This window comes from Musca vetustissima, unplaced genomic scaffold, assembly GCF_032173495.1.
Source record: "Musca vetustissima isolate MV318-11 ecotype Yass unplaced genomic scaffold, APGP_CSIRO_Mvet_v1 utg3401, whole genome shotgun sequence".
Lineage (NCBI taxonomy): Eukaryota > Metazoa > Arthropoda > Insecta > Diptera > Muscidae > Musca > Musca vetustissima.
The window spans coordinates 353,882-425,542 of NW_026884888.1; the positions used below are offsets into that span (position 1 = coordinate 353,882).

The window sequence follows — 71,661 nt, forward strand, 5'->3', positions numbered from 1 at the left end:
AAAGCAGCGTTTGTGTAAGTGGTTCAACAAGAATACAAAATGAAGAATTTTATTGTTGTTTGCCAGCAGCAGCAATCACCGAAATGGCATCAAAACAAATAAATAACCAGATATTTTGCAAAATAAATCATGATGCGGGGAGCTTGTTCCCAAGACTTTGTCTGGAGCATGCAAAATTTTGTTTGTTGTTGTTGTGTTTTGTTTCTTCGAAAAAAATACCATATAGCGTTGGTGTACCGATACTGACGCCGCTGCCGCCACCACTGCAAAATGACATTCATTTTCTTTTTTGTTTTGCACAATCTTGCTTACAAACATATTTACAAGTATTTGCGAAATGATAATTGTTTATTTGCTATTTTATTTCTTTTCGTACTTACGTTTTTCTGTTGTTTTATGTTGGAAATTCCTTGCCGTGGATGCCTTTTGTTTGAAAACAAAAAGAAAATGATGCAGAAAATTCAAAGAATTGAAACCAAATAGACGCAAACAGACGCACTCTCCCTCTTACCGATGAATCGCGGCAACTGCTGTCTAGGGATATATAAATCGACTTTAGACTAATCGATTAATCGGCTTTGTTTTGTGTTATCGCAAATGCCATAAATTGGGACAGGGTTGTATTTGGTGAGCAAAAGTGAATTTTGTTATAACAGCTTTAAAATAATAAAGCTGTTATACAAAAAACACTATTCCTAGCTGATGCTTGATATTTATACTACGTTTACACAAGACAGAAAGGTTGTGTGCATATATATTAAATTGACAAAAAAATTAAAACATTTGGTCTGTTCTCGTACTGCAAGAATCTACGAGTTTTTACTTTTTTTTCGATATCATAAAGGGTTGTATTTTGTGAACAAAGGTGTATTTTTTATAACAGTTTAAAAACAAAATTAATTAAATTTTTATACAAATAACACCATTCACAAATGGTGCTTAATTTTTACACTACGTTTACAAAAGACAGGAGAGTTGAGTTTATATTTTAAATTACTTACTTAGCTGGTTGTTAGCAGAACGGTTGTTCCTGCACCAAAGCCTTTGGTGTGTTGTTTTACTCGTTGGTAAAATTTCCAGACTTCACTCTGACTCCTGTTCATCTCGATTTGCTCGCGCTTATGTTTTTCTTTTTTTTTGAAAATACGTTCTCCTCTCTCCTTTTCTCCCGATAATTCTCCATCGACGTAAAAAAGCGTCAATATTTTTGACATTTATCTTGTGAAATGACAGCTGACTCATGGACCTTATTAATAGATATGGATTTATACGTAAACAAATATCTGCTGATCCACAATTTTTTTATTATTTTACTACTAATAGTACGTCCACATTTAACCAGATTTCGTTAACCCAGTGGATTTCAATTGTCGATTCCTTTGCATATATGTCAAATAAATCCTCATAAAGTAGGTTAAGCCGTTAAAAACGCTTTGTTATAATTCCACAACTTTTAAAATTCAGCTACTTGTTTCTAATTTTATTTTTTTATTTATCAAGAAATTGAAAAAAAATTAATTGCATATAAAAAAATACATGATAAATAAAATAAATATTTTATATCTATATTTTGAAGATATTACACTTCTCAATATAACGAACATATTCCGGTCCAAATAGATAAAATAAGACCATAAATTAATTTACCACTGGCCCATAATGAATCACCACTGTTACACAAATTTCCTTTGCATACAAAACATTTTTCAACAGCATAATTTACCGAGACATCATTGCATTTAAAATCTTGGAAAAATTTTATCGAGCCTTTATGACAGCCGCGTGATAATACTGTTGTTTCACCTGAAATTTGTACAAAAAAGGATTGAATATGACAAAAATTGAATATATTTTAAAAAAACTACCATCAAAATATAGCCTTTTCAGACATCCTTTTGTTCCGGCATCACAAGTTTCTATCAAATGGGTGTTATTTGGATTAATGTCATTACAGCCCTCATCGGTTATATTGAAACATTTATAGCAGGATATTACATCTTTCTTGGAATTGAAAACGCTGCTTACAACAGTGTCCATAACATCTAAAATTGAAAAAACGTGTTTAGATTTGTGAAATCTATTCGATCATAAATGTCAATTCCATAGCGTATACGTCAAATATAACCCACTGGATTTGTGACAAGGTTTAACGTGACATATAGGCCATGGAATTGACGTTTGAAATCAAGTGGATTTTGTATTCGAAACCCGCTCTAATTGTTCCGTTTCAGATTTAGCAAGATTTTTTATAATCACATTTACACCGAACGTAATTAATGATAAAATTAAAATATTTTCCCAGTTTTTGTATGCGAACCCACACAAAATATTTTATTACCAGCACGATTTAATTCCACAAAGAAAAGGAGGCCCAAAATCACCAGATAATATTTCATCATTATGCACGACCGACTAAGAAAAAAACACACCCGTATAAGTCCAACAATATAATCGTTACTGATGCCATATTTCACATTTCTATTTATTTCTTATAAATTCCAACACATACCATCGCTTGTAAAAAAATAATTATTTAAAAATATAACAACAACAATTTGTTGATTCATCCAACCGCAATCTTCGTATAAATCTATTCTTATTTTATATTTCATTCAAATATATCTGTCATTGTACTACTATGCAATCGATGGATATTTCACATATCATTGTACTGTTGTCCCTGATAAAAACAAATGTTTCTAAATATAATTTTGTTGATTCAATTTAACCGCAACAGTCTGTGGTAGCCATTATGTCGCCTAAGTATAAATCTGGTTTTATCTTCTGTTGTTGCCGCCGTCAAAACATGTTGACGACGTAACGATTGTTAAGTTATCGATTAGTTCATTGATTGTATATAAAGGCCCATTTAACATGTCAACAAAGGGGCCATTTTAATTGAAATAAATTTTATGAATTATTAATATTAGATTATTGTAGAACATGCAAGACTCTTGATTTAATTTAACCGCAACAGTTTGTGGTGGCCATTAAGGGCTAAACAGAATGTTCGCGTTGAGCGTTTTTGTTATCGCGTTAACGCACGCAAAAAGTTAAAATATATTTAACTTCAAAACGCAGCGCACATCAAACAGTTTGTGGTGGCCATTATATCGCCTGTTTATCTTGTTTTATCTTCTGGTGTTGACGCCGTCTCCATTTAGCTACTTGAATTCGATGTGCAATGTTGCCAACCATGTGAAATATTATAAAGAAATATTTGACAGAGGGTCGAGACAAAACAAAGGTTTTTTTTGATACATCACCTTATTATTGCATCGTGGTCGAGACTAAAAAAAGGTTTTTGTTTTGATACATAACCTTATTATTGCATCTATACATAACCTATATTTTGCATCATAACCTTATTATTGCATCCTTATAATATTTCATATGGTTGGCAACATTGCACATCGAATTCAAGTAGAAATTACGCACTTTGTCAGTTAATGAGTCAACAGCTGCACTAAATGGAGGGGTGATTTTTTAAAAAATATTTTAAATGGTCCTCAGCAAACTCAGATTTTTTTCAGATTATTTTCGAAGACTACAGTTGGAGTGTTTTTTAAGTTTTTTTATTGATTATCAGCAGATCTAGATTTTTTAAAAATATTTTTAAAAAATCCATCCTTATAATGGACCTTAGAAACATATTTTTTTAAAAAAACGATGCTAATGACAAAAAATGTGTATTTAAAAAACACGCTTAAACATCATGTCAAATAAATGACATATATATGCAATGAAATTGACAATTTAAACCCATTGGGTTAACAAAAATGCAAGGGTGACTGAATTTACATACGAAATTTATTTTAAATCACCCTTGCAGTATTTGGAACAAAGCAGGCATTCGGTTCGGTTTTTCCTATAAAATTTTTCAAAAATTTCCCACTTTTATTGTACGGGAACACAACATATATGCCTACTTCAATGCCAAAGTCATTTAGACAAAAGTCGATCTATGTAACCCTAGTTGCTGTGGTCTGTTTACCTGTATTACGAGGAATTACTAAACCAATCAATTTCTTTTTTACCTAAAACGACATTTAAATACGGAATTTTTGTAATGTTTTTGTATTCCAACGTATAAAAAGTCTTCAGTGGTTGATGGTCGCAATCTATTTCGTATAAAGACGCAGCCGCTGCTTCACCATGAAAATCAACGAAAAGAATCTGTGTGTTTTTGCTTCAACTCCACCATACGACAAAGAAGGATTCCTCTACAAGAGGGGAGAGGTCAACAAGGCATTCCAGAAGCGTTATTTTGTGCTCAAGGGAAATTTGCTGTTCTATTTTGAGAAGAAGGGCGACAAGGAACCATTGGGCCTTATAATTGTTGAAGGTTGCACAATAGGTGAGTTCACTGTGCCATATTGGTTGTGGTGGCTAATATACTATTTATAAAAATTTTGCGTGATGCTTACTCATTGAAACACTTTTGTGTGTGTTTGTTTGTTTCTCCCAATTTAGAATTGTCCGAAGAAAGTGATCAATATTGGTTTGAAATTGCCTTCAATGGAAATCGTACATATATTCTGCAAGCCGAATCTCAGGAAAGTATGGAGTCCTGGATGAAGGCCCTAACGTGTGCCGGTTATGAATATAAAAAACTAATGGTTGATGAATTACAACGACAGCTGGAAGAAATTGAAGGTTCTCGGAATAGTAAGTTGTAAAGAATCAAATTAATGAAATCTATTTTCTTTAAAAAAAATTATTTTTTCTAGAAATAACAACAGAGACTGTCCAAACTTCGGCGGCAACATTAACACCCAAACCACCACCACGCCGCACAAATCCATTTAATCGCCCAGCTCCACCTATACCCGGTGGTACTACTACAACAAATGGCAACGATACAAATATGCCATTTATAAATGGCCATTTTGGTTCTTCGTCACAACGCAATTCCCAGTTGAGTAAGTTCGATCGACATTGTTGATTTTCGCAAAATAAACAACAAATAGTTTTGATATGGGTATTTGTTTACAAGTGTGATAAGAGCCTTTGGAGGTTTCATTAGATAAAAATTAAATTAGATTTCTTTCTTCTGATATGAACAAACAAATTGTATTGAAAACAAATGGAAACCTTTTTGATTGCTTGTAAAACCAACAATAACATTTTTAACAAATTTGTATTCACATAAAAGGGTGGATATTTAAATTTTAATTTTTTTGTGGTCCATCTAAAAATATGGATTTTTAAAAAAATATTTTTATAGAACATCTAAACACGAGAATTATATAAAAAAAAATATATTTTTTCATGTTCAATTCCATTCTAAGTCTACAGTCCGCGTGGATGTTCCTTTCATCATTTCCTAATGGTTAATTTTTCAAAGCCTACAACAAAGCGATGATTTTTTTCTTTAATTATTTCAAACTTCATCAAGCCTAGGTTTTTAAAAATTGGTTTTAAGTCTGCAGCCATCATGGGATTTTTAAAAATATATCTTTTTTTGAATATAGGTCTGTTAAAAAATCCACGCTTCTTGTAGACCTCAGAAAAAAATGTTTAAAAATCCACGAATCTTGTAGACCTCAGAAAAAAAATTTTTAAAAATCCACGAATCTTGTAGACCTCAGAAAAAAATTTTTAAAAAATCCACGAATCTTGTAGACCTCAGAATTTTTTTTTTCAAAAATCCACGCCTCTTGTTGAGGAAAAAAAAATTATTTAACAAATCCACGCCTCTTGTAGACCTCAGAAATAATTATTTAAAAAATCCACGTTTCTTGTTACTTTTTTTAATATAGGTCTGTATTCATGGTTGATTTTTATACCCTTCACCACACTGTGGTACAGGGTATTATGTCTTATTGCAACAGGCAAATGGAAACGAGATAGACACATGGTTCCTTTTGAGAATATCTATAGAATCACTTTCTGAATCGAGTTATGCATGTTCGTCCATCCGTCTGTTAATGTTAAATTGTAAACAATGTACAGGTCGCATTTATAATCCGATTTTAATGAAATTTGGCACAAGTCACTTATTTGGCCCAGGGACAAACCCTATTGAAATTGGAAAAAATCGGTTCAGATTTAGATATACCTCCCATATACAGTGGTGGTCACGCAATTAAAACATTTATTGTGGTAAACATTTTTTGATCAGCCCTCAATTCATTTGAAGTATTTTTGAAAATTTTTTAATTCAGAACACTTCCATATACTGCACTTAAGAGATTTAGTGTGAAAATAGAAAATTATTGCATGCAATTTTTCCATAAATAACGGTTTTATGAAAATACATCAACTTTGAAGTGGCCACATAATTAAAACATTGTGTGATTTTTTTACTTTACTGCATTTTTTTGAACATATTTTTAAAAATTCACTTAAATTTAGGTAAGTTATGCAAATTAAGCATCTATAAAATCATTTACAGAAAAACAATTTTGAAAAAATCTGTAAAATTTATCAAAATTGCCAAAAATTTCTACAGTACACCTAACATTCAGAAAATCACCTTTATTATAGAAAATTAAGGTTCGAATGCACCAGAAATTGCTAGAATTAGTAGAAAACAGTAAATAATTCTCAAAATAAATACATATTTGAAATAATAACTCAAAAAATGGCAATTAACTTAAAGGAACGATACAACTTCGATAGCCTTTATTGAAGAAGGCCAGAATACTTTTGCAGTACGTGAGAAAATATCGATTGATATTGGCATTTATTATATCAAATCGATTGTTCGAGTAGTACAGAACATATTTTATCAAAAAATATATCAGTCACAACAAAACGAACAGAGATCAACGCCTATGTTGACTAGTAAAAGTTTATGGCACAGAGCAGCATTAAAACCATAAATGATTTATGCTCTGATCATTTACCAGTCATCTGTGAAGTCAATACAAATACAGTAAAGGCAGAAACGTTATATTTTGACTACAATAAAGCAAATTGGTGTAGATATAAAAGGTTTATAAATAAAAACATTCCTTATACAGATGAAGCCACATTATGCACTGACTCAAACCAAATCGATTTTATGATTCAAGAGTTAACGAGAGTCATTAAAGGTGGTATAGACTTTAGCGTTCCTAAACGCGTACAATCTTATCCGAATAAGTCCATTCCACATCATATAATTATCCTAATACAGCACAGAAATGTGTACAAACGGAATTTTAAAAGATTCAGAGAAGACTCTGACCGTTATCAAATGAATCGTTTGAATAAAATCATCAACAAAGAATTATTGTCTTTTAGAAGCAAATCTTGGAATCAAATGCTATCTGAACTAGATTACGCCTCTAAGCCACTGTGGAAAGTATCAAAAGTTTTACGTCGGAAAACTAAAAACATTCCAACATTATACCACAACAACTCATCTTACTACACTCAAAAGGATAAATGTGACATAATAGCAAATCATTTTAAAACAAATCACGGCTTAACAAACAATCTTAGCGACCCAACCACTATTTGTGAAGTTAATTCATCGTCGACACAAATACAACACACAAACTCGGATACTGATGAACATTGTCTGATTAATGTTGCCAAAACCGACGGATTATTAAAAAAATTAAAGATCAGAAAAGCACCAGGAATGGATGGAACAAACAACACATGTTTAAAAAATTTAAGTAAAAAAGGGAAACAATTCCTAACTACTATTTTAAACTCATGCCTAAAATTGTCATACTTTCCAACTGCATGGAAATGTTCAAAAACAATTCCTTTACTTAAACCAAATAAGTCTCCCGATAGCCCTGCATCATACAGACCTATCAGTTTGTTGTCATCGTTAAGCAAATTATTGGAATCAGTCATCAAAGAAAAAGTTATTGATTTTACCAACCAAAAGAAAATTCTTCCACCCCAACAGTTTGGATTCCGAACGCAACATAATACCGCTCACCCTCTTTTTAAAATTAAAAACATGGTCCTCGAAAACTTTAACTTAGGTAAATCTACCGGAATGGTCTATTGGATATAAAAGCAGCTTTTGATTCTGTCTGGCATGACGGATTAATTTTCAAACTTAAGAAATTGAACTTTCCTTTATATCTTATCAAAATTATACAAAGTTTCCTAAAGGATAGATCATTTAAAGTTTACATCGGCGCCTCAGCTTCATCAAAAATCAATATTAATGCTGGATGTCCCCAAGGATCGTGTCTTTCGCCAATATTATACAACATTTTTACATACGACATACCTATAGGATGCACAACATCAATTTTTGCTGACGACACATCAATTATGTGCTCTGATATATATGCAATTAATATTATTAACACATTGGAATCGGCATTAAATAAGCTGCACTCTTATTTTCATAAATGGAAGATTTTACTAAATCCTGAAAAAACTGAAGCCATTTTCTTTACTAGGAAGCGTAAAAATTGTTTCTTACCTCACAGACCAATTATCTTAAATAACAACAACATCGAATGGAGTAATAATGTAAAATATTTAGGAATCATACTCGATAAAAGATTAACATTCAAAGCACACATTTCTTACATAATGGACAAACTAAACAAGATCACCAGAATTATGTACCCGTTGATAAATAGGAACTCCGAACTTAATGTTGAAAATAAGATGATTATCTACAAATCAATTTTTCAACCAGTAATGTTTTACTGTGCTCCAGTATGGTCTTCGTCTGCAAAATGTCATATCAAAAAACTTCAAGTTACACAAAACAAGCTACTAAAAATGATTTATAACCTTCCTTGGTTATATTCCACTAGCAGATTACACACTCTCACGGGATTCCAATCTGTTCTGGAAAGAATCAATATCTTGACGGATTTATTTAAAGACAGATGTCAAATATCTCAATACTCACATATTAATGATCTAGTGTCATAGAAATTTTAACTCTTAACTCTTAATTCATAAAAAAAAAAAAAAAATATTCAATGGGTTTTTATTTTGCTTTTTCCCCTACCTTCATCGAATGATGTATTATCAAGTATATTATTTAATCAACATAATGATATAGTAGAACAGGAATTGTATATCCCTAAGCTCTTGTCTTATAAATACTAAATTGTAAATGAATTTTATATATTACAAGCAATAAACAGAAATTGAAATTGAAAATCTTTCGATTTGCACGAAATTTGATATAGGGTACTGAATTAGGTCCAAAATGATGTGTTCTAAGTTTCATGAAGATCGGTTCAGATATAACTCCCAAAAATAATTTCGTGCCATTTTATGTAAATGGTGCATTAAGTTCCCTATACTTTTGTCCGATTTTAAGTAAATGGTGCTAAAGACCCATAGCAAGGTCGATTGACACAACGTACTGAAATTAGTATAGATTAATCTCTTGCAAGTTTCCTTGAAATCAGTTCACATTTAGATATATATATTTTTTCGTCCTATTCATGTTTACCAAATAATCAATGGGTGCATGTGTACAGTTTGCTTTAAATCTATTTACAAAATTTAGAAAAGGTTGCAGAATGGCATGTGTTGGGATTGATGTTAGTCGGTTCACGTATAAATCAAGTTCGCATATTTAAGTCCGTTCAATTTCATGTCAATGTTTCTTCGAAAAGTTCGACGTCTATTAGGACACATATGTACAATAGTACAATATACTCAAAGTGGTGAAGGGTATCATATAGTCGGCCTAGTCCGACTTTTCTTCTTTCCTTACTGGTTTTAAATATTTTTAAGGACTAGGGTCTGAGTGGATTTTTCAAAAAACAAATTTATGGTTGATTTTAAAAACTTTTCAATGCATATAACACGCGATAATTGATTTAAAATTGATTTTTATATTTTCAATAATTTTTTTTTATAATTTTCAAAAAAAAAAAAATAATATTTTCAAAAAAAATATTAAAATTTGCACAACAAATTTGCTGTTGGTTTTTTTTTTTTTTTGTGGTTGACAGTTTGTCATTTGTGCCCTTTAAAACACGATCGAATTTCATATTTTTATTTTTTGTTTTTATTTATTTACCCAAATCCCTATGTAATGAATATGAAACTGGCTTTATCAGCTCTCGGGCAGCTGATATGATGAGAAACAACAACAACACAAAACAAATGCATTCATTCAAGCATATATGTATGTAGGTATATGTCACATATGTCACCTTAAAGAGAGTTATAACGGCGGATTTAATCCCAGTCTCTCGGTCTTTATTCAGAATCACACATGAAAGTATACGGCAAAACGAAGTTTGTTGTTGCAATTCAAAAAAACAAACAAAACAAATGGAAAATATGTGTTATTTGGATTATTTTTGTTGTATCTTTCCACGAAAAGGTTATAAACTTTTCTCTGTCGTTGCAGGCAATGAAACTAGTCCTGTTGCACCGCCCCGAGGTATACCGCCAACATCATCACAATTTACCACGGGTGTTACAACGACGGCTAGAAGTGAATTTTATGTTCCTACACAGACAACAATACAACCTCTGCGCCAACAACAAAACCAGCAACCGGCCATCATCAATAAACACCAATCGAATAATGCCAATATAGCATCACTGGCTGCAACAGTATTTAAACCATCTCTAATTGATCTACAAAATCACAATAAACCAATTAATTTTGAAGATATCCATGAGCAGTTTCGTCAGCTGGTCATGAAGGATATTCTGGCCTATCAAGCCCAAAGGGAAGTGAAAAGAAGGCCTCTCATTGAATTGTAAACAAAAGAAGGAAGATTAGGGAATCTTTTTTTAATATAATTTTTGCTTATAAAAGAAATATTTTCAATTGGATTGGTTGCCCAGTGTGCTATGGAAGATTTCTTGGAAAACAAATCTACAAAACATAATTAACCCATAAGCTGAGTTTCTATTTATTACTAAACCTATAATTGTCATTATTATTATTATAATTATAAATTTAATGTCACGACCCCGATCTGTCTGTCATTAATTTCTTATTCTAAATTTGCTGTTAATTAATTAATAAATAACTGATATATTTTAGTTTCGAAATAATTTCTTGTTAAGTATAAAAAATTTATATATTAGCATTTATAAGTATTATTACAAATAAAAAACTAAAACTTAATAATAAATTTCAATTTTGTGTTTCCAAGGTCTAGGTTAGGTTACGTTAGGGGATGTGCAGTCACATATGTGGTTGCAGCACTCTGAGACCGTTAGGTCCGTTGTGCCACTTGAAGGTCTTCATCAGCGGCTACCTTGGTCGGTCTGTCATATGGCTTACGCTGCCTTTGGCTATGAACTTTGGAGTTCGCCTTACCAGAGAAGGTTGATCCCTTCTCTGTACTAAGCTGTTTCTTCGCCGTTTGTTGTCCAGCGACAGCCGCATATGAGTTAGAAGGGTCTGTCAGGCGAGAAGTCATCGTCTTCTTGGGTGAGGGTTGCGACCTTCTGAAGAGCGACATTTACTCCCCTGACGTTCCCTTCTTCCTATTTCGACCACTAGTGCTAGGCTTAGAATCGGGCTTTGAGACAGAGTCCTCCACACGTTGATCACCCTTATGGGTGATATTTTGCTTTGGGATGTTCTCAATAGCCTTTCCCTGTGCCTTTTCACTAGGGTTCGCTTTCGAGCTGGGCTTCAGGTCAGAAGTCGGCTTAGCACCTTTGTCAGAGACAGTGATCTTCGCCGATTCTACCACTTTTGTGCGAGTAGTAGGATTCGGGAGGGAGAACCTGCCGAATCCTACTACTACAGCAACCCCCCTATGTAGACTTGAAATCGGACGAAAATATATATGTGAGCTATATCAAAATCTGAGCTGATTTTCAGGTTCATCATCATTCTAGACTTAATTTAGTACACCATGCCAAATTTCCTGAAAATCGGACGAAAATATATATGGGAGCTATATCGAAATCTGACCTGATTTTCTCGAAACTTAGCACACATCATTCTGAACCTAGTTCAGTACGCTTTGCCAAATTTCGTGCAAATCGAAAGATATATAGGGACTTTGGTGCACCATTTACATAAAATCGGACGAAAATATATATGTGAGCTATATCTAAATCTGAACCGATTTTCACGATACTTGGCACACATCATTCTGGACCTAATTCAGTACGTTATGCCAAATTTCGTACAAATTAAAATATATATAGGGACTTTGGTGCCTATATCGGACAATAATATATATGGGAGCTATGCCTAAATCTGAACCGATTTTCACCAATTTCAATATGGTTCGTCATTTGGTCAAGTAAGTGACTTGTGCCAAATTCCATCCAAATCGGATCAAAAATGCGAACTGTACTTTGTTTACAATTTAACATCTACAGACGGACGGAATCAAAGGGGGTGTGAATGGAAAATACTAAAGGACTTCTGTAAAAACACAGAATTCCTAGAAGAATAGGGAGACCAAACAAAAAACTTAAAAATAATTCCAATCTAAATATCTTTCCTTCCTAGAGCGCACAACAGGCCTCCTATGGCTTAAGTGTATGTCCCATAATGGACATGTGGTGGTTTTTAAACCACCCCTCTTTTCAAACTAACTAACTACAGACGGACGAACATGCATAAACCGACTCAGAAAGTGATTCTATGGATATTCTCAAAAGGAACCATGTGTCTATCTCGTTTACTTTTGCCTGTTACAAACATATGCACAAAGACATAATACCCTGTACCACAGTGTGGTGAAGGGCATACAAATCCACGCTTCTTACAGACCTCAGAAAAAAATTTTATATCATCGTATTATTAAATTATATATAAAAACCCCCTGATTTTTGCAAAGACATTACTCAGGTCTCTTGTGGTTAGTAAAAGGAAAAATAGGTTTTCATATTTAGATAAATATTTGCTCAAGCGATTGTGTGTTCGAATTTACAATTGGAAAATAAAATTAAATTAACAATATCAGTAACAACTTGATTCCAAATATATACGGGTGTGCTTCTTTTAACATCCGTGCGCATAATAATGAAATATTATGTGATAATTTTGGGTCTCCGGCATGTACCAATAGTCGGCATCTGTTGCAAATTAATTCAAATAACTAAAAAATCGTATAACCAAATATGAAAAATATCTTGATAAATCTACAATAATATTGGTGGATTTAAATCGAGCTGGTAATGTAGAGTTCTTCAAAACGACTAAAACCTTTAATTTAAATTGACATCTTCTTAGATTTTTTAGTTAGTTTTAAACATCTCTTCAATTCATTTTTCACTAATTTTACAAATTAATTAAATACATTTTTAGAGAGTAAACTGACATTTCATTATAGTAAAAAAAATATGCACTTACCCTACCTGTTTCAATATAACCGATGAGGCATGTTATGTTATTGCTGCCAATCAAACCAAAGTGACAACTTGTGAGGCTGGAACAAAAGGATGCTATAAAAGGCTATATTTTGATGGTATTTCTTAAAACAATATTTTTTGAAAAAAAAAATTATTCTTAATTTTGGAAAAAAAAAATCAGGTGAAACAACAGTACTTTCACGTGGCTGTCATAAGGGTCCGATAAAATTCTTTCAAGATTTCAAATGTCACGGCGTATCTATACACTATGCTGTGGAAAAATGTTTTACATGCAAGGGACATTTGTGCAACAGTAGTGATTCATTATTGGCCAGTGGGAATCTGTTGTGTGGTGTAATAATATCGATGTGTGCAGTTGTATATTCATTGTAAAATGATTCCGACCAACATTAGTGGGATATATATTCGGAGGATATATTCCAACGATCAAATATCTTAAAACACCCTAAGACATTGTGCCATTCAAATATCGACTAAGAAAACAACATCTGCTTCGTTCAATTATATGTATAAATAATATTTTAATCTAGCTATATAATATAAATTGGCATATGTACACACAATATGATGACATGTAAATAATAATAAAAAATTCTTTGAGGTTATCCCTCAGCAACCCCCTATGTACCTTTAAACATTTCCAGATATTTTTCAAAACACACCGGATTAAATTGCATCAAACTTAGCTCCACATATTTACGAAAGTTTTGTAAGTTCTGCTGTTCCACACTGAGTTTTTGATGTTGCAATTCGATTAGATGCGGTATACTGGATTTCGCCTCATTTGGACTATCGGCCGGTAGAGATGGTTTATTTCTTAAAACTTGTTCCTTGACTTTATTGATTTCAATATCGGTTAATTTGGCCAATAATTCGGGTATTTTGACTTTGATTACATCCTGTGGTGATGATGTACTGTTTCCCGGGGGCTGGGGTTGCGATGTTTGTGCAAGATTACTATGGTTACGTTTTGTAGTATTTCTATCACCGGACATTTGGTTATCCAAACCTAGTATGGTGGCTAAATGTGGTTCAGCATTGGCTGGATTACCATCAGTGCCTCGATCTGTTGCTGCGAGATTTTGAAAGTTATTTATATCTTCGGGTACGCCATAAATATCGTAGAATTTATAGCCCAACATTTCCAATGCAATCTCCGTTAGTAAATATGACATTTTTGCGGGAATTTGTTGGATTTTCTATTGAATATTTCAATTTTTTTTCTGGTTTCTCTGTTTAGTTTGTTTACAAGCGATAAATTCAGTAAATTATTAGGGTAGTTTAGATCGATTTTCGACCAAACCTGTCTGATGGATTTTGGCCTATTAATAAGGTAATGCAGGAAGCAAATTTTAATTCAAAATTTAATTTAGGCTACGTTTAGACCATGGCCTATAAATAAGGTCACCCAGGGATACGAGCTGGAAATCGATACCTCTCAAGTTTGCTGTCAAAATACATTATCGTGAATTGACTTCCATTATGAAAACGTAAACAAAGTCGAAATTTTTGACATTAGACTTGATAAAAAACAGCCGTTTTCCGATTTTGATTGCTACTTGTGTGATCTTATTAATAGATCTTGGTTTAGACTACTAAATCCATTCGATCTCAAATGTCAATCCACTCGATCTCAAATGTCATCCAGTTTTTTTTAAGGTCATCCAGCATCGATAGAATGGGGATGATAGATACCAAGCAACGGCTCCGATTAGCTTTAACATGGCGAAGCCCAGGCTTATCTTAGTCCCTTTTTCACTTCAATTGTAGACACTGCCCTCCCCGTGGCGTCACATGGGGTAACTATAGTGAGCTGATTTGAGCCGCGAGTTAACCTTTTATATACCTTGGTACCGCCATAAATAAAACTAATGACATCAGTTTTGAAATTCGGAGAAGGATAGCGTTGGCCAACAAATGCTACTATGGTCTGAGCAAGCAGCTCAAAATTAAATATACAACAAGTGGTACATTTTTTCAAATTTATGAAGACAAAATCTATTAATAGAATATATAATAATATTAATAGATAATTCTGGCATGTTTTTAATGCAATTGTATAAAAATTAAATTTCGGGAAACATCACCTTATTATAATGGATAAAATGCCCTAAGTAAACTCGGTTACACATTTGGTCTGTTCCCGTACAGCAAGAATATACTCGATTTTACTATTTTCTTCGATATCATAAAGGAAAAAAGTGTTATCGGAGTAAAAAATAGTAGATTCTTGCAGTACGGGGACATACCAATTGTTTGTAACCAATGTACACCAACGACGGCGTTGCCATCGCCTAATTAAACAAGTTTTGTTTTAAACAAATGAATGGTATGTTTCCGTATTGCAAGAATCTACTAATTTTTACTACGATAACGAATTTTCCTTTATGTTATCGAAGAAAATAGTAAAATCTAGTAGATTTTTGCAGTACGGGAATAGACCATAAATCTAACAAAATCAGTCAGTCCAGGGATTTCCTCAAAGATCAAACGCCGATTTCGACTTTTAAACTATGTACACACTAGCACTTTTAAGTGACAGCTATTTGTTTTATCGATTACAAACATTTCACAGCAATCATGAATAATTTTGTGTTATTGTCTGATGAATGACAAACATCGATTGGACGATAGTCGATTTACTTATCCCTACAACCACAAACAAAGAAAAAAATTTACACAATAAAACTTGTATTTTCCTTGTCGAGAAAAAGTGTTTTTTCATCGGAACGAATAAAATTTGAGGAAAAAAAATTATTGCTAAACGGCAATTGACAAAAAACACAAGTCCTCAACACACATTTCCAAAAAATTGATAACAAATTGGAATAGTTTATCCCAACTCGAAAAATATTGAATAACTAACTGCGCAGTTTGTGTGTGTGGCAGAAGAAGAGAAGCGAAAAAAAAAAGAAACACGAAAGAAAATATTAAATCCCATACCATAAAGTAATTACGTTTTATATACACGCATTGGTGGAAAAAAGACGCCCGAGTTTTGTTTAATTAATTGGATAGGAGCAGCAGACGAAGAAGATGGCTACACGTAAGAAGTCCCTTTTGAAAGTTATCATTTTGGGCGACAGCAGCGTTGGAAAAACCTCACTGATGAACCAGTATGTGAGCAAACGATTCTCAAATCAATATAAAGCCACAATTGGTGCTGATTTCTGTACGAAGGAGGTGGTGGTCGACGATCGTGTCGTTACAATGCAAATTTGGGATACTGCCGGCCAGGAACGTTTCCAATCACTGGGCGTTGCTTTTTATCGCGGCGCTGATTGTTGTGTTCTCGTCTATGACGTCACATCACCCAACTCATTCAAGAACCTCGATTCGTGGCGTGATGAATTCTTAATACAGGCCAGTCCCCGTGATCCCGAACATTTTCCGTTTGTTGTGCTGGGCAACAAAGTGGACATGGACAATCGTCAGGTGTCGACACGAAGGGCTCAACAGTGGTGTCAGTCGAAAAACGATATTCCCTATTTCGAGACATCGGCCAAGGAGGGCATCAATGTGGAGCTGGCATTCCAGACAATTGCCAAGAACGCCTTGGCCCAGGAGGCTGAAGTAGAACTCTACAATGAATTCCCCGATCAGATTCGTTTGAATGCCGATCGAAACAGTCGTCCCGGAAATGCTGATAACTGTCAATGCTAATTCTTAAGTTTCTGTTTTTTTTAAATCAATCGCGTTCGTTCTCATTCACAATTATGACGGCTGCTGCCTGGCTGGCTGATTGCCTTCAACAAAAACAAGAGTATGCATGTCGTTATTATGCTTAACGGTAATGCAATAGTTTTCCAATTTTTGTTTTGATTCTTGTTTGTCTCCCCCACACTCCAAACTTCCTTTGTTATTTTAGTTGTTCAAACGCCCCTATTTTTTGTTTTGTTCGACCGCCCTCCCCCTGTCTAGCATTGAAAGTGTCGTCAATCAAGCAAATTTGTAATTTCAAAAATATGTTTCCTTCCATGTTTCTTTTTTGGTGAATTTTGAGGATATATTACTTTCTTTTTTATATATATTTTTTAAATAAACATAATTTAAGGATTTCTAAAAGAACAACAACAAGTAAACATGTCGCTGTATGTTTATATAAGATAATATATTCGATTATTATATAGAAGAATAAAAAAACAAACCCCTTAGTAATTACACAAATTAAATCAAATTCTTTAATAAACAATTTATAAAAAACAACAACAAAAACAAACGTAATGTTCGTTCTACATGAATAGAAGAAGAAGAATAACGAAAAATAAGAAAAAAATCAATTCAGAACAAAACCGAATGGAAGCCGTAGGCCTTAGTAGCTTTTCGTGCTTTTTGTATTTTAAACAATTTTCTTAAGTATACATATTATAATTAATGATAATAAAATATAAAAACAAATAACTGTAATTAATATTCAAATAAAAGAAAACCAACAATAAAGATACAACAAGTCTCTTTTTTTGACATATAACAACGACAACAACTATGTACACGTACATATATAAATATATTACATATTCGATTTGATTAGACAGACGGAGACATGCAGGCAGTTAGTCAGTCTTTGTTGTTGCACTTTTTGTTTTGTATTTACAAAAACGACACTGTTGTTGATTTGCTTTGGTAAATCATCACTACTAATACCCTGTAGGAAAAATATTACGATATTGCTAGTACTACTGACCGGCGACTATACCCCAACACAATGCTTTTCACTATTGACATTTAATATGTGCTTGGACTAGTGACATGATCAGACAAGTCAGTAATAAGTCAATAGTTTGTAGATATAGACACAATGTCACATATGTAGACCATGTCACTAGTAAATGTTTTATAATTTATTTTTTTCACCAATTTAGTTTTTAATTACTTAATTTTCTTCACCAATCACATTTAATCAATTTAAAACTGCCTTTTTAACAAAATGTATGGCTATTGGCGCCAAAATTATTCGTAATAAAAGAAAATTAAGAAAACTAAGAAGAAGCATATACATGCTCATTACATGATATAATTTATTTTGCTCATATTTTTCACCAATTACGTTTTTAATTAATTAATTTTTCATCACCAATTACCCTTTAATCAATTTAAACGTGTTTTTTTTTTTTGACAAAATGTCTTAATAAAAGAAAACTAAGAAGAAGCATAAACATGCTCAGTTGGCTGTTAACACATAACCAAATCTTCTTCTTATTACAAGATATGTAGACAAGTTGGTGAAAATATTTTGACATGTTTTGACATGAAAATATTTTGACATAATAGCTAACAATAACGATACAACACCCCGTCATTTCCTTCAGGGTATGTACGACGTTTTCAATGAAATGTATACATATCTACACACATAAATCTTCATTGTTTTTTTGCTCCTGTGTGAACTTGTATATTTTCGTTTATTTTTTTCGTTTCTTTGAACCTTCAGCTTTAGCTGTGTTTCTTATCAATGAATGAATAGACAAAACACACAATAATGATGATGGTGACTCACTCATTAGTATTGTTGTTGTTGTTTTTGCATGCATATTTATTTACAAGAAAAATTTTAATGTGATTATTATTATTATTACATTGTTTTGATTTTTCTTTTTTTTTCTCAAATCAAATCATTGAAAAACAACTGCAACGTGCACATTGGCTATTTTGTTTATCAAAATATTTTACTGAAATTCCAAACCAACAAAAAAGGGCATTTAGATAGATAATGCATGATCATACGAGTCTTATTTGTAATTGTATTTTTATCTTGGCTAGTCATGGGGGCAAAAAGGTATTCGCGGGAAACTTCATTCTGGTAACTGCATTCAGTGCGTTGACATTTATTATTATTTATGATTAATTTGACGTATAATGTATGGAAAAGTACGTCCCTTGATCTAATAAAGATTATCATCGTGATAGGCGTAAATGTATACGTATTATCGAAACACCTGTTAATAGGTGTGTTCCATAACTCAATAATTTGTAGCATATTTCTACATTTTGATTGTAAAGCCCCCAATAGAGTTTTTATTGCAAATTTTTTTACCAACTGTTGTGGTAAAATAATTTGCAATAACAAACGGATTCATAAAATTTTTACACAAATCCACAAATAATTGTATTGCCGGACATGATCTTCAAAAACAGAAATTTAAATTCATAATTCAGGGTTTCTTTATTAATTTTTGGGTTTAAATTAATTTTAAGCGGTATACACACTAGCACTTTTAAAAAACGCACTTTGACAGTTAATCAAGCCATCAGCTGCACTAAATGGAATACCAATTTATTGTGTCATAAGTTTCCCCTTTATTTATGACATCTGTCACACGTGTAACACCATGGGATGACAATATGAACCTGTTGATGCTTCTTCTTCCCTCTATATTTCTCATAACGATGCAAAGTGAAATGATACCACGCCTCTCGATTTCTTTTATTATTTCACAATTGTCTCTCTCCCACGCTCTCACTCTCTCTCACCAATTCGCTTTCTAAATTTGTTATATACTTGGTCTGTTCCCGTACTGCAAGAATCTACTACTTTTTACTACGATAACGAATTTTCTTTTATGATATCGAAGAAAATAGTAAAATCTAGTAGATTCTTGCAGTACGGGAATAGAACAACAATATTTATTAATGGTGTTTTTACACGGTATGTATTTTACATATGTGCTGTCACTTTTTTACATATGGAAATCGAACTCGTCATGTGAAACATACGGGAAATTTCAATGTGTCAAACCGATATGCAATTACATATGTATTTTTTCCGAATAGGACGCGCTCTATTTTCATATGTGAAACATAAAGAAATCAGCTGTTTGAATGAAAGACATTGTTGGAAGAAAATATTTCAATGGCAAGTCAAAGAAAAGTATGAAAAGGCAACGATTACAAATTATTATTTCGTTTGTAGGTGTTTAATAAAAAAAGATGTTGATTTAAGAAAAAAATAAAAGAGTTTTTTTTGTTTATAGGTCATGTCATATGTAAAATACATATGCCAATTTGAACACAAAAAATAAATGTTTTGTGTACGCTGCTAATTTTGACACACATATGTAAAATACATATCGTGTAAAACACCATTAATAACTGTTTCCCCTTTGCCATTTCACTGGCCCTTGCCACACGTGTAACACAATGGTACACCAACATCAACCTGTTGATGCTTCTTCTTTACTCTAACCATGCAAAGTGAAATGATAGCCCGCTATGGTTTTCTTTTTTTTCATTTCACAATTATCTCTCTCCCACGTTCTCTCTCTCTCGCTCACCAATTCGATTTCTAAATTTGTCATATTGTTGTCGTATTTCGTTATTTCGCATGTGTTTGCCAGAAAATGCATCTTAGAAATCAGTGATTTATATAAAGGTGCAATTAACGGAACACAAAATTGTTTAAAGAAACGACAGCAATAAAAATATTAAAATAAGCTTTTAAAAAATAAACTGTGATAAAAACTATAAGAAAATTCCCCTAGCAACAAAAGAATAATTTTAGTACCTAATTGTTAGAAAGTTGTTTCTGGTTTTTCTTTCTAACTACTTTTTTATACAACTGTGATAAATTTGCTCAAGGGTGGTTATTGCGATTTGCCAGTCTTTCTTGTCGTACTATAGTCTGAAACGAAGGTTGTTACGTAGTTTCAAATATTTTGTTAATACCAAAACTTTAATTTGCGATAAACAAATATAGTTTGTAGTTGTTGTTATAATCGTGTTTTTTGTTCTTTTTCAACAGACGGCTGATCTTTGGACAGCAGAGTGACGAACGGGGTTTTGGTGTATTTTACAGTGTCGGGGAGTTCTGCGAAACACGAGAACCAACATACACACACGCACACACATCTTGCATAATGAAAATTTGGACGTCGGAACACACATTCAACCACCCATGGGAGACGGTGGCTCAAGCAGCGTGGCGTAAATATCCCAACCCCATGACACCGTCCATTATTGGCACCGATGTGGTCGAGCGCAAAGTGGTGGATGGTGTTTTGCACACCCACCGCCTGGTCCAGTCCAAATGGTATTTCCCCAAGTGGACCCATAAAATAATTGGCACAGCCAAATCATGTTTTGCCAGCGAACGCTCATTGGTGGACCCCTCGAAGCGACAAATGATCCTGAAGACTGTAAATTTGACATTCTGCCGTCACATATCGGTGGACGAAATCATATACTACGAACCACATCCCAAGGATCCCACGAAAACATTGCTAAGACAAGAGGCTTCAGTGACAGTGCATGGTGTGCCGTTGTCCCATTACATGGAGGATATGGTCACTTCGAATATTAGCTTGAATGCGGGTAAAGGACGATTGGGTCTGGAATGGGTAATTGGCCGGATAAATGCCGAAGTTAAGGGTATTGCAGAGACAGCAGCCAAGAGCACAGATGATTTGATAATGACCACACGACGCTCCCTGGATGATATGACGGAAAGTGCACGAAAGAGTATGGATGAAATAAGCGCGCAGGCCGCTAAGCACATGCACATTTAAAGTCGTAACAAAAAACCTGAGGAAATAGAAAAACAAACAGCAGACAGACAGTGCCCATTTGCGGGGCCTCATGAGCGGGTGGCAAGTGAGGGTGGCCTCAGCATCCAGAGTTATGATAATGGTAGTACTGCTGCACTGATTAGGATTAGTTTTACATTGTGAGAAATGTTAATATAGATGAAGAAGATGATGATGATGAGTCCATGAGCCTGTGTGTGGAGAAAATGATAGTACAACTTTTTGCGAAATGTCAAACAGAAGCCATCTTTCGCAAAAACCCTACAGAAAAAAAATTAGAAAAAGAAAAGAAACCGTTGCTGTGTATCCTCTGTTTCAAAAGTTATTTCTTCTGCTTAGTCTTCTTTATATATTTTATAATGTTTTTAAAATACCCATACAGTTATACCACCAGAATAGAGTTTCTTTGCGAGATATGTTTATTTGTTTTATCACTTTTTTCAAATGACATTTCCGTATAATATACAGTAAAACTTACTTTCCAATACATGGCTTTTTCATTTGTAAACCCCAATATACATATGTTATTTATTATTTTAGTTTGTAAACCAACCAACAAATATATATCTAGTTGCCATTTTCCAAACCTATTGCCCGCTCTCCCTGCAAATCATGCCGCAGCCAATTGTCTCATGCCCAATAAACAACAACAACATAGTGGTGTTTTTGTAATTCAAAAATTCAAATTAAAAATTAATCAATAAATTAAAAAACAAAGTATATTTACCAATTCTAATTGCTAAGTTATTACCTATATGAAAATGAATTGTTTATATATATATATGATGTATGTATGTATTGTACGATAATAATGCTATTGAAAAAAAATGAAAAGAGAAAAAAGAAAACGAAACAAATAATTCAAAAAATTTTGTGCGATTTAATACAACCGAAATACGTGAAGCAAACATCTTTTTTTTTTTCTTTTGTGAAAATTGGAAAAATATATAAATAAAACAAAAACACATATAGTTTTCTGTAAGAACAAAAACAAAAAAAAAAATGAAATTGTTGTTATTTTTGAAATCAACCAACAAAAAAAGGGGGGAGGAAGCACACACGTGAATCTAATGTGAACAAGTTGGCAATAAGATTTAATGCGTATCTGTGAGGAAAATTTTTAAAATGTCAATATGATGATACACACACATATGTGTTATTATTTACCCATGTGATATAAACAAAATATAGCGCATTATTTAATACAACCATACAATTTAATACGTCACAGTTTACTTCCTATTATGAAATGGCATTTTGAATTCCTCTTATATGCGATGAAGAAGACCAATTAAAATTAATAAAAAAACCTGTTGAATATTCTGCCTTGATATTTAATGTACTTGCATGTGGATGTTAAAAAAAAATATTTGTAAAAAAAAATAATTAAAAATTTTATTCAAAAAAAAATGTTTTTAATATTTTTAAAAATTCAAGGCGTGGATTTTTTAAAAAATATTTTCTAAGGGAGGCTACTAAAAGGCGTGGATTTTTTAAAAAATATTTTCTAAGGGAGGCTACTAAAAGGCGTGGATTTTTTAAAAAATATTTTCTAAGGATTTTTTAAAAAATATTCCCTAAGAATTTTTTAAAAAATATTTTCTAAAGATTTTTTAAAAAATATATTTTCTGTGGCGAGGTTTTTTAAAACAAATATTTTTTAAGGCGTGGATTTTTAAGACAAATATTTTTTAAGTCGTGATTTTTAAAACAAATATTTTTTAAGGATTTTCAAAAAATATATTTTCTAAGGCGTGGATTTTTAAAACAAATATTTTTTAAGTCGTGATTTTTAAAACAAATATTTTTTAAGGATTTTCAAAAAATATATTTTCTAAGGCGTGGATTTTTAAAACAAATATTTTTTTAAGGCATGGATTTAAAAAAAAAAAAAAAATTGAGGCGTCAATTTTTTTAGAAATATTTTTAAGGCGTCAATATTTTAGAAATATTTTTAAGGCGTCAATTTTTTAGAAATATTTTTATTTATTTATTTATTTATTATAGTATTAACATTGTAGTAAATACAATGCTAATAATAAGAGTATCTAGCATTGGCTACAATGGCCATCAGCTAAATCGGTTGACAATTCTTAATAATTTTATTAAATAGTAATTTTAAGATGACGTATGTAGTTAAATATCTTATTAATATTGACAGTAGTAGGTGATATTAAAATATTCGTTCCATCGTTGTTGAGGTAGTTGAGGCGGGCTCTGTCGAAAGCGTTGCATGTTTCTAAAATATGTTGTGCTGTGTAGACATTTCCACATTTGGGACACTTGTTGTCAAAACTTGTGTTAATGAGATGTTGGTGTGTGGCAATAGTATGACCCATTCGAAGTCTCGAAAATATGCGCACTTGCTTTTTAGGTACATTGGTAGGATAGACGGGCACTATGCAGTTAGGATTTATTTTGTTATAGTGCACATGTTCAAATAACATGTGTTGTTGTTTAGCATTTTGTTTAAGTTTGTGTTTTATAAATGTTTTTAAATCTATTTTTTCGATTATTCCATCTAACAACACTGGAGCGGTGCAGGCGTACTTTGCTGCTTTATCGGCGTTTTCGTTTCCTTCAATTCCAACGTGACCAGGTACCCAGAAAAGTTTTATGTAGTTGTTCTCGGTTAGCAAATCCCGAATTTTGTTAATTGAAGCCCAACTGTTGTTTGATGTACATAACACCGATTTTAGAACCGATAAACTGTCGGAAATAATTATTGTTTCTTGTTGTGAATGGATTGCAATATTGATAGCTTCTATAATGCCAGCAGCTTCGGCCGTGAAGATAGATGAAAAATCAGCAAGGGTTTTAATGGATAGAGTATCGCCATTGGAATCAACAACTGCGTATGCGGAGACTGAGTTTGTTTTAGAGGCATCAGTGTATAAGAACTGCCAAGACGAGTGCTGCAAGGAAAAAAATCGAAAATGGTGTGCGTATATTTCGTTTGAAGTTCCATTTTTTCCTAGAATGCTGAGAGATGTATCGCACGATTTGTCCGAAAAAAGCCATGAAGGGCATTTAGGTTTAAAACATGTAACCTTATCCCTAAAGTTTACTATGTTATTCCTAATAGAATAGTAAACAACTGATGTTTTTTTAGGTTTTCGTTTTGTTTTTAAAATTTTCGATACATCAGTGTTAATAACGGAAGACTTGGATGACAGGATTTTAGGCAGTAACATATTCCTAGACTCGAGAATTCTATGCTCGAGAGAAGGCAATCCAGATTCAATCAGTAAGGTTTTGATGGGAGTAGTTCTATATGCGTATGTGCTGGCCCTGATGCTATCGTGGTATACGGCTTTAATAAGTTTCAAAGTTGAAACAGGACTGTCCCCAAAAAGGTACAAACCGTAGTCAATTTTGCTTAGCACCAATGTCTTTACCAAGTAAGTAAGGGTGTTGATGTGGGCGAAACTTTTATGTGAAAGGTACTTTATAATGTTTAAACGGGGTATAAGGTCCTTTTTTAATTTAAGTATGTGTTCGTTCCACCGATAGTTTTTTTGAAAAATTACACCCAGGATCTTAAGCTTCTTGACGTAGGGAATGCTAACACCGTTGATTATTATGTTGGTGGGTTTACAGCTATGCTTCCGACATATATGTAGAATTGAAGATTTTGTAGGAGAGATTTTGGCACCAGATGTTTTGGCCCAAGTGTTGATATCATTTATAATGTTAGAAAATTGAATGTTGGCAGCATCGTTATCTTTATTCGAGCTCAGAATGTATAGGTCGTCAGCGTAAAGGCAATGATATATTTTAGGATATTTGTTTATGATGTTGCTGATTTGGTTAAAGGCTATTTGAAAAAGCACTACCGACAGTGGTGACCCTTGAGGTATACCATTATTCATAGCAAACTGGTTTGAGTAATAGTTATTGATTTTGACTTTAAAAGTGCGCCCAGTCAAAAATGACTTGATGAAATTTAAAATTTTCCTTCCAACTCCCCATGATTTCAGCGAATCTAATATTATATGTATACCGATGCGATCAAATGCTTTTTCAAAGTCTATCGAAAGTACTGATGTGTGACTTCTTGCTGATATGGATTTGGATGCATAAAAGTCGATGTGTAAAAGTACGTCTGTACAACCTTGGTTTGCTTTATAAGCAACTTGATTAATAGAAATTAAATTGCGAGCATTCAAAAACCATGATAAGCGGTTGGAGATTATCCTTTCCAACAGTTTAGACAGGCAGGGCAGCAAAGATATAGGCCGGTATCCAGAAAACTCCGTTTTACTTTTATTTGGTTTGGGCAAAGGAACTATGACTGCCGATTTCCATGAATGGGGGATGATTCCGGTGTCAAAGACTGAGTTGTAAAAAGACAGTAATTTATGTTTGCTTTTGTTAGATAGATTCTTCAACATGGGATACGAAATATTATCGCGGCCATGGCGTGGCGCCTTTAACTTTACCAAAAGCTATTTGCATTTCCTTAAATACAATTTCACCCTCAATTGTAGCAGCTTGCTTATTTAATGCAGGATTAGAAAAGGATGCAAGATTGAACTTAGCAGCGCAAAACTCCGGAGAAAAGTTGATATTTGATGATTCGACCGACCATTTATTTCCAAAATGGTTGGCTATATCGATGGGATCGTTGATACATATGTCATTGGATATCATTGACGTGAAAAGGTTGAAGTTACCTTTTCTAGATATTTTGTTAATTTTATGCCACACAAGGCTGAGAGGTAGATCACGGCTAATAGTTTTTGTGAAATTATAAAAACACAATGCCTTTTGTTTTTTAGATACAAATCTAAATTTTGCGTTGGCCTTTTTGTATAAAAGAAGATTATCGGGTGAAGGAGCCTTTTTAAAAGCACGATAGAGGCAAACCTTGTTCTGGCGTAGGGTGTATAACTCCTTATTCCACCATGGAACAGATCTTTTGGTTGTATGTCTTGTAGTTGGGATACTATTATTGGCTGCATTTCTAATTGCTTTCGTGAAAATGGCATTAATTTTGTTGGGATTTCCGATAAGAGTGTTGGCATCTAGTGAAGTGTCAACATCCATTTTAAAAGAGTTCCAATTTGCCTTCTTGAAATTATGTTTATAAAATGGTTTAAACTTTGCGACAGGTGTACCAAAATCAATGTTGGTGATTATTGGAAAATGATCACTACTGTAAAGGTCATCTAAAGTATGACTACTTGCCATGGATAAAAGCGAAGGCGAACAGCATATTATGTCTATGTAGGTATGTGTTCCGAACGTAGATAAATGTGTGGGTTTGCCATCGTTTAGTATACAAAGGTTTTGTGCATTTAGGGCATTTTCCAAAATAAGTCCCCTTGAATTACTTCTGTTGGATCCCCAAATGATGTTCCAGCTATTTACATCGCCAAGTAAAATTATTGGAGTTTTTATGTTGATGAATAGGTTTAATATGTCGGAAACCGCAAAGGTTTCGTTGGGATGGATGTAAATTGAAATAATGGTAAATTTTATTTTTAAGGAAATCTCAATTGCAATATTTAATATTTTGGAGTTATTTAAAATTCGCTTATGAGGAATATTTTTATTAATAAATATAGCAACTCCGCCTTTTGCCGAGATATTTTCCGGTTTATTTGCTGCGTATGGAGTGAAATTACGAGGGGAGATCGGTTGTGAATTGTATGATAAATGTGTTTCTTGTAAAGATATGAAATGGGGATTGTGATCTTTTAATAACAGTTGAAGATCGATGTAATTATTAATTAAACCTTTTATATTCCATTGAATTATATTAAACTGATTCATTGGGGAGATATAAAAGAATAAGAGTGATGAGTGTAGAAAACTATTCAGACATTAATGAATCTTTAAGATTGTCTACCGCAGATCTTCTTGCAGTTATTTTTGCTGGTTTATTCTTCTTCGTATCTTCTTCATCGGAGATAGAAACATTTGTTGAAAAGGTATTTCCGTGTGTTTTGGTGGTATTTTTAATTGACTCAAGTTTGGAGTTAAATTTATTGAGTAATTGTTCTGAGTTTATAGTTGTTTTCGTTGTGATGGTATTTGTTTTTGTATTGGTTGTAATATTTTTACTTGTGCTCGGTTGTTCTGCGCTAGCTTGCAGGGTTGTATGTTTTGGGGATTTTATTAATTTTGTTGGTGTTGTGTGGGTGTTGTTGATCGGGGAATCAACGTTAGAGAGATTTTGAGTGTTGGTTAGTTTACTGTTATGTGTTATTCTCTTTTTTCTTCTTTCAATAGCATCGGAGAGACTCTCAATTGGTATTTCTGTTGTATCTATTTTAGGCGTATTTATCAAAGCTTCTTTGAAAGAGCATTTATTTGCAATTTTGTATTTGAGCACCATTTTTCTTTGTTGAAATGCTGGACATTGTTTGTTGGTTGCACTATGTTGGTGGTTGCAGTTTATACATAACACTTTTGTACATAAAATTGGATCATGCGAAGCAGATGAGCATACATCACAAGTGGGAGCATTTTTGCAGAATTTTTTTGTGTGACCGAGTTTAAAGCAGCTTTTACACTGAATCGGGTTAGGAGTATATACTTTAACCTTGCAATTTATGATACCAATTTCAACTGTTTTGGGTAGTTCGTATAAGTTGAAACTAATTATGTGGGATGGAGTGTTAAATATAGTACCATCTCTAAATTTGGTAATTTTTTGACAGTCGACAACGCCTTGTGATTTCATGCCATCCACTATGTCTTCTGAGGATAGATCAGTCAGCAGATCGCAGTGTACAAAACCTTTAACGATATTTAATGTGCGGTGATAACTGCATTCAATTGGACCAATTCCAGCTAGATATTTGGTTTTTAAAAAACGGTTTGCTTGAGCTTCATTTCTTGTCAAAAAAATAAGATTGCCGTCACGTGTGAAGATGGTTTTTAGAGTGGGTTCCGCAGAAATTCCTTGGATTGCTTTCGATAACAGAAATATGTTGAACGATTTTAGAGTTTTTTCAGTGTTTTTAGTTTTCATTACAATGTATTTGGGGCATGATTGGTTTTTATTTTTATATTGAGGCAAGAGCGGGAAATCTAAGGAATTTCCCAAAGCCAAAGCACCCGTCTTCTGTTTTTTCCTTTTGGGAGATTTAGGACCGCCATCGGGATCTAAGTCCTTATAATAATTGCCCCCAGAGGAGGATGCCATGTCAAGCAAAGTTCTTGAATATCACTTAAAAACACTTATAACAGGGAAGTTGTTGTAAAGAGAAATATTTAAACAAGCGCTGAGTAAAAAACGTAGTCTGTTCACAACGAGTGTTGAGAGAAAACTGTGAGAAATATTTTTAAGGCGTCAATTTGTTAGAAATATTTTTAAGGCGTGAATTGATTTTTCAAAACAAATATTTTATAAGGTGTGGATTTTTTAAAAAATATTTTCTAAGGCGTGGATTTAAAAAAAATATTTTCTAAGGCGTGGATTTTTTAAAAAATATTTTTTTAAGGCTTGGCTTTTTTAAAAAATATTTTTTTAAGGCGTGGCTTTTTAAAAAATATTTATTAAGGCGTGACTTTTTTAAAAAATATTTTTTTAAGGTGTAGATTTAAAAAAATATATTTTTTCAAGGCGTACATTTTAAAAAAATATTTTTTCAAGACGTAGATTTAAAAAAATATATATTTTTTCAAGTCGTAGATTTTAAAAAAAATATTTTTTCAAAGAGTAGATTTAAAAAAAATATTTTTTCAAGGCGTACATTTTAAAAAAATATTTTTTGAAGACGTAGATTTAAAAAAAAAATATTTTTTCAAGGCGTAGATTTTAAAAAAATATTTTTTCAAGGAGCAGATTTCAAAAAAAATATTTTTTCAAGGCGTAGACTTTAAAAAAAATATTTTTTCAAGGCGTAGATTTCAAAAAAAAAAAAAAAATTTTTTTAATTTTTTTTTTTTTTTTAAATCTAAATATTTACATGAACCTTCACTACTATATGATGTAATCTGAGTAACCAAAAGGTAATCCTCTACAAACCAAAGAAAAAAAATTGTTCTAATTTTATGCGTTCCCTAAATATAGACCAGACGATGACAAGCCAAACAATGAAAAAATAAACGAAAGACAAAAAGAAGAAAATTGCGCATCTGCTTGTGAAAAAAAATTATTACGTATTTGCAGCATTACATTCCCTCCCTCTTATTCAACTGTTATTCTATATTTAGATTTTCTACTATGCCATGACCATCATTTGAAACCCTTGACATATTAACTGAAACCTTATGACAATTTTGTTTTGGGCAAACAATGTTTGGAGGGTAAAAACATAATTGCTGTAATAACATTTTAATATAGGCCTTCATATAAAGGATATTTTTTTTAATTGGAAAATATTCAAAATTTTTATCATTCGTGTTCGGCATATGGACCTAGTCTACATGATAACAAAAAATATTTGGTTTAATTACATTTCAATATAGACTATCCTTAATGGGATTTGTTTTTTGTTGTAATAAAATGTTCCTTTATTATAATTTTTTTTAAATATATTTATTTTGTATATATTTTTGTTTATTTTTCTCGTATAATAATTTGATACAATACAAAGCTTTTAAAAGTTATATATTACTAGTTAAGACTACAACATGTTTTGGATATATTTATTAGTTGTATTAGGAAAATTGTATTCGTATTTTTTTTTTGTTATTTTGTTTTAAATCAATAGATGCCGTTTTTAATGTTGTTTTGTTATAGTTAATGTATGTATGTAATTAATCAGTCTATTTATATATTTATATGTTAGTCTCTTATATTTTAATATATCTATAGTGTAGAGAATATCTATCCAAAATATATATGACTTTTGTATATAAAAAAATAATTATGACAAAGTGTTTCAAAAAGAGAAGTTTTTTAGTGCCAATAAATGCTATTCGATTTTTTATATATGGCATTTGGTTAAAAAATTAGAAGAGCAGAGGTAAGGAGCCCCTTGTCTGGATAAAATAGATTAAAAATTAAATACATAAAAAAGTATAAATATAAAAAATGTAATTTTTATAAAAAAATAATAAAAAATATATTTTTAAGGAAATTCGTTATTCCAAAATATAATACAGACAAAAAAAATCCTCATAAAAATCTTTAAGAGTTCATCTTCTCGCAGTTACGCTCTCTTCTCGCTTAAGGGTAAGGAAATTAAACCCATCATCTATAGCTAGCTACCATACCATAGAGCCATAAGGTACGCCCACCCCTTGCCGTGACCAGCACCCATTTTTCCATTACCAATTATTAAGAAAATCAAAACCCTTACGTATATCCCTATCCAAAAGATAAACTTCCTCGGAATCGATAGTTTTATCCGCTCCCCTACCCACCTCATATTCATCATCCTCTGAGGTGGCGGTGGATGAAGATGAGGCCGACAATAGAAATTGGCCCCTTGCACAATTTTGCATTAAATTTGTTTTCTCTTCACCATCCAAAAAACTGTCGCTGTACACAGCATAGTTAACAACACTGGAAGATGGTGGTGCCGAACTGTTATTTGAATTCAGAAATACCTGTATTATTGAAGAGGAATTGGATTTATTTGGTTTGGATGATGATGACACCGATGCCTTGCTGTTTGGTTTTTCGTTATCCCCACTAGTCGGAGAATCCAAATTATTAATACTTTTGCGATTTTTTATTATATCCATGGCGGGACTTGTAATACTACTTGGTTTGATGCCTGCCCCACCACCACAATTTTTCTGCTGTTGTCCGCCGCCATCATTTAATCTGGCCTTTTGTATATTTTGATTTAGACTCTTCTTCAGCTCATTCTGCAGCCTTTGATAGTTAAGCAATGTCTTTTTCGATTCAGCATCCAAGGGTTCCTGTTTCGCATCTTTGTTGCCTAATGAAAATATAGATAGCTGGGGTGTCTGCTTCGACTGATGATGACTACCCCCACCATCTCCCGAAAATAAATGTAAATTAATTTGTGACTTGGTGCGATAACTAAATGGCCTTGAATACTCGTCACGAAAGCTGCCAATATTATCATCTTGTATGATTTTCATTGCCACCGATTGTATGGAGAATGTCCTCAGATCACGACCATCAAAGCCGTGTCCTTCATTTTTCATATATTTGGCATCAAATTGCCTGCTAAGGGGGACAATTTCTTTGGACTCCTGATGTTTTCCACTAAAATCATTTAAGACTATGGCTGCTAAGGAATCGGTGGATGTCCGCTGACTTTTTGTAGAGCTGGACTGGGGTGTTGCAAAGCTATCGAAATAATGTAATGAAATTTCCGGCTTAATTAGTGTATCATTGATTATATCTGTTTGTTCATGATAATTTAGACTATCCCACAGCTTGCCATAATTCACTTTGGTATCATTTATATCGTGATAGATGCGTTCGGCAATGGGATTTAATTTGGCAAAATATTCCTGTATAACATCTAGTGTATCCAAGCGGCTTTGTTGTTGCTGCTGCTGGAGGGATTCTTGAAAGCCAGGCATTGTTTTTTGTTTTGGAGGAAGCTGCCACCCACTAAGTAAATGTTATTAAATTAATTTCATTCCAGATTTATACCGGGGTCGTAATATTTACCCTTAAATATTGTTGGTACTTCTAAAAATAAATTACAACAAAGAAAGAGAATCCTATACAAGAACAAAAAAGTATAAAGGGCTTAATAAGAGCCAGGAGTCAGCGGCAAACATTTTCGCCGGCGTGAAAACCCAACGAAAGAATTAGAGGCACAAAATGTCAATTATTTGTTTTCATGCAAAGTTCTTCCAAATTTATTCCATTTTGCTTGTGTTTTTGTAATCAGGAGATTCCAAGTTATACAAAATGTCGTATTTTTATTTCCTCGATCAAAGTTCCTTCCATTTTATTATTAATTCCTTAAAAACACGTCGTCAGCCGTCGGGATTTCCCCTTGCCAATAAGAAATGACTGTTGCCGACTCAACACTCTCTGGTTGTGTTTAGACTCTAATATGTACAAAGGGCTTAAGTGACATTGCCAGATTGAAATTAAGTAACGGCGTCAGGCATGTACAGCATGCAGAGTCAAAACAATGCCGGCGCCGTTTAATGTAACAGTACCCCGTAGGAAAATTGAGAGTAATGGACGAGAGACGACACATACATGAAAAGGAAAACTAAGAATGGAGGACAAACAAAAAATTGTCGGTATCGTTGGGGATTCTGGGTATCTAAATACAGGTATTACGATATAAATTAATTTGCCAGTATTTTAATCATCTGACATAGCGAAATGATGACAAGTTGTCTTCAAGACCAGTGTTGCTCTACTCTTTACGTTTTCATGACAACAAACCCCGCGTATTCTCTCTCAATTTAGATTTCCCGTTTGTTTAGCATATGCAGGAGAGTAACATACAAATGCAAGTATTATGAGCATCACTGTTCAAGACTAAACTTGCATCCTCATCACTGTTGAATAGAACTGAGTGTGTGAGATCGTAACTGCGAGATCATCATAGAAAATGACTGCAACTAGAGAATACATGTTTAATCATCACCGCTATCGTACTATTTTGTGCTTGAGTGCTCTTCATGTACCTTACGGCAGAGTTTATCATGTTCACAGGCAAATACCGTAGCTCTTATGGCTTGGGAAAACTCCAAGTTCCATTTTTTCAAAACGAAAACAAAATTTTCCATTATTTTTGGTTTTTTAGGTGAATATGAAAATTCCTTTATTGTGAAAAAAACATTCTGACTGACAGACACTCATACCAATTGTAACAATCACTTTGCGATTTTGTTGTTTTTGTTTTCGACGATTTCACACATGTACACTAAAGAAGAAATAGAAAATTCAACGATAACTCATAAAAGATGAACTGAAAAGACACAAAAAAATCATTTATTAGCATTTTTAAAAATTTCCGAAAATTACTCATTTTTCAAACTTACCCTCCAAATGCTGGTTTCTGTTGATTAGGAGGCTGTGTTGACTGAGCCAAATTACCAAACGATAGACCAGTATCTGTTGAACCCAATGTTTCAAAGATATTACTCTTGGCTGTGGCCGGATTGGCTGCAGCACCAAAACCACCAGTGGTTGGTGATGTAGCCGTCGCCGCCGCAGCAAATGATCCAAAGCCAGACTTAGGGCTGCCAAAGGTTGGTGCACCGCCGAATGTGGGTTGAGCTCCAAATGCCGGTGGGCTACCAAAGGTGGGTGGACCACCGAAAACAGGTTTGGCAAATGCCGATTGTTGTGGTGATCCAAACCCAGTACTGGCGGTTGCTGCGCCAAATCCAGCACCCCCACCACTTGGGGAACCAAAGGCAGGTGCATTTGAGGGTTGTGAAAATGATCCAAAACCTGTTGAACCTGTTGTTGCACCAAATGCTGGAGCGCCAGCAGTATTACCACCACCGCCGCCAAATATTGAGCCACCAGATGCGGCATTACCACCGGCATTTCCTGATCCACCAAATATTGAACCACCACCCGCCGCCGCTGGTGCTCCAAAAGGTCCAGTTGCTGTGGGTTGTGCGGCAGCACCACCAAATATGCTACCAGCTGATGCTGTAGCGGATGCCGCTGCTGTTTGTCCAAAAGTACTTTTACCGAAAATGGAACCGCCACTTGATGCCGACTGCTGGGTGGGTGAGCCAAATATATTTCCGCCTTCTGCTGGTTTGGTAGCAGCTGCTGCAGCACCAAATATAGAACCTGCAGTATTACCCGAAGAACCGAATGGGCTTGTTGTAGTGGTGGCAGCAGCGCCACCAAAGATTGAACCACCTGTGGCAGCAGGAGCTCCAAAACCAACACTGCCTGTGCTTCCACCAAAAATACTACCACCCGTTGGAGCTGCTGCCGGTTTAGTTGCAGCCGCTGCAGCAGCAAATAAACCTGACGCCGGCTGCGCTGTGGCTGCTGGCGTTGTTGCAGAACTACCAAATACAGATTGATCCGGTTTCGGTATACCACCAAAAATACTACCACCGGTGGATGCAGGAGGTTCGGCTGGTTTTGTACTACCGCCAAATATTGAAGCTGTGCTGGGTGTCGAAGCAGCTGTTGTGGCCGATGCTGTGGACCCAAACAATGAATGTCCCGAAGAAGCGGCGGCGGCAGCTCCACCAAATATGGGTGCGGGGGATGTATTAGTAGTCGATGCGGCTGTCGATGTTGCTGATGCCGCTTGAGCAAATATGGATGAAGGTGTACTTGTTGCACCACCAAAGATATTACCAGGTTTGGTGGCGGTAGTAGGTCCGGTAGTTGCGGCAGCAGTATTGCCCGCAGTGGACGTAACAGAGAGGGAACCAAACATTGGTATAGTCGAACCTTTTTGATCTGCTGCCGAGGTAAATGAAAATACCGGGGCTGCCGATGTTGTGGAAGTACCAGTGGAAGATGCAACTACAGAGGCAGATGTTGTGGTGACTGTTGTCGCAGTTGTAGTGGCATCTGTGGTAGCTTCTGGCTTGCCAAAAATATTTCCAGCGGTGGTGGTGGTTGTTGCTGCACCAAAAACTGGCGTAGTTGCTGTTGTTGCCGATTTTCCTCCATCACTTGGAGCACTACTGGTGGCAAAGGAAAATGGCGATGATGTTGTTGCCGAAGTTGCTGTGGCAAATCCTGAAAATATATTGGCCGGGGGTTTGGATGCATCGCCTTGTTTTCCGGTATCCGGTTTACATATATTCAAAGATCCAAATAAAGAATCAGCCGGTGCGTTGGATGTGGTAGTCGTAGTAGGGGGTTTAGAAGCAGCATTTGATGTTTGCAGCCCAGAGGAGGTGATCGTAACATTGGGCGGAGCTGAACTTGTGGTAACACTGCTGGTGTTGGAGGCTGCATTGCCCAAAGATAGACCTCCAAATGTAAAGCTGGAAATGAAATAAAAGAAAATTATGTTGTATTGGTTGGACTTCAGTTATATCGATATTCTAACCTTGAAGTGGTGCTGGCCGTGGCGGAACTTTGCGCTTGGGAAGAGGAAACTTTTGTGTCTTGCGGCTTAGCAGTGGTTTCCGCCGGTTTGGTTGAGGATGAAAACATATTTGCTGTGGTTGTTGCCGGGGTAGAACCTCCAAAACTGAATGTTGTACCAGAACCAACACCACCACCACCAAATGGTGTGGATGATTCCGTTGACAAAGAGGCAAATGGTTTGGCTGTTGTAGACAATGACAAGCCAGAACCAAAGGTTGAGGAGGAGAACATACCCCCCGAAGATGAAGATACAACTGGAGTTGTAGCTGTTGTTGCAGCTGCAGTGGTGGATTTTGCCCCAAAACCACCAAAAGGAGATGCGGCAGAAGTCGATGCTGGTGTAATTGTGGCAGCAATATTACCAAAACTGAAACTTTCTTTGGGTTCTTCTGATTTTTTAGAGTCTGCTGCAGCAGATGCATTGCTTGGCTCATTCGTCAAATTGGCTGGCTTGTTGGCCGAAAAGGCAGCAAAGCCTTGTGTGGGTAAATTACTATCGCCGCCACCAATTGCAGATCCACCTCCCAATGTATTTGACTTATTTTTAGAATCATTACCACCAATGACCTTGGCAGAAAATGAAATGGGCGTAGCGGCGGCAACAGGGTTTTCTTTCCCTTCATTGTTTTGCGGGGTTGGTTTGGCCGTTTGACCAAATGAAATTCCACCTGATGATGAGCCGAAAGCGGTAAATGGTGATGTCGAGGAGGAGCCCAGTTTTGAGGGATCATCAGGTTTAATCGACACCGTTGTTGAGGTTTTTACAAAAGAGCTTTGACCGCCAAATGACAAAGTACTGGATGTTGCCGGATTGGGGGTAATGAAGGGTGAGGGTTGACTTGCGTTGGGCAATAAAGCAGGTTTAGAGGCCGTAGGTTTGGCCAAAAATGTCTGCTGTTGATTTTGTTGCATTTGCTGGACATTTTGTGGTGGCATTTGTTGGCTGGGTGGCTTCATGTTATTTGGAGCTTGGGATTTTTGCGTGGGAGCTGCCTGTTGTTTTTGTACCATTTGCTGCTGTTGTATTTGTTTTTCCTTCATTTCTTTTTCCTTTTGTTTGCGTTCACTTTCCAGTTTAGTTTCCAAAATGACCTCGGATTTTAGACCCACCCGATCTGGTCTTTTGGCCTTTATTATTGCTATTTGCTGTTGTTGTTTGGTGAAGTTACGTATGGCATTCAATTTGCTTTCGGATAGTTTCGAATGTGATTGAGAGACAACTTGTGATAGACTCATCGAGAGTATTGAATCGGCCAATGATTCCATGGTGCTGAAATATGGCAATAATTTGAAATGTAGTTTCTGTTGAAAAATTTTCTTATCAAGATACCTACTTTTGATTTTTAGTTAATGCACCCACAGCCACTAATGTAACATCCTTCGTATCGCTGCATGCTGGTTTATAATTCAAACCCTTTTGTTTCAATTTACTTTTAATGTGATTCATTTTGGTGCGTTGTCGTGCCAATAGATCCTTCAGTTTTGACATACGTTGATAGATGCCATCCAAACAGGGTATGTGCATTTGATTTTTGGTATTACGCCGGACCACATCCTGATACTGAGACCATTGAGCATCAATTAAATAATTAACTTGATTCAATTGAGTTTGATTGGTGGCTATAAATGCCTGTAATTTAGCCAATTGTCGTCTATTTGCCGGATCGGCGGTAGATGATGATGTCAAACGGGATAGGCTGTGGAGAGATATAAAATTATGATTCGGTTTTTTTTTCAAGGCCTATTCATACATACTTTGGATTTTTGTACATATTCAATTTGGAACGACATTCAGCCAACATGGCATATGATTCATTCATGGAATGTCGTAAGCTTTGTACATCCTGCTCAAATTCATGATCATCGGCCTGTTCTATAATCTCCTGGAGATCATTTAGTTGTTTGGTATATGATTTGATTTCATCGGGGGTACCAATCTACAAAAAAAAAAGGATTTTATGAATATCAAAAATACCCCGTACTCACGGAGTCTTCTACTTACATTCTCCATTAGCTTCATGGTTTGCATTTGTATCTGTTTAATTTCCTGATCGAAAGCGTCTATTTGAATGGCAATCATTTGCTTGACAACATCATCTATTTCACCCATATTCATATTGACTTTTGTCGTGGCCGATGATGGTGCTTTACTGGTGGTCACTTGGACCGCTTGAGGTGCCTTAAAGGTTGGTGGCACTGTATACAATGGTTGATTGGAGTTATTTTTGGTGACATTTTTATCTGTAGCAGATGGTGGAGGCGGCAATGATGGCTTTTCAGCAGGCTTAACTAAAAAAACAGAAGAAATATTTGAAATATAAATTGGTATACACAAATTTACATGTCTTACGTCCAAAACCAGATTGGGAACCACCAAAGGATGGTACAGCTGACTGTGTACCAAAACCTGATTTGGGCGCCGACATGTTCGAGGTTTGAGATTGTTGCGGCATAAAAGATGTTGTATTTCCTGAACCAAATGTCATTGCTGGCGCTGTTGCTGTATTTGTCTTTGCAGGTGCTGCAGCAGTGGAAACAAAAGCCACACCACTTGGCTTAGATGAGGCATTAGCCAGGCCACCAAACATGGGTACCGGTTTATCTTTCTAAATTTAAAAGTAATTATTTTTTAATAGGAATCTAAGATTTTGTTCCATAAATTACTTTACTTACAATAGCTGGAGTTGATGTCACCATATTTGAACCCAAAGTAAATGTCATATCAGCAAAACCACCACCACCACTGGCTCTTTGTACACCCTGTGATTTGTCCACATTTGCTTGACCACTGGCCATTGTCTCTTGTTGCAATGGTTTAAACCCACCAGATGTATCGTTGAGTGGCGGTGGTGGAGAACAAACTCCCACAGCATTGGGGGATAAATTCAAAAAATTAAACGACACCAAATGCCCATGGGTCGACAGAACATGTATCATGGGCATTACCGGCAGCATTTGTTCACCCATTTTTACTTGATGCGAGGAGGCCGTGTCAAATACAAAACCCATGGGAAATGTTTCATCTTTCGACTCGGTTAATGGCATTTCTATACGTGCCTCATCCAATAGCGTATATTGAATCCATGTGGGATTCTCACCCGACTCCTTGGTTCCCAAGATACCAACCTCCACACCATTTGCCGACGAAACCAATAACAAATTCCATTGTGAAATGTGATTAAATGTCAGCTGCTGTGTACGTGGTCCCGGAGCACTATAACAAATATCATAATAATTTATATAGCTGGGATTGCCCGCCTTCGGTGCATTAACAATGAAGAGTGAGGGGCACATCTCCTCGCCTCTTTGCAAGAATATAACAGCAAATTGAAATGTGGAAAGCCAGTGAACCGCAATACAATCGAATGGTCCCGGATGTATACCCGGCGGACAAGGTATGGCACGTGCCGGTTGTAAGTTTGGTTTAAATTGTTGTAATTTGCCATCGGGAAAACCAAAAACTATTTGTTTTCCTTTTGGGGACCAACAACCGGATTTCACTTGATTTTCCTTGCCCAAGGTAACTTTATCGTAATTGCCACCCGGATTCAAGGTGAACATAGTAACAGAGCCATCATTCAAAACCAAAGCAATGTTATTTGCAATAACGGGATTCCACAGTAATTGCAAGGCAAAAACATAACTTTCCGGCGACACTGGGACATTGTAGATGACATTTACGTTCTGCCAAACAATGAAATTAATTATTTAAAATTTTTATATCATTTTCGATTTACTTACCGGTGTCAGAAAACAATCAACTTGGTAAATTTGCAAAAATCCAGTATTGTTTTGCATGCAATTAACAGCCAACATCGATCCGTCACAACTACATGCCATGGCCTTGGGTTCACCCGGCAAGGGGATTGTGCGCACCGGAAGATCCTTGCCATTGCTTTTGTAATCGATTATATCTTTTAATTTAATAACTGTAAAACAAAAACATTAATATTAAATTTCACTTCTACTCTCTGATGTGTTGTTGATGCCACCTTTTAATTCCTTCACATTTGGATTGCCGGCAAACAACAGACCCTTTGTTGACGATACAGCCAATAGGCTGACTAAACTCTTTAATTCTTTGCATTCAGAAAATAGTGGAAATTTGCCATGTAATTTAAATTGTATATCCTGAAAAGAAATAATAAGTATTAATAAAATATTAATATTATTAATAGTGTTGTGTGTTGTCTTCAATTGTTTGACAAAAAAAAGCATGCCAAATCTTGTCTCAAGTATGCATGCTGTTGATAATACCTGCACATCTACAGAAGCTGGTGCATTTTGAGCCATATTTTCTTGCAATTTTATTCGAAACAGTTATTTCGTTTCTACTCTCCCACTGTGTTTTCTGTTTTTAATCAAACAACAGTGCAATTTGCAAAATTATAATTAAAGCGACTTATTTTCTATAATATGAGCGCCTTTTTCACCGACTGATTAAACATTGAAAAACGTTCCACGTTGCTAAGCGTGGTTTTATATTTATCGGGATCGGGATCGGTGTTGAGAGTTTCTCTCTCTCAGTGGTAAATTGTTAATTGTGTTGGAAAACATTACCACAGGTAGGAACAAAAACAGTACGAAAAGGTACCTAAAATTCCACTTCGAATGGTAATAAATCATAATTATCGAGAAATATTGGCCAATATTTATACCAGTTATTTGCATATATACTATATGTTATAATTTAAGCGTAAATGTATTCAAGAATAATAAAAAACTGTAATTTTTGTTTTGGTACGTTTATGTCAATTCGTACCTTTTGTGAACAAAAGTACTCTTGTTACAAAATTAAAAATAGCGCAACTCTAATTACTCTCTCAAGAGAGAGAGAAACTCTCAACACCAATCCCAATCACCAACAGTGTAAAACCACGCTAACTTGCCGTTTGACATCTAATGTGCTAATTTATCGGCGTTAGAAATTTAAACAGTTGTTTATGACCAGTCATTTGAAGTGAGACAGAGGGAGAATGTTTAATATATCTACAGCATAAAAAATAGTAATTATTAAATATTCAATAAATATATTTTATATTCATTAAATCTATTAATTACTTTGGGGATTTGTTCTTATATATTGACACATACCATAACGTCCTCATTTCACTTTTGTCGACGTTAAATTAAAAGTTTATGTGGCGCCAACTAGTCTGTTATGAGTTAAAGAGAGAGAGAGGGTGGAAAGGAAAAATAATTATTATTTACAAAAATAAATCCCGATAAATATTATTATACACCGAACTATTTATTTATTTACATATTAAATTAGTTAAATCTATTTAATGCTTTTGCTTTTTCTTCTTATATATTGACACTCACACATGAACTGATAGCACAGTCTTTTGTGCCGGCGTTAAATTTAACAGTTGTTTACGTGTTACCAACCAGTTTTTGTTTATGGGATTTCATTCAAAGAGGATGAGAAATAAGAAAGATTAATATCTACGACATACAATATTTATTAAATATTAAAATATTTATTTATTTTAATATTAATTTAATTAAATCTATTTAAAAACTTTGAGTTTTTATACTCACCTGTGAATGTATTTCAGTCTCTTGTAGCGGCAATGTATTTCAGTCTCTTGTAGCGGCAACAAATTTAACAGTTTGTTTGTGTATTGCCAACTGGCGTTTTGTCATTATCTTCATTATGAACAACATTTAATGATAACGAGAGCGAGAGAGTAACATGATTATTTCTCCAGCATAACATAACTTGCCCCCACAACTATTAAAAGGGGGAGACCATTCTTTTAAAAACATTTCAAGCGCTAGCACGTGTAGGCCGGCAAATAAATTTGTGTGCGGTAGTTTTTGGCAATTTTTTACAGATCTTTTGGAAAATTTGCTGAATTTTTAACTACATTTTATTGATTTCACGCAAATAGATGTCATCGACATGATGTACATTTGTGGTTTGTGAATAACATCAAGTTAAGGTAATGTCGATTGAAGAAAAATATTATTACTGTATTCTTATCAATTGATTGATTAAAAACAATAACAATAATACTTCTCGTTACATAGATTTGTTGGTGCATGCTCCACAACAACGTCAACATTTTTATATATTTTCCAGCCTGATGCAAAAAAATATTTACGTCTGTTGCAACTGATAACCCCCAGCAAGGAACCCCAGAGTAGAAGCTCAGCAACAAGTAAATACCCAAGAAGAAGAAACCTGTTCGTAAGTACTACATGCATATATAAATATATGTGAATATGTTTATATATGTGTTTTTGTTTTTTTTGTCGTCAGACAGTGTAGGTTACTTTGGCTATTGATCCATATACAAATCAAATTAAATCTACAGTTGGTAGGTGACTATTGTGGAGTGTCGACGATTTTAAAACCACATCCATTCATTCGATTAAAGAATTAAAGGAAAATTAAAATGGCTATTATTCGTTTTTATACAACTGAGGCCTGTGATGAGGTCCATCGCCAAAAGCTGTTGAAACTATTGAAGGCGGTGAGTATCTGAAATATCTTTCATATCTATGTAGATGGGGTCTATTTATAGACCTTACTATAATTAATCATGTTTTAGTAAATCATCTGTGTTGTTACATAACTGCCAGTGTAAGGCAAATCTTTCCTGAGGGCTTATTTAAATATTTTGACAATTTCAGTGTAACCTCGAATTTAAAAAAATAGGAAAAGTTCGTCGATTTGAATTTTCCCGGTTACCAATTAAATTGTATTTCTAAGATAGAAACGTGTATTTGGAAAAACGCTATTAACATGATTTGAGTTCAATTTAAGGTCTGACTACCTATCACACTACGGATTAATTGATGGTAGTAGGAATTAAATATTTTTAATTTTATTTTTAAAAGCGCATGTTATCCTTAAAAAAAAATGTTTTTAAAAATCAAATCCGGTGATCATCCTTGAAAAAATATTTTTTAAAAAATCTCTTATTTGTGTTGGCTACTATAAAAAAATTTTAAAAAATATTTTTTTATTATTATTTTTTTTTAATATTATTTTTAAATCCCAAAATAGTGTAGGCTAGTCATTTAAAACTATTTTCAAAAATTCAAGTTTGTAAGGTTCTTTTAAAAATATTTAATTGCATAAAAATGTTTTATAAATTTTTTCCATTTTTTAAATTATTACTTTTCTAATTTATTTTTTTTTCTTTCCCGCCCACAGAACTTTTCCAACATCAATTCCGTGCAGGTGGAAAAATGTTATCATGTAGAAACTGTCAAACCCCTTGAGGAAAAATCGATCACCTTATTAAAATGGTTGTTGAAACATCCACAGGGTGAAGAAAAAAGTCTGTGTGAAGCGACACAACTGCCCAAGGAGACTAAAGAATCTCTGCTAATCGAAATTGGTCCACGTTTTAATTTTTCAACACCATTTTCAACGAACTGTGTTAATATTTGTCAAAATGTCGGTCTAGAAAATGTAATACGCCTTGAAGCCTCCGATCGTTATTTAATCGGCTTTGCCGGCAATCAACCAAATGTTGATAAATTAGTAGATCTGCTTAGTGATCGTATGACCGAATGCCGTTATACAAAAGACAATTTGCCTGTGAATAGTTTCAACGAACAACTGCCACAATCTCAAGAATCATGGTATAAGGTACCCGTGATGGAAAAGGGACGCAAAGCTTTGGAAGAAGTTAATGCCAAGCTGGGATTGGCCTTCGGTGATTGGGATTTGGATTATTATACAAATCTTTTTAAAAATATCCTAAAGAGAGATCCCACCACTGTGGAGTTGTTTGATTGTGCCCAAAGTAATAGTGAACATTCGCGTCATTGGTTCTTCCGTGGTAAAATGATTGTTGATGGTGTGGAACAGCCGCAGTCGTTGATACGCATGATCATGGATACCCAGAATAATTCGAATCCAAATAACACCATAAAGTTCAGTGATAACAGCAGTGCCATACGTGGTTTTAAACATGTTACCATACGTCCACAGTGTTTTGATGGTCCGGGACCAATGTCTTTGGTAACGGTGGACAATGATTTGATTTTCACAGCCGAGACGCATAATATGCCAACGGCTGTGGCTCCTTTCAGTGGTGCCACCACTGGAACTGGTGGGCGATTGAGGTTAATATTTCGAAATCATTTCATTTTCAAAAAACAATAATATTTTTTTTTATCTTCCAGAGACGTCCAAGGTGTGGGTCGTGGTGGCATACCCATTGCCGGTACGGCTGGCTATTGTGTTGGCTGTTTGAATATTCCTGGATATCCTCAACCCTATGAAAATGCCTCCTATGAATATCCAGCCTCGTTTGCCAAACCCTTAAAAGTCCTAATCGAGGCAAGTAATGGTGCCTCGGATTATGGCAATAAATTTGGTGAACCTGTCATTACGGGTTTTGTAAATTCCTATGGCCTCACCAATGCCCAAGGAGAACGTGATGAATATGTAAAACCGATTATGTTTAGTGGCGGCATGGGTACCATGGAATCATCAATGCGTCAGAAATTTGATCCGAAGAAGGGTAAGTTCAAAAGATTGAAAAATATTGAATTAGAAAAATTAAAAATCCACCACTTTTTTAAACAAATTAGATCATAAAAAAATATATTTAAAAAAAATTGGATCATAAAAAATATTTTTTTAAAAATTTTGAATCCAAAAAAATAATTTTAAAAAAGAAATTTGATCCTAGAAAATTTTTTTAAAAAATATTTTTTAAACAAAATTGGATCGTAAAAAATCCACGCATTGTGAGATTCCTTTAAAAATATTTTTTAAAAAATCGACGCCTTGGATCCTTTAAAAATATTTTTTTTTTAAATCCACGCCTGGCGAGGATCTAATTTTTTTTTATAAAAATCTTAAACAATTTTTTTATTTTTTTTATTTCAGGCATGCTCTTGGCCAAAATTGGCGGCCCTGTTTATCGCATTGGTGTGGGTGGTGGCGCAGCCAGTTCCGTTGAAGTCCAAGGTTCCAATGACTCTTCATTGGATTTCAATGCCGTCCAACGAGGAGATGCTGAAATGGAAAATAAATTAAATCGTGTCGTAAGGGCCTGTATTGAAATGGGTGATAAGAATCCCATTATTGCAATTCATGATCAGGTTTGTTGGAAATTGAAAATAAATTAAAAACTTTCTTAATTCAATTTTATCTTTTCGCAGGGTGCTGGCGGTAATGGCAATGTATTGAAAGAATTGGTTGAACCTGGCTTTGCTGGTGCTGTAATTTTCTCCAAGGAATTCCAGCTAGGCGATCCCACCATCAATGCCCTGGAATTGTGGGGTGCTGAGTACCAAGAAAACGATGCCATTTTGTGTAAATTTGAAGATCGTCCTCTCTTGGAGAGTATTTGCCGTAGAGAACGTTGCCAAATCAGTTTTGTTGGTATTGTCACCGGTGATGGCCGTGTTACTCTCATTGAAAGTGATGCTGATTTTGAAAAGGTCCTCATCGATGGCTTTGATCGCTCTCAACTGGGTCCCATACCATTCGATTTGGAGCTGAAACATGTCCTTGGCGATATGCCCAAACGGGAATATCAATTGCAAAGGCTGAGCAATTCGTTGACACCTCTGCATTTCGATAAGAATTTCGATTTCGGCAAAAGTTTAGAATTGGTGTTGAGTTTGGTGTCGGTGGGCAGTAAACGTTACTTGACCAACAAGGTGGATCGTTGTGTTACAGGCTTGATTGCTCAGCAGCAATGTGTGGGCCCCTTGCATACCCCCTTGGCTGATTTTGGTTTGGTGACGGTGTCACATTTCAGCAAAGAAGGTATTGCCACTTCGTTGGGTACCCAACCCATTAAGGGTTTGCTGGATGCTGGAGCAATGGCCCGTATGAGTGTGGCTGAGGCCCTTTCAAATTTGGTGTTTGTAAAGATCACAGAATTGGGTGATGTAAAATGTTCCGGCAATTGGATGTGGGCTGCCAAACTGCCTGGTGAGGGAGCTCGCATGTTTGATGCCTGTCAGGAGATGTGCAACATTATGAAGGAGCTACGAATTGCCGTTGATGGTGGTAAAGATTCTTTGTCCATGGCAGCAAAGGTGGGTGCGCAAACTGTAAAATCACCTGGCACCTTGGTTATTTCAACCTACGCCCCCTGTCCTGATGTTAGTGTAAAGGTAACCCCCGACATTAAAGGTCCCGCCGAGAGAAAGGAAACTGTTTTGTTGTGGATCAACATTGAGAATAAATTCCGATTGGGTGGTAGTGCCTTGGCTCAGGCATATGGCCAACAGGGTAATGAGTGCCCGAATTTGTTGAATTCTCCGGTTTTGGTAAATGCATTTAACTTGACCCAACAGTTATTGGCTGAGGGAAAATTATTGGCTGGCCATGACATCAGTGAGGGAGGTTTGTTTGTGTGTGTTTTGGAAATGGCCTTTGCCGGTTTGTCAGGACTGGAATTGGATCTCACAAATGCCCTGGCACAAATACCATTGGAAAATGTTGATGCGGCAGCAAGAACTCTACCCGAATTGGCTGTCCTGTATGCCGAAGAATGTGGTTGGGTGCTGGAAGTTGAAGGCAAACATGCCGCGGAGATTCAACGCAAATTCAGTGATCTTGGTGTGCCAAATCATTTGATTGGTCAACCAAAGGGCTATGGTTTGGATAAGTCCATTAAAATTACAGCCAAGGGAAAGACAGTAATTAAAAACACTGTGAAGACCCTCTACCAACAATGGGAACGTATCAGTTTTGAATTGGAAAAATTGCAGGCAAATGCCGATTGTGCCATTGAAGAATTTAATACCTTGGAATATCGTACAGGACCTAAGTATCAATGTTCGGTTGATTTGAGTTCGGAATTGATTTTGAAGCGGGCCGCCAAGACGGTCACAGTGGCTGTGCTACGTGAAGAGGGTGTGAACAGTGATCGTGAAATGATTGCCTCCCTGATGAAGGCCAATTTTGATGTGCACGATGTTACCATGTCGGATTTGTTGAGTGGTAAGTTTGAGAATTAATATATCGGAATTTTATTTTTAATTTTCCATTTTTGTAGGCAAAACTTCTTTGGATCGTTATCGTGGTGTGGTATTCCCCGGAGGTTTCAGTTACGCCGATACCTTGGGTTCCGCCAAGGGTTGGGCTGCCAATATTATGTTCAGTGACCTCTTGGCCCCACAATTTTCGGCATTTAAAAAACGCCCCGAAACCTTCTCCTTGGGTATTTGCAATGGCTGCCAGTTGATGAGTTTAATTGGCTGGGTGGGATCTTCAAATGATGCCCAGGGTCAAGAGGTGATTTCCAAACCCGATGTTGCTTTGTTGCACAACAAATCCGAACGTTTTGAATGCCGCTGGTCAAGTGTATGCATTGGCGACAGTAAGGCCATGATGTTGAGTAAACTGAAGGGTTCCGTATTGGGTTGCTGGGTGGCCCATGGTGAGGGACGTTTCTCATTCCGTGACCGCAAGGTGTTGGATAATCTGAAACAGCAAAAATGTGTGGCAATGCATTATGTCGATGATGATAATAAACCCACCGAAATTTATCCCATGAATCCCAATGGTAGTACAGAAGGCATAGCTGGTCTGTGCTCGGCAGATGGTCGTCATTTGGCTTTGATGCCTCATCCGGAACGTTGTCATGCCATGTATCAATGGCCATATGTTACGCCAGGATTTAATGTTAAATCTCAAGCCAGTCCATGGCAGGTTATGTTTAACACCGCCTATGAATGGTGTACCAGCAGTTAAGGAGAAGGGGTTTACCTCCACCCTATTTCTCCATCCAATACAACAACAAAATTTTTTGTACAATATTTTTTTCATTTTGTTTTCAATTATATAACAATAATAATAATAAAAAAACATTACTTATACATTTATGCAACACTAGAATTTAAATTAACTACGATTTTTGGGAATTTTTTGGAAACTGTGTCTTGTTTTTGTTTGTTTGTTCATGCTTATCAATTTGATATTTGCAGCAGACATTTTAAATATTTCGTCTTGGCGCCGGGTGCATTCATATATTTTGAATTCCAGTCATGTTCATTGATGTGCAACACCTTGTAGCCCATCATTTCCAAGTGTTTGATTTTCAAGGAATCGGGACCGCGCAGGGCATTCAAGTCATTTGCACAGAAGGAATCAAGTTTTAGCAGTAATATTGCAACTCTGGGGAGGGAAATTAAAAGCTAATATTTTTGTGTACAAAATATTCCATAAAGCTTCTTACTTTGTTATCCGATCCAACATGGTCGTTTCAGCAGGTGCTTGGATGGGGGTTTTATTCTTATCGAAATTTATCACAAAGTCAATCTGAGGGAAGAAAAATAAACCGAAAAATTTTAAAAGATTTTTTTTTTTAATTATAAATTTTGAAATGTGTACCTGATATCCATATGGCGTTGTGTGATTACAGCGGAAATATGACTCATCCTTAAGTACAGTGGTTAGCAGATTTTTAACATCTGCATTAAAAGGGGTTTCCACAAAGGGTTCTGTAACGAAAAAAAGGTTCCAAATGAAATATTGATTTTTTAATTCGAAAATTACTATTAAAAAAGTAATATTTTTTTAATTGACGTAAAAAATACAACAAATATTTGCAAAAAAAGATAATAATTTAAATTTAATTAATTTGATTTGTTTTAATAAAATTATAAGTTTTACAAAAAAAAGTCTTTGAAATGTCAAGCTTAAAAAATCGTCCATATTTTCAAATAATTTAAGCCTTGATTTTTTTTAAATTCGAAAAAAATAAATAAATAATCGGGGCTTGGAATATATGTTGCAGGTAATCTGTTTATATAGAAATAACAATAACAAAGTAAATACTTACTTTTGCTCATTTGTGCTTCAATGAAATTTTGCTGGAACCAGGGCACATTCGCTTCTGGAAAATCTAAGCAAACACTACGATTTAGCTGCATAACTATGTTCAGTACTCGTTCGGGATAGGTGGCCTAGCAAATAAAGATATTAATTTAATTGTTATGTTCCACAATGCCGCACTTGCCCTACCTTTGAATAACACATTTGTATTTCATCCTCAACACGTTGTATGAATTTAACACAAAATACTTTATTTATTAACTCCTCGGGTATTATTTTGTAATAGCAAAGGGCTAGACAGGCTTGGACCAAAGACAGGCCGCTCATGTAATTGAAATCTCTAAAAGAAAAATATTTTAGTTTTGATTAAGGGAAAATATTCCTTTTTTAAATTACCTCTGTAAAATATATCCTGCATATTCCAAAGATGCATACGACTGCGGCGTATAACCCAAATTATAGGTACACGATAGTAATTTCTCCACGGTCTCTCCCAAAATGTGTTCATAGTGATTTTCTAAATATTTAAACATAACCTCTAATACTTCGGGTACCAAATAATTTGTGGCCAAAAAATTATATGCCATATCACGCATTATGCGTGAATTTAAATCTTCGCATTGGATTTCTTTGTATTTTTGTAGGGTTTTGTGATACACGACACTGTTTTGGAGAGCTGAAAAAGGGGAGAAAAAGGAGATCAGTACGAAATAGTAAAGGAATATTAAAATGTGTCTCACATTTCCGATTGCTTAACATCCGCACCAGGGCATTAAGATCCGTTACATGTAAATTATTGTCGGTTAGAACTCTTTCGGCACAACTTGTCAATACACTGTCTATGGTGGCCAGCTGCATATTGGCCAATTGGGGTATTTGATAGCGGTATCTAAAATGAAACTCAAAATTTATTTCAATTTTAAAATTTAAAAAAAAAATGTTTTCTTTACCTCATTTCCAGGGATATCCTCAAACCCCTGCTGATCAGAAAACAATCGGTTACCGTAAATTGTTCTGCCATATTTATAATCTTCGATAAGATAATATTTGGATATTTCTTCCAACTGTAGGGTGTGTGACCATATGCCAGCACAAATGATGCCAATCTTGCAAAGGTCTGTGGTATCCTCCCACTAACATCATGTTCTATGGCCCGCATACACAGCTGTGACAATTTCTTTTCCAATGCCATATGCCGATAGGTACCTCCCAAATTATTATTGAAATTCATATAACGATGACAGTGTTTGAGGAAATTTGTATGCGTCTCATTCTCCCCTACAGAATTCAATTCATTCAACACCCCATTCCAATAGGCATTACATATTTTATTATCCGATATTTTCAATGATCGTAGAGTGGAAAACAGAAATCCACTTGCATTGGGTTGTTGCCAACTTTCAGGTGAGGCCAGCAGAGCCTTAAAGGCATTTGTTAGGGTATCACGTTTATTAGGCTGGGAAAAGGGTACATAACAAGCCAAAGTTTCAGGAGACATATGAGTGGCTAACAACTCCTCCAACGCCAAGGATAAGGGTTGTTGCAAACATGCCGGTTCCATGTGATATTGATATATCCGACTTATGGTTTTCAAATCATTGGCATCCAATTGGGGTATGGCCGTTTTAATTGTTAGCAATAGTTCCCTTATCAAATCCACATGGCTATTCGACCATACTGTCATATTTAAAACATTCAAGATTTTTATAATGGTCTTGGGTTTTGAGGCCGAGATTTCCCCACTGCTAATCAAGCTGTGTACCCGTTGTTTAAACATTGACATAAGTTCTACATCTATAAGAGGTTGTAAATTCAACATAACTATGGCTATCATACGGGCATCATCATCTGTGCTGCATTTGGCAATGTGTCCCTCCAAATGTTTGATGAAATTTGCACATAACATTGGTGTAAAGAAATTACGGCCCACATTAATGCCAACCACAAGGCGTGATAAGGCAGAGAGGCCTACATTTTCCTCAGTATCTACAATATTCAAGGATTTTGTCAGCAATTGCTGCAGCAATGGATGGGTATTCTCTTCGCCCATTTTTCGCAAATACAAATAGCAGGTGCTCATTTCATTTATATTCAATTCCTCAATATATTTCTCGAGTTGTGGTATAATTTTCTCTAATATCACCTTGTGATGGGCCACATCATTCAGTCTTTTAAACATCCACAATAGGACAATTGTTTGGACCACATGTTCCTTGTGCATTTCTGCCAGTAACGTATCTGCAATATTCATCAACTGTAAATATTGTTTAATAACATAATAACAAGCCAAATAGCAACAACAATTTACCTGTTCCGATGTCTCACAGGCATTCAATCGTTTCATTATATCATCATCTTCCTCGTTGTACATCATCATCTGTTTGAAGTTGAGATTTTGGGATATATCATCATCTTCCTGTGTGACGGTTGTTTCCTTTTCCGTTGTAATCTGGTGGTCCTTCTCTGAACTATAATACCTTTGTACAGCACACAAGGAGCCACTCTGTCCCCTTGCCAATATTTCTGATTGGGCCCTCGATCTGCCTCCCACAACGTGTGTTCTCATCTCATTCAGCAGTCTCAGCTGTTGTTTTCGCCACAGCCATGCAATGGTTTTCAATTGTTGTCTCGCCCACTGTGCGCTGTACATATTTCCACTTGCACTTTAATTCAGCAAATTACCAGAATCCCATTAAGGAAAAAATTGCGCCTTAACAGTCCTTTGTTTTAGGTCGTTTATTTTGTTTTTAATTACAATGCCGTTTCTTAAAATTTTGGACGGCGTTGCGGAATTGGACGAAAGCCAGAATCAAAACAAACATGCTCAACAACAAAATCAGATGTTCATTCAGCGTCTGAAGACAAATTTTAAAACGTTCCACCTGCTAACGAATGGTTGGAGAAGACAAAATGACAGATGAAGAAGAATCAAAACAAAATAAAAATATACGGGAAAGGGGTTTTTAAATCGTTTAGCGCCCAAAACAAATCAGCTGTTTTATTGACATGTGTACTGTTGTTGTTGCAACAGGTTGATTTGTAGGGATTCATAAATCGATTTTTGACCAATTGGCTTTTTGCAGGGAAAAATACAAAAATCGACATATTTCGTGAAGGGATCCGCGGAATGTGGACTTCGTAGATAAGAAAATTACAATCAGAAATTCAAGAGAAAATACAAGGGTCCAATAGATTTAAGCAAAACATAATTTTTACCGTTTCAATCGGGGTCTCATGGTCTTATAATTCCGTTTGAATTTTATCCGTTCATGGGGAAGTTGGAAAGGTGTAGCCTATCGTGAGATCCTAGTTAACATGATGGGCATGTGTTTAGGTATTAAGTCGGTTATTCGTGTCCATTAGAAATTGAGTCGGTTGCACCATCCTGATCTTAGGATGGTGCAACAGCTGTCTAGACAGCTGCTGCTACGGATGATGGATGGATGGTTGCCCACTATAGTAGGTATACGGTATTGTCCTACAGCCTAGGCGATTGTACTACTGCCTTGAAGACCTTAATCCTACTACTCAGCTTGCACGGACGGCATGAAGAAACTTGTCGAACTTTAAACCCAATACCTTGGGGTAGTAGTTAAAGGTCCTAATCTCTTCACCATCGATTATTTTGTTAAGCGGATGGATGGACGAAAATCATAAGATCAGTTATGTAGACGTTTATCCTCTCATCTATTTCATCATTTGTGTGACTCAAAATTATTAGGATCGCATTTTACTATCTATATACCGACCGTTGGTTGTAGAATATCAGAAAGGTCGTTTTAAAGAGTCCGGGAGAAATTATCCAAAACGTGTGGAACTATCTGTTTCACTTTACAATTCTTCGTCTTCATGTTCCTCAACTCCACATATGAATGGCGCCCAAACACATTTGTTTTTTCAATGTTTCAAACAGGGATGGATATTTTTCTTACATACGATCTTGACCGTGTATAATGTTTTCGTAATAATCTGTTCCTTATCGACTGTGAATTGGGTGTAGGATATTTTCATATACCTCAGGTGGAAAAAAGTCACAAGATCCACTCATATTTGCCATCATTAATAGGACTTAACATTATTAGGATCGAATATTACGATCAATATACCGACCGGTGAAAAGTGGAATTTTCAGAAAGGTAGATATCAAAGAGTTCCGGAGAAATGATCCTAACTTAAAGAACTACCTGTGTCATTCTACGAGTATTCGTTTGTATGTTTCTTAGTTTCACATAAATAATGGCGCCCAAACATACGTTTGATTATAAAATGTTTCAAACACGAACGGATATTTTTGTTATCTACGTTGACCGGACGTAGATTTTTCTTATCTAAGTTCTTGATCGTGTTGAAGGTCTTTATTGGTTTAAGAACCGCCGTAACTGTTTGTTTGTAGAAATGACTAGTTTATATTGTTACGTGACCCTTTTACGCCGCTGGGAGATGTTCAGGTAACTCGAGCCAGCTCCGCCGCCTCTCATAAGGGGGGGGGTCCCATCCGGCATTCCCAGCACAGGAACGTACACAGTAATCTAGATGATAGGTTTACATCCACAATAATACTAAATTTAAAACCTTCCAACTCCATCAAATCCAAACCCGTATGACCTATTTAGCCGCCCTCCCTACCTTGGTCAACCCTTCCCATCAATATCATATTGACCCCTAATCCCGCTCCATAACATACCACTTACCTCACCTTTAAGTCCCTCCTTCCTTCTTCAATCAAAAGTCCATTATGTTCTCTTAATACTATTTCACATGTCTTTTATTACAAACAAAACTAAACCTAATCTTATCTCCGCTATTTTTGTATATCCTATGTATTTTCTATTTAATACTTTCTAGTTAAAAGTGATAATTTATTTATGTATGGAATTACTGTATAACAATTTCTGATTACTACAAGTAAAATTAATTCTATTTATTTTTCTTATATTCATAGGTATTCCGAAGGATAAATCGAAAGGTCTGTTGACCCAAAACAAAATTCAAAATTGAAGTCAAATTTTATGGTCTTTAGAACCCACTAAAGAGTTTTAGCGCACGGCCAATTCACTGGACTACTACGGGTAAAGCCAATTCCTAATCGTTCCTAATAGAGCTCTATTTGTAACTTTTAGGTGCTATGTATACAACCCAACTGTGGTTTCTAACAGTAATAAAAATTAACTCCAATATTATTATAAATAAATATTATTAAAAAAATAGACTAATTAAGATACAAATAAATATTCACTTAAAACCAACCTAGATACAAAATAAAACTAATCACAAAAATATGTCATACAACAATGATGAACTATAAATTATAAAAAAAAATAATAAATAAATATAAAAAATTAAGTCGTCAAAATTGGGTTTTACTGTCGTTTGAATTTAAATACTGATATGCTTTTTGGTGGTGTGATCGAAATTCGTGGACGTTAGCTTCTGTTGTTACCGCTAACTTATACCATTTTTCGGAGGTTTTGCTTTCATTACTTCATATATCAAACACACACCAATATTAAGTATTATTAAGTCCACGTAAATGTTAATATGGTGCTGAGCACCGTGGTATAATAGAGTGAGTCTCCAGTTTTTCTGGGAACAAAGGTCCTTAGTTACCGGGTAGTAATAATATAGCGGTACAATATATTTGGTTGGATCCTACCTCTTTTCGTAGTGTCACCGTTACAAATGCGGCCTTTACTTAAAACTCTCGGAATGTCCTTTTTATATGGTTAGTCCCTGCTAGCCTCTTGTGAACGTTTAACTTTTGATTTATAACCGTTCACACTTTTGGAAGAGCACTTCTTATTAGGATTACGGAAGGATAATAATCGGGAACTTCTTGATCACTTGGACCTAACCAAAACAGAGATTCAGCTTGTTACAATATATTCTTTCCATTAATAACTGGGTTTAATCACTTTTACCTTTGCCCTTTTGAATTATGTGCACTTTTTTTCTGTACACTTATAAATTATGAATTGTTATACACGTAAAATACACGTATACACCTTATTATCGTTGACTCAACTAATTAGCACTCAGCACCAACTTATACAATACTGACTTCTCTGCCATTCTATGGGCTATTTATATGTTCGGTTTATTCTTGGAATATTTCCAGACCCGACATTTTCTCCAAATCATCTTATTACATCTTATACTACCGCTAACTCTTTTCCTCTAGTCGATCAGACAATTTGGTATCATTACTCCTATCATCTCTATTATTTCTTTATATATGTTATCATTTGGCATACATCCATTCAATTGTCCCTGTTTAATGTCCGACATTTCAAAATTTTAAATTAATCCGACATTTTCTGATTTTGTGAACATGCCATCTACCTTACTTGCTTGCACTTACAAGACGTGTTTTATTCATGAATGAATTAGGTTCCACTACTAAAAAAGTGGTTGGCAACGCGGTTCGCCATTTGCTTCACATCAACAAAGTTTTCTAGAGCTAATAGCACATTTTTTTGCAATTTTTTATAAAACATTTTATTAATCTATTTTTATTTTTAGGTTTCCCCCGCAGTCTTGGAAAAAACATTGGATTATTCTCGGCCATAAGGAATAACGTCATCCGTGGACAATTTGGCTGACTTTTTGTTATTACTTGGCCGAGAAAAACAAATGTATTTTTCCTGGACTGTGATCATGGAGTAATTGGGTTCGGGGACAGTCGCGTCAAAATATTGTGCTAAATTACTAAATTACTAACTAACCTGGCAAATATGTACTAACCCCCTAGAACAAACATACTGGACACGACAGGCCAAAAGAGACATTACAGTGGCTTGTCATCCCGGGAGTGTCCATTGTAGCTACCTCCAGCTCCCCCAACTCTACCGCATAATGGGAGCTGGTGGAAACTCGTGGTTAGTGGCTACATCGTAGGCGAAACAAGCCACTTCCTAAGGCCCCTCCACGCAAAATTTTTTTTTGGCCTCGACAAAAGACTGCGTTTAAGCTACCCCGCAACAATATTCATAGTCACACCAAAGACCATTGTAGGATGTTTAGCGCAGCTGTGAAAATTTCCTATTGTCCTTTTGAATATATATTCAAACACTGTATAAAAACTTTTAGCTATTAATGAACTAGCCATGTACACCTCTGACATTGCCTAGGATAGCTTGAATAAATCATCTCACCTTGGGGAACAAATTCCATATATGACTGGCGCCCGATGCTTCAAACACCAGACGGAGATTTTTCTTGTTTACGTTATTGGCCGTCTCGAATGTCTTCCATTCACTATAGAATAGCTCAAGCCATATTGATGTATACTGGACACAATAGTGTCCTTATCTCATTTTATGGTACGATTCTGTCGAAATATACTCCTTCCCACGGTTAAAAACATCTATAAGTTATCGATTAGTGATAAACAATCGTTTAGTCAGCTCTTGACCAAAAGTCGATTGTGTGAACCCTTGCCATTTGTGAATTGATAATAGTTTGTTTTGATTCTTTATCTTTAGCGGCCATTTTCTTTTTTCCCCTCTTTCTAAGCTTCAGTCTCAACGCCGTCAAAATTTTAGAAACGGCATTGTAATTAAAGACGGTGTAACAAAAGGAGAAAATTTTTCGGAAATGGATAGAAAGGATCTACAGGAAACGGCCAGCAATTTAGCCGATAAGGCTACATCGAAAAATGCCAGCACAAATTCTCTGGATACGGATTCGAAATCCAGTTCAATCGGTTCAAAACATGGTAATGAAACGGGATCATCGAAAGACACGCCCTTTACCTATTTGGAGGGTGAAGAAGATCAAGACTTGAAGAATGATGTTACCTATGTTTGTCCCTATCGGGGTCCGGCAAATGGAGCTTTGACTATAACCAATTATCGTTTGTATTTCCGTTCGTTGCCGTTGAGGGACCATGAACCGCCCGTAGTGGTGGATATACCATTGGGTGTGATAGCTCGGGTGGAGAAAATTGGTGGAGCCTCATCGAGGGGCCAGAATTCCTATGGTATTGAAATATTTTGTAAGGATATGCGGAATCTGCGCTTTGCCCACAAACAACAGAATCATTCCAGGCGTACAGTATTCGAGAAGTTGCAGTCGTATGCCTTTCCCTTATCGTATAGTGGAAAGTTGTTTGCCTTTGCCCATGCCGCTGCAATTGGCAGTTCGGGGGCTGGGGAGAATGGTTGGAATGTGTATGAACCATTGGCGGAGCTGAGGCGTTTGGGTGTACCCAATGATATGTGGAGGGCGACGAAAATCAATGAGAATTATACGGTGTGTGATAGCTACCCGGCCGTGTGGGCAGTTCCCAAACAGGCATCTGATGATTTTTTGCGTAGAGTGGCGCAGTTCCGTTCGAGGTGTCGTTTACCCGTTCTGTCATGGATGCATCCCAGATCCCAGGCGACGATAACGCGTTGCTCCCAGCCATTGGTGGGAGTGGGAGGCAAACGTAGCGCCGATGATGAGCAGTATTTGAATTATATTATGGAGGCTAATGCCCAATCGGACAAATTGGCAATTATGGACGCCCGACCAAGTGCCAATGCTATTGCCAACAAGGCCAAGGGTGGTGGTTACGAGTCGGAGGAGGCCTATAAAAATGTTGAGATACACTTTTTGGACATACACAATATCCATGTGATGCGGGAGAGTTTGAGGAAGGTGAAAGAGGTTTGCTATCCCACGATTGATGACTCCAAGTGGTTGTCATCGATTGACAATAGCTTGTGGTTGAAACACATCAAGTGTATTTTGGCCGGGGCGGTGCGGATTGTGGACAAGGTGGAGACAATGAGTACCTCGGTTGTGGTCCACTGTTCCGATGGTTGGGATCGCACTGCCCAATTGACGGCCTTGGCAATGTTGTTATTGGATCCATATTATCGGACATTGCGGGGTTTTGAGGTCCTAATCGAAAAGGAATGGCTGTCGTTTGGCCATAAATTCCAACAGAGGATTGGTCATGGTGATAATCGCCATTCCGATGCTGATCGTTCTCCGGTGTTTTTGCAATTTATCGATTGTGTGTGGCAGGTGTCACAGCAATATCCGAATGCCTTTGAATTTAATGAACATTTCCTCATCACCATCATTGACCATTTGTATTCGTGTCGTTTTGGAACTTTTCTGGGAAATACCGAATATGATAGGGTGCAGGAAGGTAAGGGGGTTTAATTTTTGAGAAAATAATTTCCTTTAAATTTAATTTTTTATCTTTCAGATCTCAAACACAAAACAATCTCCCTTTGGACTTACATCAATTCCTCAATTGATCAATATTTAAATCCCTTATATCCCTCGTTTACCCAGGGTGCCCAAACAGTGTTACGGCCCATTGCCAGCATGCGTATTGTTAAGATATGGAAGGGATTGTATTGTCGTTGGAATCCCAGTATGCGACCACAAAATAAAATCTATAATCGTACCCGGGAACTATTGGCAATGCAGGAGCAGTTAGTTAAACAGGTGACCGAAAAACGTTTAAAGGCCAATATGCGTCAGAATACCCAAGCTGCTTCGCGTCTGGCATCTCCAATGCATTAAAGATATATATTTTTTTTAATATTTTAATAATTTTTTTTCTTATATTAAAATGTAGCTCTACATGCCTTCCTTTTTTATTATTATAATTTATAGAATTAGTTTTAGTATTTTATTCCGGCATAATCATGTATGTGCATATATAATCAAGTATTTTTTGAAGATAACACAATTTTGAAATATATTTATTACAAGAAACGTAGTTTTTTCTTTAAAACTTTTTTGGAATTGGTCCCCCAACAATAATTTTTAAAAAATCCACGCCTTGTGTGGAGGGAGATCCTAAAAAATAATTTTTAAAAAATCCACGCCATGTGTGGAGGGAGACCCTAAAAAATAATTTTTAAAAAATCCACGCCATGTGTGGAGGGAGACCCTCAAAAATAATTTTTAAAAAATCCACGCCTTGTGTGGATGGAGACCCTCAAAAATAATTTTTAGAAAATCCACGCCTTGTGTGGAGGTTGACACTCAAAAATAATTTTTAAAAAATCCACGCCTTGTGTGGAGGTAGACCCTCAAAAATAATTTTTAAAAAATCCATGCCTTGTGTGGAGGGAGACCCTCAAAAATAATTTTTAAAAAATCCACGCCTTGTGTGGAGGGAGATCCTCAAAAATAATTTTTAAAAAAATCGACAGTGCCAACATCCTGTAGGTCATGTACACTGCGTCAAACGTTGTTTATCCCTTGTGTGGCAAGATTTGCCATAATACAAAACCATTGCAACATATGTTTATATGGATTTGTTGGCATTATTTATTTTAATTACAATAACTTAACAAAAACAACAACAACACCACCACCGGCAATCACTAACACTGTTGACAACCGCATTGAGTCAAAACTTTGCCATTTAATTTGTCAATGTGTAAATTCGAAATAGCAATCGCAGCAACAACAACAACAAAAACGACAATCAGCCAAACGACCAACATCCTGCAGCAGCCAACCAACCAAACGTAATACCGGTTGGTCCGGGTCAGGTCTCTTCTAGTCCAATGTGCGTGTGTGTTTTACCACAGTTAACAGTAACAAATTTATTATTTGAACTAAAAACAGAAACAACAGCCAAATGGAAATCGGAATCCTCAGGAATAAAACAGGACACACCAGGATAGAAAAAAAATGGGTAAAAAAAGTTTTTTATTTCCCATCCATTTTCTGGGTATGGCTTTAAACTTTTAAGTCGCTTATTAATTATATGTTTAATTGTAGTTGTAAATGGGTATGTGTGTGTGAGGAAGCTATATAATATTCTCGAAAAAGGTCAACAGGGATGTCAACAAAGCCTTGGACTTTTGTAATGAACAAAGTTGGTCATAACAATTGCCTGTAATGGTCAACGAAGTTATTGCCATTAATTCGGGCGATGAAACCTTTTATTTTTGGGCACAACAACAATTAGAATTAAAATCACGTTTAATTTTGAAAACTTTGAAATAAATTTAGAAACAAAATAAGGGGGTTTAAAATTGTGGGCTTAGGTAGAAAAAAATCGGAGTTCAGTTGGTCTTTTTAAGGACCTCTAATAAGAAGGACTTATTTTTTAAAATATTACCCCACCGACCACTTTCTTGATGGCTTTTGAAATTCCCCCTGTGTACCTCTCCCCCCACAATTCAATTCAATTGACTTTAAATCACCTCTTTAACGCTGTGAAAATTTGCCATCGTAAAATTAAGGAAAGTTTTTTCTCATTGTTGTTGTTGTTGTCAGTGTTTGGAACTTCTATAAATCACGTTTAACACAGGTTGTACGTGGACAATTTATTTGCCGCAACTAATTCGAACTGAATGCAGCAGCATCATCACATAGAGGACGGGAGGAGGGAGACTAGTCAAACATGTACTCGAGAAGCTAAATGTATGTCCGTGTGTGTGTGTGTGAACACCTTGCCATTTTCCCCATATTCTGGTCACAAATTGATAAACTCTTTTTCTTAAAGTTCAGCAACGATTGGCAGCGGAATTCATGTGACAACTTGAAAATTCTGTCTAACGGCGGTTATAAAAAGGACATAATTCCGAAAACGTGAGGTGGAGGATTCACGATAATAAGGTGATAGATTATACTCCAATAAGGAAGAAGGATTTTTTTAAACATATTTTTGAGGGTCTCCCTCCACCCAAGGCGTGGTTTTTTTAAAAATTATTTTTGAGGGTCTCACTCCACACAAGGCGTGGATTTTTTAAAAATTATTTTTGAGGGTCAACCTCCACACAAGGCGTGGATTTTTTAAAAATTATTTTTGAGGGCCAACGTCCACACAAGGCGTGAATTTTTTAAAAATTATTTTTGAGGGTCTCCCTCCACACAAGGCGTGGATTTTTTAAAAATTATTTTTGAGGGTCTCCCTCCACACAAGGCGTGGATTTTTTAAAAATTATTTTTGAGGGTCTCCCTCCACACAAGGGTCAACCTCCACACAAGGCGAGGATTTTTTAAAAATTATTTTTGAGGGTCTCCCTCCACACAAGGCGTGGATTTTTTAAAAGTTATTTTTGAGGGTCTCCACACAAGGAGTAGATTTTTTAAAAATTATTTTTCAGGGTCAACCTCCACACAAGGAGTAGATTTTTTTAAAATTATTTTTGAGGGTCTCCCTCCACACAAGGCGTGGATTTTTTTAAAATTATTTTTGAGGGTCTCCCTCCACATAAGGCGTGGATTTTTTTAAAATTATTTTTGAGGGTCTCCCTCCACACAAGGCGTGGATTTTTTAAAAATTATTTTTGAGGGTCTCCCTCCACACAAGGCGTGGATTTTTTAAAAATTATTTTTGAGGGTCTCCCTCCACACAAGGCGTGGATTTTTTAAAAATTATTTTTGAGGGTCTCCCTCCACACAAGGCGTGGATTTTTTAAAAATTATTTTTGAGGGTCTCCCTCCACACAAGGCGTGGATTTTTTAAAAATTATTTTTGAGGGTCTCCCTCCACACAAGGCGTGGATTTTTTAAAAATTATTTTTGAGGGTCTCCCTCCACACAAGGCGTGGATTTTTTAAAAATTATTTTTGAGGGTCTCCCTCCACACAAGGCGTGGATTTTTTAAAAATTATTTTTGAGGGTCTCCCTCCACACAAGGCGTGGATTTTTTAAAAATTATTTTTGAGGGTCTCCCTCCACACAAGGCGTGGATTTTTTAAAAATTATTTTTGAGGGTCTCCCTCCACACAAGGCGTGGATTTTTTAAAAATTATTTTTGAGGGTCTCCCTCCACACAAGGCGTGGATTTTTTAAAAATTATTTTTGAGGGTCTCCCTCCACACAAGGCGTGGATTTTTTAAAAATTATTTTTGAGGGTCTCCCTCCACACAAGGCGTGGATTTTTTAAAAATTATTTTTGAGGGTCTCCCTCCACACAAGGCGTGGATTTTTTAAAAATTATTTTTGAGGGTCTCCCTCCACACAAGGCGTGGATTTTTTAAAAATTATTTTTGAGGGTCTCCCTCAACACAAGGCGTGGATTTTTTAAAAATTATTTTTGAGGGTCTCGACATATGGCGTGGATTTTTTAAAAATTATTTTTGAGGGTCTCGACATATGGCGTGGATTTTTTAAAAATTATTTTTGAGGGTCAACCTCCACACAAGGCGTGGATTTTTTAAAAATTATTTTTGAGGGTCAACCTCCACACAAGGCGTGGATTTTTTAAAAATTATTTTTGAGGGTCTCACTCCACACAAGGCTTGGATTTTTTAAAATTTATCTTTGAGGGAATCCATCCACACAAGGCGTGGATTTTTTAAAAATTATTTTTCAGGGTCAACCTCCACACAAGGCGTGGATTTTTTAAAATTTATCTTTGAGGGTCTCACTCCACACAAGGCGTGGATTTTTTAAAAATTATTTTTGAGGGTCAACCTCCACACAAGGCGTGGATTTTTTAAAACTTATTTTTGAGGGTCTCCCTCCACACAAGGCGTGGATTTTTTAAAAATTATTTTTGAGGGTTTCCATCCACACAAGGCGTGGATTTTTTTAAAATTATTTTTGAGGGTCTCCCTCCACATAAGGCGTGGATTTTTTTAAAATTATTTTTGAGGGTCTCCCTCCACACAAGGCGTGGATTTTTTAAAAATTATTTTTGAGGGTCTCCCTCCACACAAGGCGTGGATTTTTTAAAAATTATTTTTGAGGGTCTCCCTCCACACAAGGCGTGGATTTTTTAAAAATTATTTTTGAGGGTCTCCCTCCACACAAGGCGTGGATTTTTTAAAAATTATTTTTGAGGGTCTCCCTCCACACAAGGCGTGGATTTTTTAAAAATTATTTTCCAGGGTCTCCCTCCACACAAGGCGTGGATTTTTTAAAAAATATTTTTGAGGGTCTCCCTCCACACAAGGCATAGATTTTTTAAAAATTATTTTTAATGGACTTTTTAAAGAAATACATTTTTTCAACATTTCCTTTTTCAGCGACAAACTTCACCCTTTAAAGTGAATCCATTACCAAAATCGTACCTTATTAGTTTCCTTAAATAGCCTTGTCAATGTTTTCGTGTTTGGTCAAAATGCCAGCCAGCATTTTGGGATCTTCCCTCTTCCTCCCCCAAAATCATCAACTGATTAGAAATGAATATGACGGGATATGTGAATGGATATGAAGTGGAGTGGGTAGTGCATTCGGATAAATGTTACGGGTCACGTGGTCACATTAATGTCTCTGTTTATTTCCAAACGGAGGAAAAAATAAAAAAAAAACACACACACACAAACAAATTCATGATGGGGATAGCCATCAACCTAGCATTTGTGTTACCCCAAAAAAAAAAAATGATTATTTTAATGGATGTGGTCCACAATTACAAATGTTTATGTACGGCAGATTGTGTGGTGACACACACACATACAAATCTGGGTATCAAAATGTGAATATAAATTTGAAATTTGTAAAATTACCATTATATTGTGGGCAGACATGAATGGAATGCGGAATATTTCAAATCGGAATGTTGAAGAATCATGGACTGCCTCATTAAATGGATTAAAAATGTCGTGTTAAAGAGTTTAAGAGAAGATGAAAGGATAAACATATTAAAACCAATTTTAAGTACCTACTCATGGCATCGATTTTTTAAAAAAATATTTTTGGGGACCTATCATAGGCGTGGATTTTTTGGAAAAATATTTTTGGAGGATTTTAACATTAAAAAAATATATGGACCTAAATTGTTGGCCTAATAATTTTCAACTTCGTACTCCAAAAATGTTCAATGGCCAATTGAATTTTATAGCCAACCACCTCCGTGCCTCCCTTAAGGTATTTGCGGCAATATTCAATAACAATAAAAATGCATAACTCCACATAACAAACTTAATATTGAAGTTTTGAAACTTAATATTTGCTGATAGTTTTGACTCCACCAAAAGCTTCAGTAAATTATTTCCTTGCTGAGAATGGACGACGAAGATGAAATCCTTCGCATTGCATGGCATATTGGCATCGGAATATTTCTTAGTCGAACAATGATGATGATGTCGATGATGATGATGAAGTCAAAGAAAGGTAAAATGCAGTTCTTCATAAAGTTCGCCGAGCATGTTCACAGACAACAAGACGAACAACAATCCTTAAGGGATAAACTTAAAAGTTTCATGTTTGTGCATGCCTTGTTATCCATAAAGGGAATCGGTGCAGCAAAACGGTTGGCCATGGCCAACTCAATTTCAGACAATTGGGATGTTTAAACTTAAATGAAACAACTTTCATTTATTCAGAAAAAATACAACAACAACAAAAAAGAAAAACATTGAAAATTTTATGGACAAGCAACAGTTAAACGCTTAGAAGTGTTGCAATGAAGGACTGGTTGGAAATTTAAGAGGAAATTTTGATAGACATAAACACATTTTAAAATCCACGCCTTGTGTGGAGGAGACCCTCAAAAATAATTTTTAAAAAATCCACGCCTTGTGTGGAGGGAGACCCTCAAAAATAATTTTTAAAAAATCCACGCCTTGTGTGGAGGGAGACCCTCAAAAATAATTTTTAAAAAATCCACGCCTTGTGTGGAGGGAGACCCTCAAAAATAATTTTTAAAAAATCCACGCCTTGTGTGGAGACCCTCAAAAATAATTTTTAAAAAATCCACGCCTTGTGTGGAGACCCTCAAAAATAATTTTTAAAAAATCCACGCCTTGTGTGAAGACCATAAAAAATAATTTTTAAAAATCCACGCCTTGTGTGAAGACCCTCAAAAAAATTTTTAAAAATCCACGCCACTGTGTGGAGGGAGACCCTCAAAAATAATTTTTAAAAATCCACGCCACTGTGTGGAGGGAGACCCTCAAAAATAATTTTTAAAAAATCCACGCCTTGTGTGGAGACCCTCAAAAATAATTTTTAAAAAATCCACGCCTTGTGTGGAGACCCTCAAAAATAATTTTTAAAAAATCCACGCCTTGTGTGGAGACCCTCAAAAATAATTTTTAAAAAATCCACGCCTTGTGCGGAGGGAGACCCTCAAAAATAATTTTTAAAAAATCCACGCCTTGTGTGGAGGGAGACCCTCAAAAATAATTTTTAAAAAATCCACGCCTTGTGTGGAGACCCTCAAAAATAATTTTTAAAAAATCCACGCCTTGTGTGGAGGGAGACCCTCAAAAATAATTTTTAAAAAATCCACGCCTTGTGTGGAGACCCTCAAAAATAATTTTTAAAAAATCCACGCCTTGTGTGGAGACCCTCAAAAATAATTTTTAAAAAATCCACGCCTTGTGTGGAGACCCTCAAAAATAATTTTTAAAAAATCCACGCCACTGTGTGGAGGGAGACCCTCAAAAATAATTTTTAAAAAATCCACGCCTTGTGTGGAGACCCTCAAAAATAATTTTTAAAAAATCCACGCCTTGTGTGGAGACCCTCAAAAATAATTTTTAAAAAATCCACGCCTTGTGTGGAGACCCTCAAAAATAATTTTTAAAAAATCCACGCCACTGTGTGGAGGGAGACCCTCAAAAATAATTTTTAAAAATCCACGCCTTTCTTAGGACCTCCACAAATAATGTTTAAAAAATTCACGCCTTTTGTAGGACCACCACAAATAATTTTTAAAAAATCCACGCCTTGTGTGCAGGGAGACCCTCAAAAATAATTTTTAAAAAATCGACGCCTTGTGTGGAGGGAGCCCCTCAAAAATAACTTTAAAAAAATCTGAGGATCCTTAAGACTTATTAAAAAAATCCACGCCTTCAGATATCCTGACCGACATAACCTTGTATAGGTCCTCAAAAACTATTGTTTAGAAAAAATCTGTGCCGACATAACCATCCTCGCTGTATTGCATTCCTAAATCGACTTAACCTAACATTTTTCCTCATTTAAATATTTGAGCTTTGAACATGATTTTTATTAAACATGAACTCTCTCTCTTCTTAAAGGAGTCCCCAATGACAAACTAACTTCTGTTCAGAGAAAAAATGAAGTGAAAACAAAAACATTCACATAAATCACATACGTGCATATTTTAAATATATGCATGTGAGTGTGTGTGTGTATTTTTGTCAGCCGAGTAGATTTCTTGAGGGCCAAACTTTATTACAGTAGCCGACAACGACTAGATTTGTTTAAATCGAAACGGAAACAAAAGTTTCCAAACTTTTTCTTCTTTACAAGCTAACGGGCTTTCTCCCGCACCTATTCAGCAAGCAGACCGCAAAACAGACGTTTGCAAATGCAGGACTGACAATCTGAGATTTGTGCATACCAAAAGTATTGGGCGTTGCGACAAAAAAGAACTTCAAATCCAAAACGTTTCGTTCTGATACGACCCACTCGTTCGTTCGTTTATTCATTCGGTATGCGAACTTCATAGTTATCGAATAAGCAAAATCTTTAACTGTTTTTACACCGATGTTGTTCGGTGGGGGCATACACATGCTCACACATATTAACAAGGACTACAACAGCAACAACAAAAACAAATTGGGGAAACAAACGCTTAAGGAAACTCAACAGTTTGTTGTTTTTATTGCCAAAGCAGATTTGCGGTTTTGTCTGCAAAAATTTTAAAATAGGTCAGGGGTGGGCAAAAAAAAAAACTGTTTGAGAATCCATGGATTTTTTAAAAATTATTTTTGGGCTTCTAAGCAAGGCGCGGATTTTTTATACCCTCCACCATAGTATGGAGGGTATATTCGTTTTGTTTTTCCGTTTGTAATGCATCGAAATAATCATTTCATCTCCCTTATAAAAATTTTTAAATATGGGTCCATTTTTTCGGATTTCCCTAAATGTTGCGGTATTTTTGGGGTTTTGATCGAATTTTTCGACCGAATTCGCTGAAATTTTGTACTTTTAGTTCTTATTGGGTAGCAAATCTTCCTGTTAAAAATTATAAATATAGGTCCATATTTTCGGATAGTCCCCATATAAGGGTACCCCCAATTTTCGGTATTTTGGGTTTCTTGGGCGCATTTTATAACTGAATTCGCTGAAATTTTGTACATTGGGTTCTTATTGGGTAGCAGATCTCTGCAATAAAATGTATAAATATTGGTCCATTTTTTCGGGTAGCCCCAATATAACGGTAGCCCAAAATTTTCAATATTTTGGGGGTTCTGATCGTATTTTTCGCGCAAGTAGCTGTAATTTAGTACTTCGAGTTCTTATTGGGTAGCAAATCTCCCTACTAAAAATTATAAATATGGGTCCATATTTTCGGATTTTTTCCCATATAAGGGTACCCCCCAATTTTCGGTATTTTGGGGTTCTTGGTCGCGTTTTATAACTGAATTCGCTGAAATTTTGTACATTGGGTTCTTATTGGGTACCAAATTACTCCACTAAAAATTATAAATATAGGTCCATTTTTTCGGGTAGCCCCCATATAAGGGTACCCCCAAATTTTCGGTATTTTGGGGGGCGTTTTATAACTGAATTCGCTGAAATTTTGTACATTGGGTTCTTAAAATTTTCAATATTTTGGGGGTTCAGATAGTATGTTTCGACCGAATTGGCTATAATTTAGTACTTCGAGTTTTTATTCGGTAGCAAATCTCTCCACTAAAAATTATAAATAAAGGTCCATTTTTTCGGGTAGCCCCCATATAAGGGTACCTCCCCCCCCCTAATTTTCGGTATTTTGGGGTCTTGAACGCGTTTTTCAGCCAAATTCTTTGTAATTTGGGTTTTTTGTAGTCGTATATGGTAACAAGCCTCCCTCCCAAAAATGGTTTATATTCGCCCCTTTTAGGGGTAGTCCCCATATAACCTCCTTTTTATACCCTTCACCATACTGTGGTACAGGGTATTATGTCTCTGTGCATATGTTTGTAACAGGCAAAAGGAAACGAGATAGACACATGGTTCCTTTTGAGAATATGCATAGAATCACTTTTTAAGTCGATTTATGCATGTCCGTCCGTCCGTCTGTTCATGTTAAATTGTAAACAAAGTACAAGTCACATTTTTGATTCGAATTGGATGAAATTTGGTACAGATCATTTATTTAGCCCAAGGACGAACCCTATTGAAATTGGGAAAAATCGGTTCAAATTTAGATATATCTCCCATATATATTTTCGTCCGATTTTATGTAAATATATATCCTTCGATTAGCACGAAATTCGATTTAACGTACTCAATTAAGTCTAGAACGATGTGTGTTAAATTTCGTAGAAATCGGTTCAGATTTAGATATAGCTCCCATATATATTTTCGCCCGATTTTAGGTAAATTGTGCACCAAAGTCCGTATATATCCTTCGATTAGCACGAAATTCGGCTTAACGTACTCAATTAAGTCTAGAACGATGTGTGTTAAATTTCGTGAAAATCGGTTCAGATTTAGATATAGCTCCCATATATATTTTTGTCGAGAGATCTTTCGATTTGCACAAAATTTGGCATGTGGTACTGAATTGAACCTGGAGTGGTGTCTGCCAAGTTTCGTGAAAATCGGTTCATATTTAGACATAGCACCCATATATATTTTCGTCCGATTTTAGGTAAATGGTGCACAAAAGTCCCTATATATCTTTTGATTTGCACGAAATTTGGCATAATGTACTGAATTGAGCCTAGAGTGATGTCTGCCATGTTTCGTGAAAATCGGTTCAGATTTAGATATAGCTTCCATATATATTTTCGTCCGATTTAAAGTAAATGGTACACCAAAGCCCCTATATATCTTTCGATTTGAACGAAATTTTGCATAGCGTACTAAATTACGTCTAGAATGATGTGTGTTAAATTTCGTAGAAATCGGTTCAGATTTAAATATAGCTCCCATACATATGTTCGTCCGAATTTACGTAAATAGTGCACCAAAGTCCCTACATAACCTTCGATTTGCACGAAATTTGGCATAGTGTACTCAATTAAGTCTAGAACGATGTGTGTTAAATTTCGTAGAAATCGGTTCAGATTTAGATATAGCTCCCATACATATGTTCGTCCGATTTAAGTTAAATGGTGCACCAATGCCTCTATATATCTTTCGATTTGAGCGAAATTTGGCATAGCGTACTAAATTAGGTCTAGAATGATGTGTGTAAAATTTCGTGAAAATCGGTTCAGATTTAGATATAGCTTCCATATATATTTTCGTCCGATTTTATGTAAATGGTGCACCAAAGTCTCTATATATCCTTCGATTAGCACGAAATTTGGCACAGCATACTGACTTGAGTCTAGAATAATGTGTGCTAAGTTTCGTAAAAATCGGTTCAGATTTAGATATAGCTCCCATATATATTTTCGTCCGATTTAAGGTAAATGGTGCACCAAAGTCCCTATATATCTTTCGATTTGCACGAAATTTTACATTGTGTACTGAATTGGGTCTAGAATGGTGTGTGTTAAATTTCCTGAAAATCGGTTCAGATTTAGATATAGCTCCCATATATAGTTTCGCCCGATTTTAGGTAAATAGTGTACCAAAGTCCCTATATATTATCCTTCGATTTGCACGTAATTTTGCAAAGCGTTTTGAATAAAGTCTACAATGACGTGTGCTAAGTTTCGTGAAAATCGGTTCAGATTTAGATATAGCTCCCATATGTATTTTCGTCCGCTTTTATGTAATTGGTGCACCAAAGTCCCTATATATGTTTCGATTCGCACGAATTTTGGAATGGGGTACTGAATTAGGTCTACAATGATGTGTGCTAAGCTTTGTGAAAAGATCCATAGCTAGGCCGATTGACACAACGTCTCTGGCAAGTTTCCCTGAAATCGGTTTAGATATATATATATATAACAAATACGCGACGTCTGTTGGAATACATATGTAGAATATACCCAAAGTGGTGAAGGGTATCATATAGTTGGCCCATTCCGACTTTACTACATTCCTTACTGGTTTAAAAATTATTTTTGGGGTCCTAAACAAGGCGGGGATTTTTTAATTTAAATTATTTTTGGCGGCTTTTAAAAAAGGCATGTATTTTTTAAAATACCACACTTCCCAGTGCCTCATAGGGCCTCCTCTGATTTGACAACTTTATTCCGTTTAATTCGAATCAACAACATGTCTCTTCCTATGTGTGTGTGTGTTTGTGTGAGTATTATCCTTTTTCGTTCATCACATTGTTTTACAACAACAGGACACCAATTCGTAGTTAGTTAGAGTGATAGCAGGACTACCACACGCACACACACACACACATTCAGCTATGTCTGGTGTTCCTACTTCGTTACCTTGCACTGGTAGGGTAATGCTTTGCACGTGATCTGATAACGTAAATAACAAATGTTCTTCCGAGCTGGGCTGGGTTTGTTTTTTGTTCGGTTCGGTTTAACTCTTTTGTTCGGGGCTTGTCGCAATTTTCGCTTGTAGCTTATTTACAGCTTGATATGAACTTATCTGCACACACTCACACGTATATGTAAGTATGTGTGTAGCATAGGGCAAGGACAATTTGTGCAACTGTTTGCGAAATTATTTTAAATCCAATCCAATATAAAAATGGGCGAGTTTGTATGTTTGTGTGTGCGAGAGTGCGTTTGTGTCTGTGTGTGTGTAAGAGGTTTTAGTTTTGGTTGACTCGGCTTCCCTGTTTGAATTTGTGGCTGTTGGTTCGTGTTGTAACTCCAATAAGTTTTGAGGTTTATAATAAATTCGTACCCGTCCCGCTGAAACCTCTCCCAACCTTTCTCTGCTCAACCCCACTGCAAAAAAAGTTTAACATCGGAAAAATTATCATCAGGTTTTGTTTGTTTTTCTGCCCGTGAAGAGGACCATTGTCGCATTTATAATTCATTCATTGACTCTTATCAGGATCTGCATATACATTTGACTCTGGCAGGTTGGAAAGGAACGAGCAGGAACTCAAACAACGGCAATGAATCCTTTTAGTGCCTCTTGAAAAGTCAAGTAGATGGAAGGCTTTAAATATGTAGCAAATTTTTTGTAATGAATTTAAATGAGAATTTGATATGGCATTGAAGGATATATCAGGACTAGAGGTCGGCAGGGGTAATGGGAAGGATCTGGGTTTCTAATATTTAAGAAAATATATATTTAAGAACCTCTCTAAAAATAACCACCCTCTTTCTTAGCTAAAGAACCAAGAAAAACCCCCGAAGTTTATAGTTGTTCTCAAGCTATGCGGAGCTTAAAGTTTTAATAGAAATTCGTGCCGTCCGCAAAAATAAAAAAAAAAACACACACACACACAAAACTTATTTCAAAACATATTGTCATGCAATAGCCACCGGCCATATTTAGCACAATGGAATTTAAATTGTCCTTCCTCTCCTCCGGACTCTGGTCACTGTTTCCAAAGTTCGTTACTCAAATGACTCGATGAAATTACAACTTTATTAAGACAAGACACAACAAGAAAAAAATATGGAAACTTTCAAGCGGATAATATCTCCGTTTTTTCTTCTTCTTCATAAGGCCCAAGGCGTTTTTCCACTTCCAGCAGCAAACAAGAGGGAGGAAAAAGATAATCGACTCACATTATCATCGTTTAAGATGACAAGAGGATATGAAATAAAATGGAATTTAAGTTAATCGGGGGATAATCTCTTTAACGTGTACATGAGGTTGGGAGACAAACACAATTTTTAAAAATTATTTTGGAGGACCTAAACAAGGACATTCGGACGCGTGGATTTTTTAAACATTATTTTTGAGGATATTCGGAAGAAACTAAACAAGGCATCGATTTTTTAAAAATTATTTTTGGGGACATTCGAATTTTTTAAAAATTATTTTTGGGGACATTCAGAATTTTTAAAAATTATTTTTCAGGGCCTCCCTCCACACAAGGCGTGGATTTTTTAAAAATTATTTTTCAGGGTCTCCCTCCACACAAGGCGTGGATTTTTTAAAAATTATTTTTCAGGGTCTCCCTCCACACAAGGCGTGGATTTTTTAAAAATTAATTTTGAGGGTCACCCTCCACACAAGGCGTGCATTTTTTAAAAATTAATTTTGAGGTTCACCCTCCACACAAGGCGTGCATTTTTTAAAAATTAATTTTGAGGGTCTCCCTCCACACAAGGCGTGGATTTTTTAAAAATTATTTTTCAGGGTCTCCCTCCACACAAGGCGTGGATTTTTTAAAAATTATTTTTCAGGGTCTCCCTCCACACAAGGCGTGGATTTTTTAAAAATTATTTTTGAGGGTCTCCACACAAGGTGGACCTAAACAAGGCGTGGATTTTTTAAAAATTATTTTTCAGGGTCTCCATCCACACAAAGCGTGGATTTTTTAAAAATTA

The 71,661-nt window shown here is 35.5% G+C and overlaps 8 protein-coding genes across 8 annotated transcripts; 5 read left to right on the plus strand and 3 right to left on the minus strand.

Moving 5' to 3' along the window:
- Positions 1-4,152: 4,152 nt before the first annotated feature.
- Positions 4,153-10,653, plus strand: LOC133331968 (sesquipedalian-1). The gene is made up of 4 exons (XM_061540354.1): positions 4,153-4,357; positions 4,474-4,668; positions 4,731-4,922; positions 10,292-10,653. The coding sequence occupies exons 1-4, from the start codon at positions 4,156-4,158 to the stop codon at positions 10,651-10,653; spliced, it is 951 nt and encodes a 316-aa protein (XP_061396338.1). The 5' UTR covers positions 4,153-4,155.
- A 3,206-nt stretch (positions 10,654-13,859) lies between these two features.
- LOC133331969 (uncharacterized) lies at positions 13,860-14,414 on the minus strand. The gene has a single exon (XM_061540355.1). The coding sequence runs from the start codon at positions 14,412-14,414 to the stop codon at positions 13,860-13,862; it is 555 nt and encodes a 184-aa protein (XP_061396339.1).
- A 1,853-nt stretch (positions 14,415-16,267) lies between these two features.
- Positions 16,268-16,927, plus strand: LOC133331974 (ras-related protein rab7). Its single transcript, XM_061540360.1, has one exon. It carries the CDS (start codon positions 16,276-16,278, stop codon positions 16,900-16,902), a length of 627 nt encoding a protein of 208 aa, XP_061396344.1. The 5' UTR covers positions 16,268-16,275; the 3' UTR covers positions 16,903-16,927.
- Positions 16,928-20,979: 4,052 nt separating this feature from the next.
- Positions 20,980-21,741, plus strand: LOC133331947 (protein slowmo). Its single transcript, XM_061540335.1, has one exon. The coding sequence runs from the start codon at positions 21,093-21,095 to the stop codon at positions 21,738-21,740; it is 648 nt and encodes a 215-aa protein (XP_061396319.1). The 5' UTR covers positions 20,980-21,092; the 3' UTR covers position 21,741.
- Positions 21,742-33,555: 11,814 nt separating this feature from the next.
- On the minus strand, positions 33,556-39,987 carry LOC133331970 (nuclear pore complex protein Nup214). The gene is made up of 11 exons (XM_061540356.1): positions 39,952-39,987; positions 39,687-39,825; positions 39,436-39,623; positions 38,368-39,378; positions 38,045-38,300; positions 37,697-37,983; positions 37,450-37,631; positions 37,070-37,391; positions 35,654-36,996; positions 33,654-35,588; positions 33,556-33,580 (listed from the first exon to the last, which is right to left on the minus strand). The coding sequence occupies exons 1-11, from the start codon at positions 39,985-39,987 to the stop codon at positions 33,556-33,558; spliced, it is 5,724 nt and encodes a 1,907-aa protein (XP_061396340.1).
- Positions 39,988-42,098: 2,111 nt separating this feature from the next.
- LOC133331971 (phosphoribosylformylglycinamidine synthase) lies at positions 42,099-47,380 on the plus strand. Its single transcript, XM_061540357.1, has 6 exons — positions 42,099-42,176; positions 42,863-43,782; positions 43,843-44,183; positions 44,555-44,769; positions 44,830-46,627; positions 46,683-47,380. The coding sequence occupies exons 1-6, from the start codon at positions 42,099-42,101 to the stop codon at positions 47,378-47,380; spliced, it is 4,050 nt and encodes a 1,349-aa protein (XP_061396341.1).
- Positions 47,381-47,592: 212 nt separating this feature from the next.
- Positions 47,593-51,113, minus strand: LOC133331972 (FAST kinase domain-containing protein 1, mitochondrial). The gene is made up of 9 exons (XM_061540358.1): positions 50,772-51,113; positions 49,414-50,717; positions 49,204-49,352; positions 48,860-49,139; positions 48,653-48,803; positions 48,471-48,594; positions 48,020-48,129; positions 47,865-47,947; positions 47,593-47,803 (listed from the first exon to the last, which is right to left on the minus strand). Exons 1-9 carry the CDS (start codon positions 51,111-51,113, stop codon positions 47,596-47,598), a joined length of 2,751 nt encoding a protein of 916 aa, XP_061396342.1. The 3' UTR covers positions 47,593-47,595.
- A 4,943-nt stretch (positions 51,114-56,056) lies between these two features.
- Positions 56,057-57,985, plus strand: LOC133331948 (myotubularin-related protein 2). The gene is made up of 2 exons (XM_061540336.1): positions 56,057-57,602; positions 57,663-57,985. The coding sequence occupies exons 1-2, from the start codon at positions 56,057-56,059 to the stop codon at positions 57,983-57,985; spliced, it is 1,869 nt and encodes a 622-aa protein (XP_061396320.1).
- The last annotated feature ends 13,676 nt before the right edge of the window (positions 57,986-71,661 follow it).

Bases quoted from the DNA above. Each gene is read 5' to 3' on its own strand.
- LOC133331972 (XM_061540358.1), bottom strand. From the start codon at position 51,113: ATGTACAGCGCACAGTGGGCGAGACAACAATTGAAAACCATTGCATGG. The intron at 49,140-49,203 runs GTGAGACACATT...CCCCTTTTTCAG, and splicing joins GATGTTAAGCAATCGGAAAT to CTCTCCAAAACAGTGTCGTG. The intron at 48,595-48,652 runs GTAGGGCAAGTG...TTTATTTGCTAG, and splicing joins TACAAATGTGTTATTCAAAG to GCCACCTATCCCGAACGAGT.
- LOC133331947 (XM_061540335.1), top strand. From the start codon at position 21,093: ATGAAAATTTGGACGTCGGAACACACATTCAACCACCCATGGGAGACG.
- LOC133331969 (XM_061540355.1), bottom strand. From the start codon at position 14,414: ATGTCATATTTACTAACGGAGATTGCATTGGAAATGTTGGGCTATAAA.
- LOC133331974 (XM_061540360.1), top strand. From the start codon at position 16,276: ATGGCTACACGTAAGAAGTCCCTTTTGAAAGTTATCATTTTGGGCGAC.
- LOC133331970 (XM_061540356.1), bottom strand. From the start codon at position 39,987: ATGGCTCAAAATGCACCAGCTTCTGTAGATGTGCAG. The intron at 36,997-37,069 runs GTTACATTAGTG...ATTTTTCAACAG, and splicing joins CATGCAGCGATACGAAGGAT to AAACTACATTTCAAATTATT. The intron at 33,581-33,653 runs GTAAGTTTGAAA...GTGTCTTTTCAG, and splicing joins CAGAAACCAGCATTTGGAGG to TTCATCTTTTATGAGTTATC.
- LOC133331971 (XM_061540357.1), top strand. From the start codon at position 42,099: ATGGCTATTATTCGTTTTTATACAACTGAGGCCTGTGATGAGGTCCAT. The intron at 44,770-44,829 runs GTTTGTTGGAAA...ATCTTTTCGCAG, and splicing joins TTATTGCAATTCATGATCAG to GGTGCTGGCGGTAATGGCAA. The intron at 46,628-46,682 runs GTAAGTTTGAGA...CCATTTTTGTAG, and splicing joins CATGTCGGATTTGTTGAGTG to GCAAAACTTCTTTGGATCGT.
- LOC133331968 (XM_061540354.1), top strand. From the start codon at position 4,156: ATGAAAATCAACGAAAAGAATCTGTGTGTTTTTGCTTCAACTCCACCA. The intron at 4,669-4,730 runs GTAAGTTGTAAA...TATTTTTTCTAG, and splicing joins AATTGAAGGTTCTCGGAATA to AAATAACAACAGAGACTGTC. The intron at 4,923-10,291 runs GTAAGTTCGATC...CTGTCGTTGCAG, and splicing joins ACAACGCAATTCCCAGTTGA to GCAATGAAACTAGTCCTGTT.
- LOC133331948 (XM_061540336.1), top strand. From the start codon at position 56,057: ATGGATAGAAAGGATCTACAGGAAACGGCCAGCAATTTAGCCGATAAG. The intron at 57,603-57,662 runs GTAAGGGGGTTT...TTTATCTTTCAG, and splicing joins ATATGATAGGGTGCAGGAAG to ATCTCAAACACAAAACAATC.